Source organism: Neolamprologus brichardi, chromosome 1 (assembly GCF_056152115.1).
Source record: "Neolamprologus brichardi isolate AB-2024 chromosome 1, ASM5615211v1, whole genome shotgun sequence".
Classification (NCBI taxonomy): domain Eukaryota; kingdom Metazoa; phylum Chordata; class Actinopteri; order Cichliformes; family Cichlidae; genus Neolamprologus; species Neolamprologus brichardi.
In genome coordinates, this window is record NC_142104.1 from 13,499,223 (window position 1) to 13,560,170 (window position 60,948).

Here is a 60,948-nt window from a genome sequence, read left to right on the forward strand (position 1 = left end):
TTAATGTTTTTCTCAATGCTAATTTCCATAATTATGCTTTTTTGCCTCCCCATCCGCTTACACACACAGAAAAATGCCTGGAGTGAACACTGACCTGAACAGTTTCAAAAAACTAGCTTATTGACATTTCATAAAAGACAACTTAGCATTACCCTTACAACTTACACAGCTGAGCAGTCAACTGGAACATAGACGGATAAGCAGATCGGGTGGCTGCTTGCGAGTAGATCTCACAAATAGAAGAAAGTTAAATAGGAAGGGACATTTGATGCTAAACTATAGAGTTTGGATACATCATTGCTGACTTTTTTAACATCCTATTATAGTACAGAACAGCTTGTTCTCTGCTTTGGCTTTCTTTCTGAAAATGACACAATCTACAAACTACTGCGAGGCACACAATCAGTGCTTGTATTGATCCAAAATGTTTTGGTGTGGATAGCAATACAGAACAAGTTATTAAACTAAGTGACTGGGTAATTACTTGACTAATCCAGTCATTTTGCACAGCCTTGTCAACAGCGATTGCCATTATTTTCAGCATTATACATCTTTTCTGCTAATATAAAATCTTTAAAATGGGCTGGTGCTATCATGATTTTGCCATTCAGTACAAATAAAATGTTTTATATCCATGTGGGTACATGAGGATATAAAATATTGATTCAATAAGTGAATTGTTGTTTATGTGCAAGGCAGCTTAAAAACTGCTTTCCCAAAACTGTTAAATTAAATGTGGCCAAGAAATGGTTGAAGTTCACTCTGTCATTGCAGCCACATTAAAATATGTTTTCTCACAGCCTAAGTGCAAAATTTAGAAAATCATTCATTAGTAAAATAATAAAATAATCAGAAGGCACAAAATAAATGTACCCTTTTTTGCACCTACTCACATACGGACTACAAGTGGAGGTCACGGAAATGGGTGAAGTGCTGACGACAACATGCTATGTTACCATAAATGTACTAAAAGCTTAAGTTAGTGTTGACTTATTCCTTGTCAGTTTAATCAAATACCTCGCACCTGACCTTCTCAAATTTGTCTGAGAAAAAAAAAATATAAAAACTTTTTAGAAAGAGCAAGTGTCTGATACTAATTGTGACAGTATTCACTTTCATTTTCCCAATATGAACTTTTGGAATATTCATATTTATGTATGACAGCCAAATATTTTCAGAAGCAGTGCAAGACGTTTTCAATCAATTTATGCATCCTCACAGCCCAGCAAACAGTTATTTCTGGCCAAGATATGTGCCTGTGTCCTTGGTACCATTACAACGGATACCACCACTGGTAGCAGATAAGTTGTTGGAGGATGGCATAAAAAATGAGTCTAAATAAATAATACTAGCTATCCAAGTAACAGAACTTATGCAGTCCACACTCATAATTGTTGATACTTATTAACTTGTTTTTAAAGCAAATCTGTGGTCTACTTAAAACATTTTAAAAAAAAATTAAAGACATTTGATGTACTAAAAAAATAAAATATTGAGTCATCATGCTTAGTTTTGGTACTGTAACAAACCCACTTAAACACTTCTCCCAAAGCCAAGGCGGTATGAATATGATTATATGCGTGCCAACTCCACAAATATTTAAATGCTTCGTAAACTCTAGTCAGGTAGAAAAAACTGATGCCTTTGGTCATGGAAAACACATTCTCTGATGAGAGTTGGTGACTGACATTGCAGTGTCTTTTGTATTGTACGTCATTTCCATACTAATCCAAAGGTTAGTGAATAAAGTGGCATTTTTGTAAAATATACACAAACTGAATGAGATACTTGTGAGTTCCAATAGTGTCATTTCACTTTGTGAGAACTAATTTTGGGATCCTCTCTTGTCTGGCTAAGTGCTACATTTCTCTGATTTTTTACCACTGAGCTGAAAACTTAAGACTACAAGTGTTTATAAATGCCCATCATAAATACGTCCACTAAAGTACAATATTTTGCATCCATTTTTTCCTAAAATACAACAATGTGGGCTACTTTTTAAAATTCGACATATGAAGAACTAGCCAAAGAGTGATAATACTAATACAATTTTTAACCGGTCCATATTACAAAACCTAATTTGGGCTCATATGTGTTGCAAAGTTAACATATGCCTCAACACACATGAATCAAATTGTACACAACAGGATTATTGCACAGTGCCAGTTTGTCTGTGCAACCCCGGCACATTCAGTTTAAAGTACCAGTTGCTCGTTTCTTTCTGCTAGAGTCTGGTTCATGGAGACACTTTGATGTCTCTAAGTAACTGCTTCATGCATGAACTTAACACGTTAACTATCCAGTTGATTAACACTTTCACACCTGTCAGGCTTACCCCAGATTCCCTACCCTGCTTCCTTCCTTCCTTTACAGGAAAAGGTTACCGAGGCCAACTGGTGTTAGCTAGTAGCTAATGCTACAAAACAATGGGGAGGGGGTAATAAGGAGAAAAGCAGCTCATCCCTGTTTGAGCTGCTAATGCTAGTGGCTATCGACTCTGCTAGCTACTGGCAGAGAAAGAAAGCGTTAGAAAGCGAGACGTTTGACAGGTTATTCTGCTTACCCCCAGAACCCACAGGGGCAGCGAGGGGGTATAACGTTAACGTTACTCGGAGGCTTGCTGCCCTCGCTCCCCGTGTCGCCCATGTCTGTCTCCCGTGTCAAGCTGTCGGTGTAGCAGGTGAATCCGTGGATGGAGTGAGGGCCTCGTATTTGCGTTTAGATCCCCTTGGCTTTGATAAGTATACAACCGTCACTCTGCCCAGATAATTCTTCCGAGTTTCAGTGTAGGGTGGACAATTTGACGACACAAGCGGCCACCTAGTCCGTCAAATTAAAGTAGTTGAAGTCGACGTTAAGACGCTGGGGCCGTCAAAGCCAGCAACGGACGGAACCACCGGGGATCCTGGGCCGATCAGCTGGAGTGAGGAACGAACCACTGGCAGAGAGGGGGAGGTGTGTGAGGAACACGAAAGACAAAAGTTAGATTGACGTGTTTGTACAAACTGTTAAGGGACACGGAATAACGATATAATAATTGTTAGCATTGTGTATACAGAAATGACATTTGAACTCGGTAAATGACTCATTTAAAGTAATTCATTTTAAAAGCGTTATCATGGTATGATCCAGACAAAACCACAGTTAAAAAGCCCAGAGCTCTGAAAGTGTCTCTGAGAGTGTTTTGTTCACTTAAAAACAAAGTTATCCTCCCAGGATGTATCTTAGAAATGTAAAATGATGTGATAGGCTGTGACAGACCCTTTTCACTGGACATATTTTGACGCGTCTCGGTAGCAGTTAAAAAAACAAAACAAAACAAAACAAAGCCCCCAAAAACATGTATAAACAAAATTAAAATTGTAGTATGCATAGTTATTATAAAGGAATATTTAAAACACAAACATCTGAATTTAAAAATTTAGATAGATAAATAGATAGATAAGGCTTTATTTTTAAGATGTTAGAATAGCACAAAATGTAAGGAAAACGATAATAATAATAAATAACTTAACTTCCCATAAGAGGTAAAAAGAAGCATACGGTTATTTAATGCCACCCTTTGCCACTTTTTAGTAAATAATAGTCTCTATTATTAATTAATCTTCCTTATTTAGTAAATAATAATTATCTCTTTAACTTCTGGTTTGTGTCCTGTCCTATCATCAATCCTTATTTGCATTTTGCTACATATATTTGGTTTTGTAACCCTGTAACACATCAAGGGATATAGTTATATTAACAGATTTACATATATATGTACACATTGCTTCCACAGCTTCACTCCATACACAAAAGTACAAAAAGTTCATCAGATTAGTAAACTTTAATCTTTTTCATTTCAAGAATAGTTGATTTGCGTGATTTCTGTCAGAAGTATTATCGCTTCATATAGGCTAAAAGTAAGTCAGTGCTTCATGTGTACTTGAAACATGTGAGGAAAAAAGTCAGTTCCTGATCAAAAATGTTGAGTCATTGGCTCCATTTTGTAAAGCATGAAAATAGAAGATGATGCTGAATTCCTTAAAGGTTAGTTTTTAGGGCCATGGCAATGTACATGCTGGCTTAAAGTCATTCTTATACTCATATTGAGTACAAGGCAGGAACTGTTAGTATTAATAGTAACCACTGTTACTATTACAACAAGTTTTGGGACATATTGCTCGAAAAATGCAATAAATGGCTACTACACTTAATTATTGTCATTTAACATGATATGTTTTCATCATAAATCAAAAGTATGCAGTGAGTCAAATTCAAGGTTTATCATTTCAAATGGTGGACAACAATGCATGCCTCCCTGCAGGATTAATATTACAAATTATGTATTTAATGTTTTTCATTCTTTGTAGCATTACCTGAACATTAAGCTTACTTCTCAGCCATCTTTTGTTAAATCAATCTTGCAATTCAGTGGCTTAATACAAATAAATGGTGGTGATTAGTTTGACCATCCTCATGAACAGACTTCCTTGTATAACACATTTCAGAACCACATTCATCAAAAAATATTTTCCCTGGCTGAAACTTTTTTTATTAATCACACCTGTGTTTTATCTCTTTTTGGCAAGACACGGCACCTGTTGTTGTTTTTTATGCTGATGTTAGCTCATTAGCATGTGCACTTTATTTTTTCCTTTCAAGTTGATCTCAAGTAAGCTTTCTTTCTTTCTTTCTTTCTTTTTTTTTTGCTGACATGAAGTATCATTACAGACTTTGCTGGGAATTGAGTTGTTTTATGTACTCGTGACTTGATGGTGCCAAGAAGTAGCATTACTGAATTCTGTTTCTCACCTTAAAGTGACTTTCAGAAAAACACAACACTTTATGTTAGAGCCAGGAGGCTTGAATTCCCCTCAGCAAGACCTGCCAAGAAGTAGCTACTCTCTGCAGGGAAGGACAAGTGGGCCTTGGGTGGAATGAAGATAGATAGATGATAGTTCATTAGCTAGGTAGGTACAGGGAGGGTGATGCCGCAGAGAATTGCAGAATCTCGTTTTTCAGTGTTGCTTAGAGCATTTATTCCAGTAGAGAATGTAACAATAGCTAGCACAGATTAGTTGTTTGTTGTAGTTTTGTCTCACCCAAAGCTAAATAGTTTTGACTGGCATTTTACTATCTTAAGATACTGTATTTCTGATGGGATGCTTTATTTCAAATAAACAGGTAATAGTTCAGTGCTGCAAACATGACCATGACAAGCCCCAGTTTTGGCCTCACAGTGAAAAAGCAGTTGTTGCTTCTCTCCAAAGCCTCAGTCCAGCCTCAGGCTTGGCTGTCCTCTAGAGATTTGGTGTACACCACTTCAAAGAACGATCCCCTCTCCTCACATGCCATATATCCTCTCTCCCCTCCCCTGCAATAAACACAAGAACTTAAGGAATTAATTAGACACTAAATCAAGCATGGGTTAGAAAATTCAGCTCACTTAAAATATCCATAACAGTGAAGTCACATGCAAACCCTTGTACCCTTGTTATGGATTATCTTTGATATGCATGTAGATCCAGTAAGATAACATGCATTTGCAGTCTCTTGACCCCTCTTTAATTCACTGAGGGATATGGATTGTGTATTTTGCAGGCTTTGTTCCTCACATAGCATGATCGCCCTGTAAAAATGCAATGAGGAACGTCCTTGATACAGCTTGGCTCCTTGAAGGGCTGTTCTTTAAAGAAAGTTCTAGTCACAAAGGAAGTTTTAAAATGTATTTTCACTTCAAAGAAGCAGAAGTCAGGATAATCTGTGAATCTTCACAGAGTTCGATCAGAGGTGAAGGTTCATTAATTTTGCAGTACATCTAATTTTTGGAATGTGAGTGTGAATGATTGTCTGTCACTCTCTGTGTTAGCCCTGTGACAGACGGGCAACCTGTCCAGGATATACCCTGCATCTCACCAATGACAGCTGGGACAGGCTCCAGCACCCTCATGACCCTGAACCGGATAAGTAGTTAAGAAAACAGATGTGTTGGGGGTAAACCAGTATAATCTAATATCTCAAATTTCATACCCCTTGTGTAACCAATGTAATATCTTTGTTTATAGGTATAGTAACAAATCACTGCCTTAACAATATGCTGATTAACCAGCTGGACTTGCATTAGCCCATGTGTCGATAAAGGGAGTTGATTCATGACTTCTATTATGAGAGACAGGCCCTCTACAAGATGGATTGTATGGGAAATCTATGTGAATACATTTGTACATAAATGAGTCTTTGTTATCTTTTAATGACATCCCCAGATAGGCAGGCTGGCTGTTACTGACTGGAGACAAGCAGCCTGTTAAGCTTGTAGTGTGAGGGGTGTATCAAAAAACACAATTACAGTTTAGTCAACAGCATTATTGATTTGTGTAAGCACTGTGCACCATCTTGAGTTTGAACACTGGTTCTTTTATGGGATGTCTGTCTGTGATATTTACAGTTGCAAAGTTTTGGGGAAGTTTTATAATTGCGCAATGACATAAACACTACTAACTAAAGATCTGTAGTGAAAAAGAGCTGGCGCACTCTTCCTATTATTTCAATGTGAGTCTGTCACATCATTCCTTACGGTGAACTTTCTGCAAAACACTTGGTAATGCAGTGTAATATATTGCACTTGCTGTGTGCTGATTGAAGTCGGTCAAATGACACTGAGTGCAAATGCCTTTTTAGCAATGTGCAGTCTTCAGCTGCACAAACGCTCATTGACAGATGAGGAAAAACACCTTTGACAACAAGCTGAGAGATCAGAACTTGGCTGTGAAGCAGCGGTGACTGTAGGCAGTGTTTAGAAGTATACACAGCGAGGATAAACATCAGAGAGGACCCTGCCAGGCAGCCAGTAAAAACAATGCGCACTACCTATCCGAGTCCCCCACCCCACAATTGTTTTTCTTATTATGTCTCTTTTCCTCTCTTTCACTTACTGTCTTTCTTTAGTTAAATATCTCTTCCTCTTTCCTTTTCTGTCTCTGACACACATTTATTATGCCTGCACACACTCGCATACACACACACACACACACACACACTAAAAGTCCAGCCTCCCACTGTGTGCAGAATGTGTAGTGAAGCCACCCGTGTATCAGGCGGGGAATCCAGCATAGGCAGCCTTCCTACTATCTCATCTGTTGATCAAAGAGCTGCTAAACAGGCAGAAACTACAGTGGGTGCAAAAGGAGAGCATGCACAGCAATAGAATTAGCAAGCAGCTTTCCACTTTTTTTTTTCTTTTTACATGTTGAATTCCACTCCCTACCCCAGACACTTTCAGAAGCAAACGCAGTTATGTGCATACAAATGTGGAAAATATAAACATGCAAATATGTCTGTTTATTTCAAATATTTTTAATGTATACATATTCAAAGTATAATGAACTGTGGTTTCACCTTTGAGTGACTGCTCATGATAGCATCAGCCACTGATCTTTAAGTTGCTCAATTAAAGTGAGTGAAGAGCCTCAGCAGAGCAACGACTGGAGAGGAAGAGGAAGATCAAAGGAAATATAATAAAAAAAATCATTGCTAGAAAAACGGGGAGAGAAAAGGGACGTGTGAGAAAGTGCACAGAGAGAGATCATGATAGGAATAGGAGCTAAGAAAGCTCAGAAGAGGTTAAGGAGAGCACAGTGGAAAAAACAGTTAGGCTATCCATCTTACCCATCTTATCCACTGTCGTCTTCTTATATTGATGGAAGAACAATAGCTTGCATGCAAAAACAGATAAGACATAGCAGTATGAAAAAAACAAGTTGAGAGGCAATTGTCTCTCTGCTGGCACCACATTTCTATCCCCAAACTCACAATCGTTTCTCCACTAAGTGATTATTTTTTTTATCGTTTGACCCTGTTGAGCTGTCAGAGAAAGCAGAGGTCAGTTCGTGTCATTAACAGCTGATTAACAGCAGCACTCCCATCTACAGCAGAAACCGTGTGAAGCACGAAGCAAATAAAAAACATGCATTTATGAGATAAGAATGATGAACATGTGAAAGGCAACTCAAAATGCCAAGTGGTGCAGAGTGAAAACAATGCTGAGTGCCAGAGAGTTTAAATAATTACAAAACAGATATTTCAATTTAAATTTAGTACTGACTTTTTTTTTTGGACTACTTACATACAGTTGGACTAAAAAATTAGTCAAACCACACCCTGTTGTGCTTTCAGGGGTATTTTGCTGCTTACGTTTGGGTCTGCTTGCTCCTTACAGAAAGGGTCACTTAAAATCAATATAAAGTTGCTGATCACCTTTATCATGGGGTTAAAGATTTATAGCCTGATGGGAATGCAAGGTTCCCATCTATAGGTCAGAAGAGGTATGAAAATTAATCATATGCTAAGCACTTATGGGAGATTTTGGACTGACAGCACTGTCTAACAGCATCATTAAAACAACAAATGTGGGAAAACCCTACAGAAGATCTGTGCTCCTGACAATCATGCCAAGATATATTAAAGCTGTTCTTGGGGCATCTTTTTTGTAAGGCTCATTAGCAATGTGAAATATATTTTACTTTTGGAACCTTTTTACAGTACCTGACATTCAAACTACAGCCTCAATGTATAAGATATAAAACAAACACTTGATCATTTCAGTAGACTGTAAGAGTCTCACGTAATTGGTAACATAATGTATGGCTGCTAAAATGATCAAACTTAATTACTGATATTACTGTATCTGACATGACTGAGCTGATTCACTGGATGTAATAATCTTAGGTACTTGTGCTGTTAAACTGCAAAATTAAGAAATGACACTTGTAAGAAATCCGCAGCAGGATGGGAAAAAAAAGAAAGACATCCATGATGACAAGTGAAAGGCTATTAAGCAAAGCTATTAAAGGGACATTTGTAAGAGAATAATCATTTGAAACCTAATAATTAAAATGAATATCTTGTTCTTAAAACTATGTTCTTAACATTAAAACACAGTCCCAGAAAATTTCTGGGAGCAGTGCCAGGTGGGGATAAGTCACAAATCTACAGGGATGTGTTCAAATGTAAATAGAAATATGTAAAAAGGTCGACATGTGCATGTTGTGGTTTGGGTTCCCTTCACTGCTTCTGTTTATTCAAGTGTGCCCTCCAATGGAGGAAAACTGGTCATGTTGACATAATAGACTCCTATGCTGGCAGTTTTAGTGATACTTGGTTCTATTTCAGTGCTTCTCTGGCTTCTGTGTTTGGACTCTTCAGCAAAGTTAAATTTCACCGTGACTTTTCTCTGCCCTTAGGTGCCCAAATAAGTGAGCTGAGTGCATTTTCTAGAGGCACTTCAGAATTAAACTTGGACATTACCATCGGCTCTAACCATCAAGCCACATTCAACGTCACAAAATACTCTGTGAACATAGTGAATAAGTCAAGCCAGATATTATGAATGTCAGATAAACGGTGGGCTAGTTCAGGAAATTTAAACTCAAAACTTTTTAATATTAAAATAAGCAACCAAATACTTTTCTCCCCAAATTCATAAAGTATTATTTCTGATAATCCAAAAGCCTTCAGAACAAGCACAGACTTCATTTGTAGCATATGTTCATTAGCAACACATTATAATGTAGTTTTTCGAAAGGTCGCTGAATGATTGCGAGGTTCTAATCCAAATGCTAATTCAGTAACTGATTGGAAAAGCACAGTAATGTGATGATAATGATATGCAGATGAGTTCTCATCAGAGCTGTCTATCCATTAATGAGATGATATTTGAGTGCAATGTGTGTGTGTGTGTGTCTGGCAGTTGAATGTCTATGCACCAGACTTGTGTTTATAAGGGTGCACATTCAATTTCATCAGACTTTTTGGCATATTAATGTTCAATCAATCTATCTATCACAGGACTAATGCAAAGTTTGATTAAGACATGCCATAGTCGGCAATTAACAGACTAAAGAAACTGCACTTGAATATATCACTACAAGTTTGCAGGACCAGAGAAACCCTTTTTTTATCTGCACAGAGTTTGAGCTATCCCATTTTTTCCATGAGTACAAGAAAAAATATGTCGCTCAATGTGATTGTTCAAAAGGTACAAAGGGTTGTACAGTGATCAGGTGCCCTACTTTAGGTGGAACTACAGCTTTTTTTATTATTATTTTTTTACTTAATTGAAAAAAAAATTCTAAAAGTCAATACACCGATAGAATTTAAGGTTTTCAGCTATTTTACTTATCTCGCCATATGAATACAATCTTGGGTCTCTCTACTATGTTTTAAATGTCTAATATATTGGCACTTCCTTCAAAGAGACTAAAATTGTTTTTTGAGAAATATCAAAATAAACCAGATACACTACCGGTCAAAAGGTTTATAACACTCCAATTTGTTACAGGTTTTTATTGACGGTTATGCAGTTTAATGTCTCATTGCACTCTGAAATGAAAGCATACTACAAATAAGCAATTGGAGTTAAAAAAGAAAACATGACTCATCAAAATAGCTACCTTTCACTCTTCTGTCCAGTTCATCCCAAACCAGCTCGATGGGGTTTATGTCTGGAGACTGTGGTGGCCACTCCATGGTTTCAAGTTTACCATCTTGTTCTTCCTGATATAGTTCTGGCATAGCTGCGACTTATGTTTTGGGTCATTATCTTACTGCAGGATGAACCACTGACCAACTAGGTGCATATCAGAGAGTACTCCATGGCGCTGCAGAATGCTGTGGTAGCCGTTTGGTCCAGGGTGCCTCTCACTCTGGATCCAGCAAAACAGCCACAGACCATCACACTTCCTTCTCTGTGTTTGACAGTTGACCACACACTATGTAACCATCTTTTCGCCTACAGCATATAAAGATCCTGAGTGATGAACCAAAGATTTCAAGTTTTGACTCATCAGAACATGATACCTTCTTCCAGTCTTCAGTAGTCCGATGGCAGCGTTTCATGACCGAGGCAAGCCTCTTTGTCTTATTCTGTCGTCTTAGCAGCTTTCTTGCTGCAATTTGTCCTGTCAAACCTGTAGCTCGAAGTCTTCTCTTCACAGTTAAAACTAAGACTTGCTTACTATGACCACTATTAAGCTGTACTTGAAGCTGTTGTCCTGTGAGCCACCTATCACGCAAGCTGTTAACTCTCAGAAACTTGTCCTTTGATTCAGTTATTTCTTTGGGTCTGTCGGATGTCTTCCTGTCAGAGTGTACCCCAGATTCTGAGTGCCTTTTGATGGTGAAGGAAACTGTACTCACTGACACTTTGACTTTCTTTGCAATGTGTCTGAAGGAAAGATGTTCATTTTTACATGTTATGGAAGAGAGACAATTAACAATGTCTCTTTCCATTGTTAATTGCCCCTTTCTTACCATTTTTGTAGCAACACACTACCTGCACTGCATTACAATACTGTTCAACTGATGCTCACGAGGATATGGTACCACAGCGTGTTCACTGCTTTTATGCAGACAGAGGGGGTTGTAGGTAAATGGTAAATGGCCTGTATTTGTATAGCGCTTTTACTAGTCCCGCCTAGGGACCCCAAAAGCGCTTTACATTCACACACACATTCACACACTGGTGGAGGCAAGCTACAGTTGTAGCCACAGCTGCCCTGGGACAGACTGACAGAAGCGAGGCTGCAATATCGCGCCATTGGCCCAAGGACTTGGCCCAAGGACACAACGACCGAGACTGTCCGAGCCGGGGCTCGAACCGGCAATCTTCCGATTACAAGGCAAACTCCCAACTCTTGAGCCACAATCGCCCTAATCTAGAAAAGTTGGAACATCTGTAGGAATTAGTAGCACCAGCTTTCAAGGCTTGATCAACCTCCACTGCTGGAGAACAGCTTTAAATTGTTAACCCATTTTGTGTTCCCTGAAAAAGGCCTTTTTGTATAATTCTGAAATGTACATTATTATTCAGTTTTGGGTAGCCTTAACCTTTTTTTAAGCTCTGGCAGCTCACCACTTACCTTTGTACCATTTCAGGCTTTTCATTGGATTTGAATGACTTGAATTACAATAAATAACTGAAAAAAATGGGGAGTTCTAAAACTTTTAACCAACAGTGTATATCTTTGTAGTCCTTTTATAATAGAATAAAAGGGTACATTTTGCTTTTTTGTTGTTGTTAGATTTTTTTCTCCCCTACAATCCCAACTCTAAAAAAAAGTTAGATTTCAAGACAAAAATGGCCAATTTTGAATTTCCTGGCAACACATCTCAAAAAAGCTGGGAGAGATATACCATTACATGGTAGCCCTTCATCTTTTAAAAACAGTCTGTAAATGAGGAGAACTGGACTTTGGGAGAGGACTGTTGTCCCATTCTCATCTGTATCTTGTCTTTTAGCTGATCAACTGTCTTGGGTCTTCTTTGTCATATTTTTCATTTCATGACGTGCCAATTATTCTAAAAATACAAAATGTCAATTAATTGTGCTTTTGTCTGCATATACGACAATGTCAAAGCAGTAAAACACAATTTGTATGCAGTTGATCTTTTTAGAAGGCTTGTATTCATGACTTTACACTGAGAAGTAAACTGCTTAATGTGTCTAGCCACCTTGCCATCATGATAAATGATGCTTTGTTTTGTCAGTTGCACATTTACAACAGAACCACAAATCAAATCTTTGTGTTATTTGAGGGAGTGTAGTATGGATGTCTCTTAATGTCACTTGACCCATTCTTTAATGGCGTCGAATCCCTAAACACCACTCAAACGTCAGCACCATTTCAAGCTCACTAACACTACATAAAGGCAGAACGTATTCTGAATTCAGATTGGTCAGCTTTACTTTTTCTGCCCATTACCCAAATGAAAAATGTTGTTTCTTTCACTCTGGGACCCCATGCCCATTAAAGAGTGATGAAACACAACGTAACTGCTCGTCTCTGCTTAGTTCAAATTTTCATCCCCCAAATTGAGGAAGAAAATATATGATGGAATAAGCCTGTTAAGTTGTATTTAATGGCAATGTGCACTGAATCATAATCTTATCTATTTCCAGGAGAGCCATGTGTTTTGTCAACATTTATTTCTCTTTATGTGGAACCTGTTGAGTTGATTCTGCAGGATAACATCCTGCTGTAACATGCATTTAAACAGAGCCAAATACAGCGGGCTACACAACCAGCATGCTGATCCTACAGTCAGTTCCAACCCGTTTTGGCAGAAGTTAGTTATCAGCTTCCCTGCAAACGTCTACCGTCCAGAGCCAATTCAGATTTACCAGCCCTTCTGGGAGAAAACAAACCTAAAATTTTACACCAAAAAACAGGACAATGTTGGCCAGTAGAGGGCAACAAAGTCCAAACTAAGTTTCTGCACGAGGCTGTTCTTTCAAGTAATTCATACCTCATTAGTAAGAAACGCCTTTAACTTAGATGTCCACATCCTTTTATCTCTAATCACTACTTTTTTTTTTTTTTTTTATCAATTATTAAAATATCATTAACAAGGACATGTACCATTCCTCACTCTTTTCACTATTAATCCAACTGTGCAGCTGATTATACTCCCAATATTTCAAACACACAAAATTAGTGGAATTATTCAGTATACATAATGCATGTGTCATGACACAGACCCTCTCTATAGTTTTAGTTATATAAACATATTAGTGCTGTACTGACATCTGGTGGACAATTAAGTGGAGACAGGCCAGTCACTCTGCAGTCTGCTAATGATTGACAATGAATGTTAGGATACTTTGTTTTATTTTGTAATATTTTGTATATTTTGTAGTTCATTGGCGTCAAGTGATAGTTCTTAGGGTTGTTACTGGTATTTTCATCCATGTAATAATTCACAAGGTGCTTGTTTGACTGCCTTCCCTTGACATAGCCATAATCTTTCATCTATCAATTCCTGGAATCAAAGTTTTGTTATTTTTGGCTTTCCTCAACATTATTTTCACGTCCTGGAAAACAATTTCTTATCAGTTGGCTCTGCATAGATACTGATCTATGTACTGATCAGTGTCTGCGTACACAAAATAAAATACCTCTTTTGAGAGACATTTGGACTTTGGAGGAGGGAATCATTTGGTTTAGACATTAAAATGTTGTTAATGTTATGCATTAAAGCTATTAAAGGACTTGGCTTTTGAGAAAAGATCATTGTTTGTGGTTAAATTACAATTTTCTGCCATTTCTCTATACAGAATACATGCTTCTGACATAAAGCCCACATGCTGTGGAGATATTTTCTTGGCACACTTTGGGTCCATTCATACCCACTAAGCATCATTTAAACACCACCTGGGTACCAGTTACCTAGTTATTATTGCTGAACATTTTCCAAATCACTTCAAACTGGTTTCTTGAGCATGGTGATGAGTTCACTGTACTCAAATGGCCTCCACAGTTACCAAATCTCAATCCAGTAGAGCACATTCAGTATGTTGCTGAACAGGAGATTTGCATCATGGATGTGCAGCCATCAAATCTGCAACAACTGTCTGATGTGATCATGTCAATATGGACTGGAATGTTTACAGCACCTTGTTGAATCTATTCTATGAAGAGTTCTTAATGCCAAAGTGGGCCCAACCCAGTACAAGCATGTTTTACCTAAAAAAAAAAAGTGTCCACTGAGCGTATTTTTCCTATCAAAATACATTTATTAATTTATGCACATGGACCTGAAAGAAAGAAACACTTTTTCATGACCATCTGATGTGTCAAAATTGGAAATCTTTGCTTCATCGCTCAGGATCTTTGTACGCTGTCAAGTAGGCGTAAACATATCCAAGTAAAGGTATTTCTATTAACGAAAGGCGACTATATCTTAGAATCACTGTTTGCTATCCATCAACTGCAATTATGAAAAAGACCATACCAGAGCATATTTAAGCAGTTAGTTAAAGTAGCAAACACATGAAAAAGACCAGAACGGTTATTTGCTGTAATCACAAACATTTTATTTTTATGTGTATTTCAAGACCAATAAGATTAATAATTTCATAAACCATCATGTAAACACAATAGCCTCATTACAGTATAACTCAGGGGAGAAGGCATTGTTAAAAATTAATGCACAAACATTTAGAAATCTTTGATGTTTGGGAACAACAAGAAAAGTTACACATATGCAAGGTCTTCATGTGCTTCTGTCTGTTACAACACAGTTAAAATGTTTACAATTCCCTTTGCTCAAGTGCTGATTCAAACCGATTCACTGAGAATCCCAATAGGTTTACACAAAATGATCTTTGACCAAATAAAAAACATTTTGCAGTGTGCTTGTACAGTGATTGTTCATCTCAGCATTGAGTAATCACTCTGAGCAATATATATATGTATACATATATATATGTATGTATATATATTAGGGGTGCAACGATACTCGTATCGATATTGAACCGTTCGATACAGTGCTTTCGGTTCGGTATGCATATGTATCGAACAATACAACATTTTTAATTTATTTTATCAACTTTCCTTCTGACGGTGCTGTCTGTGTTGAGCGCTCAGTGGATCTGCGCTCGACAGTGCAGCCTAGGCAGAGTAGTCGAACACAGATTCACTGAGCGCAGGGCAAGCTAGCAGACAGAAGTTAAGCTCTCCTTGCAACATGGCAAATTGAACCTCCCCCACCCTCATTCAGATCTGGCGTTTGGAACTATTTTGGTTTTCATGTGACGTATGACCCTTAAGGTAAGCTCCTCATGGACTAAAGTAAAACAGTATGTTGGTTGTGCCAGCAATGCTCAATTACATGGGTGGGAACTAGTGTGTTAGCGCAGTTAGCTCGTTAACGTGTTGGCTGTCCAGCCCCACGCACGGGGCAATCCGCGGTAGCTCGTTAACGGAGATGTGCCGTGTTGTGGCGTTAACCTCATTTCAGATTAACGCTGACAGCACCATTTGAAACACAACGAATATGACTGCACATTTACGCCGACATCATCCTAGTGTAAAGACAAGTGGAAGCAGACAAAAACAACAAGCACACATGCTACAAACTTTAGCCGAGTCATTTAGACAGCCGTTAGCACATGATTCTCCCTATGGGGACCTGATATGTTTAATATGCTGCTGTTTAATATACCCCAGGAGAAGGGTATAGTATAGCTTTTATTTTGGAAAGAGCCATTTCTCTGTAATAAACTTTCTTTTCCAAAGATGAGTGATTTCTCGATCAGATAGATTAAATTTTTTTTATTATTTTGTTGTTTCAGCAACATTAAATTTAAAAAATGTACTTTTGAGTTAAAATATATATTTATAATTTTAATAAATTACAAATTAAAAAGGCATGAACATTTTTTTGTATCAAAAAAATATCGAACCGTGACACCAAAGTATCGAACCGAACCGAGTGGGAGTCATTCTATATAAACACAATTTCTGAGCCCTGAACCAACAAATTTAAATTATTTCATTTTATCCTGCTTTTGCAGAGAAGTGAGCTCTAAAATGTGGTTCTAACCCTTTGAGCACACTTCCTGTTTCCAAAACTAGACAGAGCATTTTTCATTACCCTGTAGACACCGAAACTCGTTATCCCTTCTCATTCAGTTTTCTCAGGAGGAGCTACATCCATTAGCAGCTGGAGATGCATAGTGATGGGCCCTATGAGGAAACAGAAGTTAGAGGTAAAACCAACACAAGCACTTAAGTAATCATTATTTCCTATTCAAATTTGATCATATAATTCTACGTTTCTTCTCAACATACATATTTTTAATTTTTACAGTCAAAAATGTAAACTTACTCATGATTTTGCGCCCCCAGTTCACTTTTCGGTAGACAAATGGGTAGTAAAGGATAAGACCACTGAAGATGAAGATGGTACAGTAAAGGTATTCCAGCTCTGGCTTATCAATGATGGGTGCCAAGACCAGGTAGCCGGACACCAGGACTATTATGCCTGCTAAGACCACTGGTATCTTCAAGGGAACAGAGAAGTACATAGGAAGTGTTTGATTGTCTAATATTTGATGTTATAACACATCATAAAAATAGTGACTTTTACTACTACATTTTGAGACAAAAGCTAAATATGGCTGACTAACAAATAAAACAGAAATTACTGTTGACTGCACAGATAAGCCAAAACAGATAGAAATGTTTTCTAAAGAACTGATAAAACTTTCTAAAATCAAGTATATATTTGACTTTCTATTACTGGTCACAACTATTCTGTTAACTAGGTATTGTTAAAATAAATAAAATAAATCCTTATCTCAAGGCTTGATTGGGGTCATTTTTGTATGATATGGTTTGTCAATCCAAATTAACAAGGCATCAAAATGAATAAAATGATCTTTTGTGCCAAACAGCATAAAAGATAAACTAGCCTCACCTTAACTGGTCTGTCCAGGTCCTTTCTAGTGAAGCGCATGACTATGAGAGCCAGTGCTGTCAGCCCATTGAAAAACCACTGAGCAAAGCTGAAGTAGTTAATGAGGGTGTTGATATGTAGAAAATAGCCAAAACACCCTAAAACAGAGAAAAATTAAACAGTGAAATGCCATGTAGTGAAACAACACAGTGTATTGTTTATCTGAGAATCCATGTAAAATTTATAGGACTTGAAATGACACTGGTTTTTGGGCTCATTCAAAACTTTTACAATCTGTAATCAACACACCGTGAAAGGACATATAACATTTTAAACAATAGATGGCTGATCATCTGAGGCCAAATTAGAACGCATACAAAATGAGTCATTAAATGCGTAAGACTCACATTAAATATAAGAGCAGGAGCAGGAGTGTAGCGTTTCACATTAATGTAGGATAAGATTTTCACCATGTGTCCTTCTCTGCCAGATGCATAGACCAATCTGTAGAGCAAAAAAACATTAGGTTTACATTATTCATTTTTTTCTTTTTCATTTTTCGTTCCATCCCCTTCAGGATTCTAACTTTCATTTTCAGATGTTTCATTTTTACACATACACAAATATGCACTTCAAACCGCTTTAAAGCTACTGACAGAAATAATCTAGATTATGCCAAACTATCAGCATGACATGAAATATGTAATAGATGTTTCTTTTACCTGCCAGCAGTGAAACAGCTTCCATTGGCAGAACCAAATGTTGAGAAGACAACAAAGAGAGGAACAATCCAAGATGCTGGGTAAAGGACTCTGTCTCCGAAAGTCTGAAAAAATACAAACTAATGTTTCAGAAAATACAAGATATGAAAACAAGGGGCTAATATGCTCATCTACAACTTTCATAAATAAATAAAATTTAGGCATACTACATGTGGATTAATAACTAGGTCTTTTGGGGATGTTCTCATTTATGTCTGTTAAAATTTGTTATCAGTAATAAGTTATTACAGACTGAATTTAAATTTAAAAGTTAACGTCTCTCAGCTATTTTAACTTTCAATGATTGACAAAGGATATTTGTATTTGCTACTTGTTTTTACAGTAATTCAAGATATGAAGCTTGATTTTGACACTTTAATATTAATATTATTTATCACTATGTCTAATTTTCTATCTCCCACCAAAAAGGTAATACAATCTCTTCCTTTTATTACAGACAGTGTTGTAATAAAGCTCCTTGGTTGTTTGCATCCATCCTTTACATTACAGTTGTCTTGATCCTGCAGTCAGCTATTGTTGCAGAAAGCTTGTTTTGAACTCAGAGAAAACTTAGCTGTTTCCATTTTACAAGCATGTCCATCTCACATTAATGGTGACTTAAGCTGGGCAAGCTGAGAAGTCAGTAGCTTTTTCAGGATCAACACAAAAACAAACCTTCTTTGATTTTATCTTCACTTTTCTCGAAACCAAACTTTTTTTCTTAAATTCTGAAACACATCATCCTTTCTGTCCAGTTACTGTAACTGTCAAATACTTGAAACATCATACCTAAAAACTAATATTACTAGCTAGCTTGCTTGTTTTAATCAATTTTAAATCATGCTTTTTATTTGTTTTTGTCATGGTTGGCTGTGTGGCAAGCAGAAGTGGTGGACCCAAAATTGCAGGACTCTGGGAGACGGGAATAAACTGAAAACACAGCTTTATTGCTGGAGGAATGATTCACAAAATAAAACTTACAAAAGCAAAACAAAACTCTAAACCGAGGTGCTGGAGGACTGGACATTACAAACACACAGCAAGTTGAGGGTACGATGTGACAGGGAGCACAGGAAAACACAGGGCTTAAGTACACAGGGGAGTAATTAGGAAATGGGCAATAGGAGGGAGACACAGCTGGGAGAAATTAGGCTAACGAGACAGGAGAAAGGTAAAACTGAACACATTGACATGAGACATGAACTTTCAGAATAAAACAGGAAACTAACAGACACAGAGAACCAGAACGGACACTGAACTTGGCAGGCAGACTCACGAGCAGACACAGTGACACCATGGACAGACAGAGGGAACACAGGCAGGCATGAAACAAACACACTAACACATAGCAAACCTAAACAAAAGACAAGGCAGAATAAACAAGAATATAAAGAAACACAAAACACCGAGTCCTCAGACTCAGGACCATGACAGTTTTTGTTTCTAATGTCTCTGTAAAGCACTTTGAATCACCTTGTTGTTGAATTGTTCTATACAAATAAACTTGCCTTGCCTAGATAAAAATGGTTATCAGATTTGCAGTCACTAAGTAAACATTTGTTGAAGTATAGGTGAGTGAATGCCAGGAGCAAGATGCTTATTGACCAGTGTTATCCTTACCACAGCAACCGCTGGAGACAAAAGCAGTTCAGTTGTGGTCATAACAGTGAAGTAAGCAACATTGACCAAAACATAGCACACAGTAACCAAAGGAATCCCAATAACAATCGCCAGTGGTAAGGTCCTAAAATTGATCAACAAAAGAAAAAATATTTTTTAAAAATTCAACGCCTTGTGAATTATTGCTTAATACTAGAGTTTCTTTAAGGCATGTTTTTACCTAACTGGGTTTTTTAGCTCTTCTGTGATGAAATTTAGTTGGCTCCTGTAAAAGTAATGAAATGGAAAATATATGACACATACTTCTCAGTAGAGCATTGGACTCAAATGTACATGCACATACTCAGTAACCCAGTTAAGTCCAGTTTTCCTGGCCTAATAAACAGGAAAAGAGTTAGCCTCTTCAGCATCTTCGGTAGCAGTAACTTATTCTTTTATGTCTTTTATGTTTTATTTGCCCTTTAAATACAACCTCAGATGAATGACACTAAATCATGTTTTCCATGGAAATTAAAAGGTTTAATATCAACCGGTGCTGCTAATAAACTACACTGCAGTGATCACTGGCAGTTTTGGCAGTTTTCTAGTCTGGATCATTCAGGTGTGTGTTAAGACAGAGGTAAGGGGGAAATATAGTAAAGATAGAAGTTAGTAAAGATAGTGGAGAAACAACTTTACTCTTCGTCAATCTCAGAAGAGTTGTAAGGCATGTATACGTTTTAAAGCAAGCAATTTGAACTTCATGAATCTATTGTGGCAAACATCCAAGGCAAGTGCCAATATTCCCAGGATTACAGAAGTTGCCAAAAACCAAAGAGTTACGTTTCAGAATCTACAGGCCTTAGTTATCATGTTCAATGTTAAAGTTGATGACAGTACAAATAAAAAAAATACTGAACAAGTATGGTTTTGCTTGGAAGGGTTGCCTTAAAAATGTCTCAGTTCTGTAATAAAATATGGTAGCAAGATTTGCAAATACATCTGAAAAAACACAAGATTCCTGGAAGTATATTCTTTACAAAGATGAGACCAAAGTGGAGAATATTTGGCAAAAACAAAAGAAATTATATCAGTACAAACACCTCATACCAACTGGTAGAGGTGGTAGAGGGGTAATGATTTGTGCTTGTTTTGCAGTCACAGGACCTAGGCACCTTGCAGTCATTGAGTTGACCATTAACTCCTCTATATACAAAAGTATTCTAGAATCAAATATGAGACCATTTATCTACCAACTAAAATTGGCTAAATTGGATCATGCAAGAGAGCAGTGATCCCAACCACACCAGCAAAGCTACAAGACAATGAGTGAAAAATACAAATAAAAAATCTAGGTATATCAGTCACTCAGTCAAAATTCAGCCCTTTCTAACTGAAAAGCTGTGGTAGGAGCCATGAATAAACAAATGCCCAAAACCTCACTGAACTGAAGCAGTATTGCAAAAATAGTGGGTCACAAAATCCTCCATAATGATGAAGGAAACTGAGAGTCATAGAAGAAATGAAGTTAAAGTTAATTTATTGCTGCCAAAAGGGGTTTTACAAACTACTGAATCATGGAGTGTATTCCAGGTTTCATACACTGCTCCTGCATTTGGACATAGCTATTTCATCATGAGGTTGTAATTTAATGGTTCTAGATCTAGTAAGATCTAGATGATTTTTTGCTCATCTCCTGTTATGTAAAACCTAAGAAAGAGGGTGAACTTTTTCACATGCTTGTACTAGCAATGTAATGCAGAAATGCATAACTAAAAACAACATACTCAACCAGTACATAATCTGTAATTGTATAGAAAGCTAAAATAGTTTCACAGGTTCATCATCAAGGCCCACGTTTCTACCTTCAAAGGTTGTGGTATGTGCGTACTAAAAATATTTTAGTGTAATTTGTTGAATACTGCCTGATCTGGATACATCAGTAAGGTTATTTAAGATAAAATGCAAGCAGTATGAAATATATAATTTTTGAAAACAAAGATGTAAAACAGTTTTGTTCTTTTCTTTTCTGAATGCTGAGGATGGTTACAGTGCCCCTTATTTGAATTCAGAAGAGCAATACTCATCATATTATCACATATAGCCTGAGAAAGTATGAAACCAAGTAAATAATTACCATCCATCATAAGCCCAAAGCCCATTATAAAATGCAAGTCCAATTGCTCCAAAAGATGTTGCAGTGCCATCAAAAGCATTTGAAAAATTCTCTGTTTTTCCTGGACACAAATACATAATATACAATAATGTTAGTGGTTAAAGGTTGGTTAACATTTATTAACACAAACATTTAAAGACAGAGTTGTATGTAAAGAGATATAAGAAGACTGACCTTGTGCCAACAGAACGATTCCAGCTCCAACTATGACAAGAATGATTACAAGTTTGGCTGCAGTAAAAAAGTTCTGCACATAACTTGCCAGTTTGACACTTAAACAGTTGATGGATGTGATGATCACTGCAAAAAAACAGAAAATGTAATCATATAATTTCCCACCTATACATTTAATATTAAATGGATTTTTCAAAGAAGACTTGGTATTAGGGGTTAGTTTAACTCATAATTCTAAATTGCCCACAGGTGTGAATGTGAGTGCAAATGGCTGTCTGTCTTTTTGTGTTAGCCTTGCGACAGACTGGCAATCTGGCCAGGTCGCCAGTCTCACCCTAGGGTAGCTGGCATAGGCTCCAGCCCCCACATGACCCTGACAAGGATAAGCAGAAGAGAATGTGTGGATGGACACAAACCGCACAGCTGGTTTAACTGCTGGCACAGATGGTGGCAGCTGAAATGGCTGCGATGCATGTGGAGCAAGCAGCAGGGCAAAGAGAGCAGCTGTGGAGACTTCAGGACCAGACCGAGCATCAGACACCGATGTTGGAGAGGTGGGTGAGGGTCACTTTGCCACCACCCCCTCGTCCACTGGCGGTGATGATATACTGGATGGGGGAGGGTGACGACCCTTGGGTGTTCCTGGAGGCATTCAGAGCCACAGGCGTAACAGTGGTCAGTGGCAGAGTGGCTCAGATGGCGGCTCTGAGCCTGCCGCTGGCCTCACGACGAAGCTTCAAGGGCATCTGCCGGGCCGTCATGGATAACTTGGGCTTCTACCTGGAAGACCATCACCAGCGGTTCCGGGACAGTCAAATGATGGCAGAGGACCAGCTGTTCATGTGGGCCTGGAAGCTGCATGACACAGCAGTGAGGTGTCTGCAGCCCGGCCATCAGAGGGAGAGGCGTGGCAATGGTGGTTCTGGAGCAGTTCATGGACGACCTGGAAATGGCACGATGGGTCCGCTGCCATCAGTCAGCAAGCTTGGAAGCCACAGTCACCCTTCCAGAGGACCACCTGGCTGCACGGACCGAGACAGCAGAGATCCACAGCCAGCCAGGAAACCACAGCTCATGCAAGCACTGAGATAGAGGCTCCCTGGCCCCTCCTTAGCGGAGCAGCCACTGGTGCTTTGGGCCAGAAACCATTTTTTACCTGGTCCGCTAGCCCAGGCCCTGGAAGGAGCAGACAATGTATCCAAGCCACGGTGGGTGGCACAGGAGTGCTGGAAGTGCAGTCTGTTATGGTAAATGGCCTGTATTTGTATAGCGCTTTACTAGTCCCTAAGGATCCCAAAGCGCTTTACACATCCAGTCATCCATTCACACACACTAAACTTGTACTTTGTCTAAATCACTGCAAAAGTGTTCCAGATCTTTCTGTGGATCTCATACAGCCTTACCCAGTCATGAAAAAAAAAAAACAGAGAGGCTTGTCATCTCTATACTTGTTTAGAAATTTCCCAAGTATCCTTGAGAGGAGTAAAGAGCTGGTTTAATGTTCCTCAACTAGAGTGAAACCACATTCTACATTCTGAATCTGAGGTCCAACAAAGGGGCAGACTCTTCTCTTTTGTACCCTTGCATGCATCTTGTAAGGGAGGATACAGAGTATGGTCCCGTCTTCATAAAAAGGTTGACCACCACTTTAGTTTGCCCATTCAAAGACACCACCTTGACCACAATGTTTCAGAGGCATGTCAGCACATACCCTGATATCCCTTTGTTGGTGTTGATCTGATATCATCATAATAATTTTGGCCAAGGATCAAGACAACAACCAATAACCTCTGAGTTTTCAGTTAGTATTTGCCAAGAATTTGGCTAATCCCATTAATTTTTCACAAGTAAACCAGCATGAGTAATGTAAACTGGCTAAAGGCAAACCTAACTTGATAGTATATTTATTATATTGTATTGATTAATGAAGAAATACAGAAAAGACACATTCTGGGGTTATTGAATCCAGGTAACTGAGCAGTGTCCGTGGCACCAAAGAGATAATTAACTAGTTCAGCTTACATTTCACTAGCAGTAAGAAAACAGGAGGAATGTCACACAGTCAATATTAAAAAAATTACACACTCTTTCAATTCTAAGGTTTTTTTTTTAATCAAAACATAATAGAAAAAAATGGTTTCACAAAATATTAAATTATACTTTTTCATTTATTTAACAAAAATTAAGCCAAAATTCAAAAAGCAGTATGTAAAAAAACAATAATAGAAAACTAAGTATACCTCATTCAGTGAGAATTGAGTACCGGCCAATTGCCAATAATCAAATACACTTGATTTACTGATCATCAGCAAGTATGACCACTTCTAAGAGCAGAAACATTGTCAAGTTGTGGGTCTCAAGCATTCAAGTGTCTGATAACACAATGCTGTAAAGGAAAGACATTAGTAAAAATGTTAAAGAAGCAATTACTACTGCCAATAAATCTGAGGTTTCAAGACACTTCCCAATGTTGTCAACAGTTACTTGAAAAAAGTAATCAGTAACTAATTACTGATTACTTCCCCCAAAAAATAATCCCGTTACTTTACTGATTACTTATTTTCAAAAGTAATTAATCACTTAGTTACTTTTTAAAAACATGATTTTCAACCTGAATAGGTAATAAAGCAATAGATCTTTTAGCCCAATTCTACTTTCTCTGCATAATCCATTATACAAAATGTAATCAAATAGAAAAGTCTCTTTTAAAACTTGTTTTATTAGTTTTAATCTTTTAACTTTATCCATCAAGCAAAAATTAAATTATATGCAACATTCTCTGAGTGGAAGAAATTTGTTTGACATTTAAACCTATTTTCTGCACATTCCAGCACATAAAATAAAATATTTTTTGTGTTTACACTCAGTCTTTCAAATAAACGCAAGTGAAACACAGCAGAAAATAAATAAAATAAAAAGACTCAGTGGTCCTGTTGCTTTATTTTCACCTGTATAGCAGGCTGATGTTTGCCCTGGTGTAGGTGTGCCACAGCGGTCAGTGGAAGAAGGGTTAGTCTGTGAATTTCCCATTCCCTGGTAGCGTAGTAACGCAGCGTGCTTTCGGGAAAAGTAACAGTAATCTACTTACCTTTTTTACAATAGTAATCCCTTACTTTACTCGTTACTACAAAAAAGTAATCAGATTACAGTAAAGTGTTACTTGTAATGCGTTACTGCCCATCTCTGGTTGTCAAGAGTGAATATTCCAGAAAATTCAAAATTCTAAGGTCAGGCTGTTTGGTGCTCGGAAAAAAGACCCCCCAAAAAACAAGAGCTGCATCTCAGAATCCACAGGCCTCCGCTACCATGTTAAATGTTGCGAATCATGACAGTGCAATTTGAAAAAGACTATACAAACATGGTTTGTGTAGAAGGGTTGGAAGGACAAAGCCTTTTGTATCTAAAAAGAACATGACAACACAGCTAAAGTTTGAAAAGTTGCATGGGTTGCCAGGTGAAATTGTTGAATAACAATATCCTTTAGGCACACCATATCAACACAAACAACTTATATTGCCAAATATTTAGCACACTAGTGAAGGGGTAATGGTTTGGGTGACTCAGCCACAGGACTTGGGCACCTTGTAGTCATTTAGTCAACCGCTAACTCCTGTATACAAAAGTATTCTAGAGTCAGATTTATCTGTCCAACAGCTAGCTTGACCAAAAGTGAGTCATGGACCAGGAGAATGACCCCAAACACATCAGCAAATCTGTAACAAAGTGGCTGAAAAAACTAATCAAGGTGCTGAAGTTCCCTGTCTAAGTTTTGAACCTAATTGAAAAGCTGCATAAACAAATACCTACAAACTTTAGAGCACTGAAGCAATATTGTAAAGAAAATTAGGTGGAAAAATCCTCCACAATAATGTGAGAGACCAATAAGATAATGATTACTTCAAGTTATGGCAAATAAAAGTGGTTCTACAAGATACTGAATCATTGGGTGTACTTAGTTTGTCCACAAACTGCTTCTGCATTTTGGCTCAGTTTTTGGTAAATAAATAATGAAACATTCTAATATGCTATGTGTTAATGTTTATTTAAATTATTTTAGTACCTAGTAAGGACTGGATATTTTTTTTTACTGTCTTGAATTAGGATTGATGGAGGGTTACTTTTACCATGCCGATATAATACTTTTACAATGCCGATATAATAAAAGAAGAGACGCAGCAGAATTAAAAAGCAATAAAAAGCAATATTACATAAAAACAAGTCTATAAAATGTGTTTAAAGAAGAGACCAAAGTAACTGATTTTCCAAGCCTTATCTCTTCAGGTAGGTCATTCTAAAGCCTAGGGTGTGGTCACCTTTTAGATTTATGCTTCAAATGTGAGACAGCCTCCCAGAAGGGCCCTACCTGAGGATATAAAGATGCAAACATTGGGTAAAATCTTAAAGAACTATTAAAATAAACCGCGATCTGGTGGGGCTTGATATAAAGATATAAAGCCAGTGACTTTTCTTTATGCCAGAAAGAGAATTGGTTCATACTTACATCTTTTTGAAGAGCAACGGCCTTCACCACCTCCTTGTTGTCTTTGGTAAGGTCAGTGGAGCCATTCTGTGACTCCTTTCTCTTCCTTATTCCACTTTCATCCATAGCAACACACTGGTCTATGAGGTAACATAAGTGTTGACACACATTACAGACCACTTGCATTAACTTTTACAGGAAACACATCTTTGTCGTCCCTGTAAAAGGTTATCATGACATGATAATGTTTAGAGGGAAAACTATGCTTTTCCATGGGCAGTAAATGTTCCCTTTCATCAAGATACACAGTGACTCTCAGAAACAAGAGCTCACTAAAAATCCACTCAAAGCCAAATCAAAACTAAATTTGTTCACACATTGATTCCCATAATCCTACAGATTTAGTTACATTACCAGGAACAGATATGCCTCAATTGCACAAATTTTGATTTTAAAGACTTTCACTACAGTATTAACCTCATGCAGTGATATCTTAGACTAGTTATCAATAGAGCAGCTCAATAACAGCCTTATAACTTATAACAGACTGGCAGTAAGTCAAACATTAGAAAAAGAGTGGGAAGAGCTCAAATGTCTCTTACTCTGACACTCAGTGATAATATTTAACTACAAATTATAATATTAATACTTAACATATATTAAATAACAAACGACTTGTTTAAGGAGGAATTGCTTGAATGTAATTACATTAAACAGTAGCTCTGCATTACCACTATCACATACTATGTAATACATGATTATAAAGAAATGCACATTTAAAAAAACATGTTTTAACTTACTTAACTTACTTAAAGAAAATAAAAAACTCAATGTTGGACCTTGAATGCAGCTTTTTCAAACCCAGGTGCAGTGTTGTGAACACACAAATTATGTTAAGCTAAGTTCAGTGAAGTAGAGCAGAAATGTCTGATGAAAATTGGAAAAGAAAAAAAAACTGCATTAAACTGAGAAACTCCTCTGGTGGGAGGTTCCCAAATGTGATTGGACAGCTCTACATGAGAAGGGGGATGGGTTAAGGCGAAGTTCTAGCTTCATGAAATCTATTGAGCAGAAGCTTTAAAAAGGGACTGCTTTGAATTACACAGCAGATTTTCTTAACTCATGATATTGTGCAACAGCAAAATTTTAAACATATGCAGCTCCCCAACTTTGTAAAACAGTAACTGAGAGTAAGAATAGAGTGAGAGTCTGACGGCGATACTATAACCATAAAAAAGAAAATCACATGATAAGCTTTATTTACGGAATGTAGTGAAAGGCTGCAGGGCAGGCAAACAATTGATGCCACACACTGTGGAACCACCCTTTCGCCTACTTGACGGCGTACAAAGATCCTGAGCGATGAAGCGAAGATTTCCAGTAGTCCAAAGGTTTTGCGGTGTTAAAACCTTTGACTGGTATAGGCCTTCAAGTGTCTGTTTGTTGTTAAAGTGTCTTTACCAGGAGAAGGGTTTGTCATAATGACCTTAGAGTCTCTTCAACTTGCTGCATTGCATAACCTTGCAGCACTCTTCACACACTAAAATTAAAATGGAACTCTAATGGAACCAGCAATTCAAACATAGTCTGCAAGACCTCTTTGACCTGCCTTAGAAACACACATCAAAATACTCGTCACTACACACACTGCATCACTTTGTTTTTTAAATGAACTGAAATTGCCAGCCATAAGACGCTACCAGTTACCTGAAATAGATATGTCAAAATTTGTGACAAACACATCCAATTAAAAGTACCTCTATGAAATGAAAGGCGAGTATATCTTAGAATCACTGCTTGCTATCCATCAACTGTAATTATGAAGAAGATCATATCAGAGCATATTTAAGCAGTTAAAGTAGAAAACAGATGAAAAAGACCAGAACGGTTATCTGCTGTAATCACAAACGTTTTATTTTTATGTGTATTTTATGACCATGGTCATAAAATACACGGTTAAAGAAATTATTAATGGTTAAAGCAATTATTAATCTTATTGCAATAAGATTAATAATTTCTTTAACCATCATATAAACACAATACAGCCTCATTACAGTATAACTCAGGGGGAAAAGCATTGTTAAAAATGAATACACAAATATCTACAAATCTTTGATGTTTGGGAACAACAAGAAAAGTTACACATATGCAAGGTCTTCGTGTGCTTCAGTCATTTACAACACAATTAAAATGTTTACAATTCCCTTTGCTCAAGTGCTGATTCAAACCGATTCACTGAGAATCCCAATAGGTTTACATGAAGTGATCTTTGACCAAATAAAAAACATTTTGCAGTGTGGCTAAATAAAACAGTTGCTCAATACAGTGATTGCTAAACTCAGCATTGAGCAATCACTGTGTGTGTGTGTGTGTGTGTGTATATATATATACACAAGTACATACATATATATATTTGGGGTGCAACGATACACAAAATTCACGGTTCGGTTCGAAATCACTCATCTTTGGAAAAGAGAGTTACATTACACTACAGAGAGATGGCTCTTTCCAAAATAAAAGCTATACCATACGCTTCTTCTGGGCTATATTCTCAGCAGCATATTAAACATATCATCATATCTCCCATAAGAAGAATCATGTGCTAACGGCTGTCTAAATGAGTCGGGTAAAGTTTGTAGCATGCGTGCTTGTTGTTTTTGTCTGCTTCCACTTGTCTTTGCACTAGGATGATGTCGGTGTAAATGTGCAGTCATATTCGTTGTGTTCCCACTAGTGCTGTCAGCGTTAATCCCGTTAAAATGACGTTAACGGCATAACAAGGCAAATCTCCGTTAACGAGTTACCGCGGATCGCTCCGTGCGTGGGGCTGGATGGCGTCAACACATTAACGAGCTAACTGCGCTAACACACTAGTTCCCACCAATGTAATTGAGCATTGCCTGGCACATCTGACATATTGTTTTACTTTAGTCCATGACGCGCTTACCTTCAGGGTCATACGTCACATGAAAACCAAAACAGTTTCAAACGCCAGATCTGAATGAGGGTGAGGCAGTTACCATGTTGCAACGAGCTTAGCTTCTGTCTTGCTAGCTTGTGCTGCACTCAGTGGATCTGCGCTAGACAGTGCAGCCTAGGCGGAGTAGTCGAGCGCAGATCCACTGAGCTCTCAACACTGACAGCATCGTCAGAAGAAAAGTTGATAAAATAAATTTAAAAAAATTGTATTGCTCGATACATGTGCGTACCGAACCGAAAGCACTGTATCAAACGGTTCAATAATGATACATGGATTGTTGCACCACGAATAAATATAAATAAATATATATATATATATATATATATCCGTGGTAATCTGAGCACTAGGTGCGGTGACTCCCAAGCTAGGCGAGTGGCTCCAGCAGATCCCGGGAATAACATCGGAGATCTCTGTCCAGAAGAGCGCAGTCCTGGGAACAGCTAAGATACTGCGCAGGACCCTCAAGCTCCCAGGCCTCTGGTAGAGGACCCGAGCTTGAAGGATAAACCGCCCGCAGGGGCGTGCTGGGTGATATATATATATATATTTAAGTGTGTGTGTGTGTGTGTGTGTGTGTACATGTGTGTGTGTGTGTGTGTATAGTTCACAAGTATATAATTTTTAAAAGTAAAAACAGATGAAAGCGTACCCTTTCATCTGCTTTTAGTTTATATTTCATATACTTCTGGAATATCCTGCAGATACTCCCACTGTGTCCTGCAGTCATTCTATATAAACACAATTTCTGAGCCCTGAACCAACAAATTTAAATTATTTCATTTCATCCTACTTTTGAAGAGACGTGAGCTCTAAAATGTGGCTCTAACCTTTTAGGCACACTTCCTGTTTCCAAAACTAGACAGAACATTTTTCATTACCCTGTAGACACCGAAACGCATTATCCCTTCTCATTCAGTTTTCTCAGGAGGAGCTACATCCATTAGCAGCTGGAGATGCATAGTGATGGGCCCTATGAGGAAACAGAAGTTGGAGGTCAAATCAACACAAGCACTTAAGTAATCATCATTTCATATCCATATTTGATCATATAATTCTACATACTTCTCAAACTTTTACAGTCAAAAATATAAACTTACTCATGATTTGGCGCCCCCAGTTCACTTTTCGGTAGACAAATGGGTAGTAAAGGATAAGACCACTGAAGATGAAGATGGTACAGTAAAGGTATTCCAGCTCTGGCTTATCAATGATGGGTGCCAAGACCAGGTAGCAGGACACCAGGACCATTATGCCTGCTAAGACCACCGGTATCTTCAAGGGAACAGAGAAGTACATAGGAAGTGTTTAATTGTCTAATATTTGATGTAACACTCTTAAAAATAATAACTTTTACTACTACATTTTGAGACAAAAGCTAATAATGGCTGACTAACAAATAAAACAGAAATTACTGTTGACTGCACAGATGAGCCAAAACAGATAGAAATGTTTTCTAAAGAACTGATAAAACTTTCTAAAATCAAGTATATATTTGACTTTCTATTACTGGTCACAACTATTCTGTTAACTAGGTATTGTTAAAATAAATAAAATAAATCCTCATCTCAAGGCTTGATTGGGGTCATTTTTGTATAATATGGTTTGTCAATCCAAATTAACAAGGCATCAAAATGAATAAAATGATCTTTTGTGCCAAACAGCATAAAAGATAAACTAGCCTCACCTTAACTGGTCTGTCCAGGTCCTTTCTAGTGAAGCGCATGACTATGAGAGCCAGTGCTGCCAGCCCATAGAAAGACCACTGAGCAAAGCTGAAGTAGTTAATGAGGGTGTTGATATCTGCTGGAATAATGTAGAAAATAGCCAAAACACCCTAAAACAGAGAAAAATTAAACAGTGAAATGCCATGTAGTGAAACAACACAGTGTATTGTTTATCTGAGAATCCATGTAAAATTTATAGGACTTGAAATGACACTGGTTTTTGGGCTCATTTAAAACTTTTACAATCTGTAATCAACACACCGTGAAAGGACATAAAACGTTTTAAACAATAGATGGTTGATCATCTGAGGCCAAATAAGAATGCATACAAAATGAGTCATTAAATGCGTAAGACTCACATTGAATATAAGAGCAGGAGCAGGAGTGTAGCGTTTCACATTAATGTAGGATAAGATTTTCACCATGTGTCCTTCTCTGCCAGATGCATAGACCAATCTGTAGAGCAAAAAACATTAGGTTTACATTATTCATTTTTTTCTTTTTCATTTTTCGTTCCATCCCCTTCAGGATTCTAACTTTCATTTTCAGATGTTTCATTTTTACACATACACAAATATGCACTTCAAACTGCTTTAAAGCTACTGACAGAAATAATCTAGATTATGCCAAACTATCAGCATGAAATATGTAATAGATGTTTCTTTTACCTGCCAGCAGTGAAGCAGCTTCCATTGGCAGAACCAAATGTTGAGAAGACAACAAAGAGAGGAACAATCCAAGATGCTGGGTAAAGGACTCTGTCTCCGAAAGTCTAAAAAAATACAAACGAATGGTTCAGAAAATACAAGATATGAAAACAAGGGGCTATTATGCTCATCTACAACTGTCATAAATAAATAAAATTTAGGCATACTACATGTGGATTAATAACTAGGTCTTTTGGGGATGTTCTCATTTATGTCTGTTAAAATTTGATATCAGTAATAAGTTATTACAGACTGAATTTAAATTTAAAAGTTAACGTCTCTCAGCTATTTTAACTTTCAATGATTGACAAAAGATATTTGTATTTGCTACTTGTTTTTACAGTAATTCAAGATATGAAGCTTGATTTTGACACTTTAATATCAATATTATTTATCACTATGTCTAATTTTCTATCTCCCACCAAAAAAGTAATGCAATCTCTTCCTTTTATTACAGACAGTGTTGTAATAAAGCTCCTTGGTTGTTTGCATCCATCCTTTACATTACAGTTGTCTTGATCCTGCAGTCAGCTATTGTTGCAGCTGACTGCAGGATCAGTTTACAAGCGTGCCCATCTCACATTAATGGTGACTTAAGCTGGGCAAGCTGAGAAGTCAGCAGCTTTTTCAGGATCAACACAAAAATAAACCTTCTTTGATTTTGTGTTCACTTTTCTCAAACTTTTTTTCTTAAATTCTGAAACACATCATCCTTTCTATCCAGTTACTGTGACTGTCAAATACTTGAAACATCATACCTAAAAACTAATATTACTAGCTAGATAAAAATGGTTATCAGATTTGCAGTCACTAAGTAAACATTTGTTGAAGTATAGGTGAATGAATCCCAGTAGCAAGATGCTTATTGACCAGTGTTATCCTTACCACAGCAACCGCTGGAGACAAAAGCAGTTCAGTTGTGGTCATAACAGTGAAGTAAGCAACATTGACCAAAACATAGCACACAGTAACCAAGGGAATCCCAATAACAATCGCCAGTGGCAAGTTCCTGAAATTAATCAACAGAAGAAAAAGTATTTTAAAAAAATTAAACGCCTTGTGAATTATTGCTTAACACTAGAGTTTCTTTAAGGCATGTTTTTACCTGAATGGGTCTTTTAGCTCTTCTGTGATGAAATTTAGTTGGTTCCTGTAAAAGTAATGAAATAGAAAATATATGATACATACTTCTCAGTAGAGCACTGGACTCAAATGTATATGCACATACTCAGTAACCCAGTTAAGTCCAGTTTTCCTGGCCTAATAAACAGGAAAAGAGTTAGCCTCTTCAGCATCTTCGGTAGCAGTAACTTATTCTTTTATGTCTTTTATGTTTTATTTGCCCTTTAAATACAACCTCAGATGAATGACACTAAATCATGTTTTCCATGGAAATTAAAAGGTTTAATACCAACCGGTGCTGCTAATAAACTACACTGCAGTGATCACTGGCAGTTTTGGCAGTTTTCTAGTCTGGATCATTCAGGTGTGTGTTAAGACAGAGGCAAGGGGGAACAGTGTTGGGGAGCAACGGAATACATGTACCGCCATTACGTATTTAAAATACAAAATATCAGTAACTGTATTCCGTTACAGTTACCGTTTAAAAAGGTGGTATTCAGAATACAGTTACTTTGCTAAAATAAAGGGATTACACGACGTTCTTTTCCTGTTTCATATGTTAGGCCAGACCTTCCCAAAGTGTGGGGCCCGTCCCCAAAGGGGGGGCGCAAAGCCATTGCAGGGGGGGCGCGGAATGAAAAGGGGGGACGAAACGCTTGGACACTGCTAGCACGGGGCGCCCACAGAAACGCAAAGCAGGAGATGAAGCATCTAGTGATGGGATTTCCGGCTCTTTTTAGAGATCCGGCTCTTTCGGCTCGGCTCACTAAAAAGAACCGGCTCTTTCGGCTCCGAACCGGCTCTTCAGGTTGTTTTGTTGCTTTAATTAATTTATTATTAACAATAATATGAAATTATGCACAAAAGGAATTACTAATGTAAAAAAAAGTGGTTTTATTTATATATGTTTATATATAAATATATACAATGCCCCCTAGAGACAAAACGCATACAAACTCCAAAAAGCATGTACAAACTCCAAAACACATTTCTAGCGCTAACTGAACTTCCAAAACAGAGCTACCTAGATCACTTAAATTACACAATTGAAAGCATATGTGTATTGTTTGTGTATTTCTACACAAACACTCATATATATTCAAATAATTTAAAAGAAAAGTTCATTTACCTGTTACTACCACACACCAAATCCGGTCGTTGGTACTTGCTGGCTTGTGTAGCCTCTAGGTAACTAAAGCTCAACGCTGGGCGTAGCATTCTGGAGCACTTCTGTTGTGTTTTGTACGTGTTTTGGAGTTTTTACATGCTTCTGAGTTTTTACGTGTTTTGGAGTTTTTACGTGCTTCAGGGTTTGTACGTGTTTTGGAGTTTTTACGTGCTTCAGGGTTTGTACGTGTTTTGGAGTTTGTATGTGCTTTGTCTCTATGGGTAAATATACTTTTATTTATTCACTCCACATAAAATGTAATAAATAAATCATATAATACAAAAAACAACTTGTCACAGTTCAACTTTTAACTATTTAAATTTTCAGCTTTTTCCTTTTAAACAAATTTAAAGTGAAACAACACAAAACACTGCAAACCACAACACAATTAAATATAAATTAAAATATGAAAACAAAAAGAAGATGCACATTCTCTGTCATATGGGCCTGCATGAATAAACTTTCTGAATCCTTTATCATCTGCAACCGAAAATAGTTGTGGATGATTACTATACCTTTCTAATGTGATGTTGTTGTTCCTGGCTCTCTTTCCCTCCAGCTCTGTTCCTGTGCTACTGCGAGTGTAACTACCGCCCCTCGTCTTCCCAGCGCAAAGCACAAGGCTCGCATGCGAAGTGAAGCGGAAAAAAGTGCGAGAGAGAGAGAGGGAGAGAGAAAGAAAAAAAAAAACACGGCTCGCGATAAGGAGCCAGCTCGCGTCTTTCACGTCAAAGACCCGGCTCTAAGAGCCATTTCGTTCATGAACGACACATCACTAGAAGCATCACTGAATATGTTTCCAAACCAACTTCATTCTAAGCCAAAGACTAGAAAATATGGTGAATAGTGATGGGTCGTTCGCGAACGAAATGGCTCTTAGAGCCGGTTCTTTGAAGTGAACGACGCGAGCCGGCTCCTTATTGGGAGCCGTGAGTTTTTTTTTTTTTTCTTTCTCTCACCCTTTCTCTCGCCCTTTTTCCGCTAAACTCCGCACGCGCGGCCTGTACTTTGCGCTGGGCAGAGGGGGGGGAGGGGCGTTAGTTACACTTGCAGCAGCTCAGGAACAGAGCCAGAGAGGGACAACAACGTCACATTAGAAAGGTATAGTAATCATCAACTATTTTCAGTTGCAGATCATAAAGGATTCAGAAAGTTTATTCATGCAGGCCCATATGACAGAGAATGTGCATCTTCTTTTTGTTTTAATATTTTAATTTATATTTAATTGTGTTGTGGTTTGCAGTGTTTTTTGTTGTTTCACGTTAAATTTGTTTAAAAGGAAAAAGCTGAAAATTTAAATAGTTAAAAGTTTAAAATGTAAATAGTTGTTTTTTGTATTATATGATTTATTTATTACATTTTATGTGGAGTGAATAAATAAAGTATATTTATGGTGGCCCTTAGAGACAAAGCACGTACAAACTCCAAAACCCATAAAAAAAAAACCTCAGACACACTTACAAACCCCGAAGCATGTACAAACTCCAAAACACGTACAAACTCAGAATCACGTACAAACTCAGAATCACGTACAAAAGACAACAGAAGTGCTCCAGGATGCTCGGCGCAGTGTTGAGCTTTTGTTACCTAGTGGCTACACAAGCCAGGAAGTATCAACAACCGGATTTGGTGTGTGGTAGTAACAGGTAAATGATTTTTTTTTAAATATTTGAATAAATATGAGTGCTTGTCTATAAATACACAAACAATACACACATACTTTCAATTGTGTAATTTAAGTGATCTGGGTAGCTCTGTTTTGGAAGTTCAGTTAACGCTAGAAATGTGTTTTGGAGTTTGTACGTGCTTTTTGGAGTTTGTATATGCTTTAGAGTTTGTACGTGCTTTGTCTCTAGGGGCCATATATAAACATATATAAATAAAACCACTTTTTTACATTAGTAATTCCTTTTGTGCATAATTTTATATTTTTGTTAATAATAAATTAATTAAAGCAACAAAACAACCTGAAGAGCCGGTTCGGAGCCGAAAGAGCCGGCTCTTTTTAGTGAGCCGAGCCGAAAGAGCCGGATCTCTAAAAAGAGCCGGAAATCCCATCACTAATGGTGAAGCATATCTTCCCTTTGGTTTCACCTGCACAAGTGCCAAGGTAGGGTTCCCCTGCAGAATTGGTTTTCCCTGTGTCGGGAGCAGCGCTGGGCTGTTCAAATCACAGACAAACAGTATCCCACAGTTGTTTATGTTTTTAAACCCATTTTGCACAGAGAGGCATTTTTTGAAAAATGTATTGATAGCAATGTTGAATATTATTACACATGAAAAAAAAAACTACATGTAAAATAATCACACCGTGATGCCTCTGCCTTTCTAAATGGAGGGACATTAACTGCGTGTGTATATGTAAGCGTGTAAAAGCTGAAGATAGTCAGATTAACAGTATTTTGTCTCTATCTGCCATTCTGCAATTCATCTCATGTAAAAAATAACGTGCGCATGTAACCGGTGTGATTCTGCGTTGTGTCTGATAAAAAAAGGTAAAAGAAAGAAAGACCTCCAAGTAAATAATTTGCCCACTCCAGCTCCTCTCCCACAGGGGAATTGTAGAAAAGGGGTGGCATTTATTTTTACATTAAACATAAAGTATGCATTTACACGTAACATATTTGACATAAGATAAAACAAAAACAACAACATGAAATCCGACATACCTGATAAAAAAGGTAAAAGAAAGAAAGACCTCCAAGTAAATAATTTGCCCACTCCAGCTCCTACGACCAAATACAAACAGTGGGGAAGAGGGTTAGCTCAACCCACCACAACTTCCAAGCTAGCAAGGAGTATATATTCATGCTAGCATTTATGGCGCCTAAAACACATTTATGATACACACATACTATCATAAATGATATAACATCTAACAAAAACAGGCTTAATAATGACAATAATTGAACTAAAATCGCAATCAGAAACATCCAGGTGGCTAAATATGCATTATATGTGTGTTTTAAAGTGTTGGAAAGAAATGACACCCACCTCTCCCACAGGGGAATTGTAGAAAAGGGGAGAGGCAAAAGGGGTACACTGTATTTATAGGATTGCACCAAAGAAGAAGAAGAAAAGAATGAGGAGGGGCTCTAACTGATAATGAACATAACTACAGGCTTGGAGGTCCTAAAAGTCAGGTATAAAAGGAACAGTTTGGGGGTTTAGAACACATTTTGTGTAATTATAACAATGTGATTTATGACTCTGTTACATTCACCCCCAAGAATTACACAAAATCCTAAAGAGTACACAAAAAAATAAAATAAAATGTATAAATACACCCACAACAACAGATGCAGTGGCCTCAAACAAATTCACATCACATATACAATAAATTAGATCAGCAACATAGTTTCCTCCAAGGAAGATAAGAGACCTGAGACCCGCTCGGCGCCTAGCAAAATCCCAGGACACACAATAGACAAAATGAGGTGCCATTTACACCACACAAAACAGGCCATAATATCTATGAGCGTCACCATCAGACTGCACAGACTGACAAAATACAATCAACTCTGTGCCTCTATCATTCTTTACCAAAAACAATAGCAATGGACAACATACAGCAATAAACAAATTCACACATTGATAACCACTGCTTGAACAGGTTCAACACCAAGGAGTGTCTCGAGTTGAGCCATTGATTCAATCAAGCAACGAACTGGTTTAATGATTCTACCAAAACGTGTGGTAAGTCCCTGATCCACGTCCACATTTTCGAGTTCAAGAGAATGAAAACTGTGGGACGGGAAAGCAGCAGGGGAGTCTGGGGAGGCTCCATCACCAGCCAGCCCACCAAGATCAGGAACACCCATTATGGGAGGGGTCTCATGAATGCCATCTTCGACTTGGTCAGTGGCGGATTGCTGATGGATCCATGATAGTGTGCGGTCATTACACTTGCCAATGCTGGAGACAGAATCCACAGTACGCATAGCAGGGGGTACAGCTCCTGTGTCCCCAAGAGATGTCACGGACCCATCCAAGTCAGACTCACGGGGGTCACTGACAACACTCACGGCAGGATGTGCAGCATTGTCATTCAATGTTGTGTCCAAGGGCAAAAAGTTAACTTGAAGTAGCAGGTTGCGATGCACCACACGCTCATGACCTTCTTTGTCTCTGATACGACAGATGTGAAGCGCAGGATCCAAGTCGACTACCGTGTACACAACAGGTTCCCATTTGTCAGAGAGCTTCCTTTTTCCTCTGACTCCCTTGTTTGCCAACAACACCTGGTGTTGTTGTATGCCAGACAGCACCACTTGTTTTAGGGAGTCAGGTACCACAAACTGGAATCTCTTGTGTTTGGTCAGTGGGTCCCTCACAACTCTGTAGAGGACACCATTGAGGAATGTGAGCTTATCCCATTGTTTCAGGAGCCGCAACGTATGTTGGTTCTCATGACAGCGCTCATGTCTGGAGGGTCTGCGCTTACGCTCAACATAGCGGGCTACTCTGGAGATCACAGGATCCCCTGTTTGATGAGACAGGAGATCAGCATGGGATAGTGCATGAGTAACATCACAGTCAGGTGGACTAATGGAGGTCAGGTGACCAGCGAGGGATGTTGCACGCTGGCGAGAAGCAGACTTCCACTCACAGAGGGAAGACATGAGAGAAGACACGTCATCAGTTGACAGAGACACATCAAGCACAGCAGAGGGTGGAGCACTGCGTATCGATTGAGGTTGACAGGTCAAACGGAAGGCATCTTGGACCCTGGCATCTTTCACATCACTGACTTGCTCTAGCAGCTCAAAGTAGGGCTCCGACAGGAGGTGCTGGGCCAAAGGCCTCACAAACGGTTCCCTGCTCAGGGTGTCTGCCACGATGTTCAGCTTTCCAGGAACATATTTGATCTCAAAGCAGTATGGTGCAAGCTTAGAGACCCAACGCTGTTCACAGGCATCCAGCTTTGGCTTAGTCAGAATGTATGTGAGAGGATTGTTGTCAGTCCAGACAGTGAACCGGTGACCCTTGAGCCAGTGGTTGAACTTATCGCACACAGCCCACTTCAGAGCCAAAAATTCAAGCCAGTGTGCTGGGTATTTGGCCTGACTGCGGCTGAGAGACTTATTAGCAAAGGCTATGGGTCTTGCTCTCTCCTCACCAGCTGGCACCTGGGATAAGACAGCACCCAGCCCATCCATGGAAGCGTCAGTTGAAAGGATGAATGGACTCACAAAATCAGGATGTGCCAGCACCGCACAGCTGAGGAGTACACCTTTGAGTCCCTCAAATGCCTTCTCGCAAGCAGGAGTACAGTCTTGAGGGGTGAGCTTGCGAAAGGTTCCAGGTTTCCGACTCCCATGGCAGCCTTTAGTCCTCTTCTGACCGGCAGTTAGAGCAAAGAGTGGCTTTGCAATACGAGAGCACCCTGGAATGAAATGCTGGTAAAACATCACCATGCCAAGGAAGGATCTCACTTTCCTCTGAGAAGGGGTGCAACCGTCACCATCCATAAGGTCAGTCTTCTGAAAACTGGCGATAACCCTCACTTTATCCTGATCAACCGAGACACCACCAGCATCCACAACATGACCCAAAAACCTCACAGAGCATCTGAGAAAGTGACATTTCTTCTGCGCCAGCTTCAGATTGCTGGTCCTCAGGCGAGAGAAAACAATCTCAAGACGTTTTAGGGCCTCCTCTTCTGAAAGTGCAAACACCAGCAGGTCATCAAGATAACACAGGAGGCTGGAAAAGTTCAAGTCACCAAAGATGCTGAGCATCATCTGCATGAAAGATGCTGGGCTGTTGCATAGACCCTGGGGAAGTCTGTTGTACTCATACAGGCCAAGAGGTGTAGTGAAAGCCGTGTACCGTCTGTCAGACTCATGGAGGAGAACGTTGTAGAACCCGGATGTGAGGTCCATGGTGCTGAAGAAAGCATTCCCACCAAGGGCAGCAAGACAGTCAGCCTGATGGGGCAGTGGGTGAGCATCCTTAACGGTTTTGGCATTGAGCCAGCAGAGGTCAGTGCATATCCTCAAGTCACCTGACTTCTTCCAAACCATTACCAGTGGCGAGGCGTATTCGCTGGTGGACTTACTGATGATGCCTTTCATCTCCATGTCTGACAGCACCTCTCGCAACTTATGATAGTGAGCCGGGGGTACTCTGCGATAGGGAAGCCTGAAAGGGTGGTCGTCAGTGAGGTGGATACGATGGACAAAGTCTTTCACCTCACCACAGTCCAGTTTGTCTCTAGAGAACACATCTTGGTAAGTCAACACAAGCTCCACCAATTTCCTCTTCCACCCATCTGACACTTCACAGCCCTCAATGTCAATGTCAGCCAATCCAGCATCTTTGAGTAGCTGTGCAGAGTCAGGCACAGAGTCTGATGAGGGGGGAAAACTGGTATGCTGGTCAGTCAGAGTCTCGCAGAGACCTTGAGTGATGGGCAGGTCCTCCACAGCAATACAATGAAAGACGTCGTAATCTTAGCATTGCGACGAAGTGTCACAGGGCTCTCTGTTGGGTTAAGGACTTTCATAGGGACCCAACGATCTCCCCACATGGGTGTTATAATGCGCCCCACCATTATGTTCTTTGGAGTTTAACGGGCTGACGTGGGTTCCACAACGACAGTACTTCCTGGAGACAGAAGGGCAGAAGGTGGCAGCTTTCCCCAAACTACATATTCTTTTTGTGGCAGGAGAGTGACACTCTTCCACAACCTGACTGTACCTACTTTATCTGGCAACACAGGAGCAGACCACCGTGAGATACAGCTCAGCAACTGCAGGAAGTCTTCACAATCAGTGCCAGTGTAATTGGAGTTAATAAGCTCCCAGTACTTTGTATCAGCCTTCATCTTCTGAATGATGAGCCGGATCACATTGCTCCCCACGATGAGCTCATCTTTTTGCCCAGGAACCACTAATGTTGGCACAAGAAACCTAGTCCCATATACTTCAATGTCCAAATCATAGATGCGTTTCGGTTGTGTGAGAAGGCCACCGCAACCAACCAGCACCACATTTTCAGGGGCATGCTGCGGAATCAGAGCAACACCAGCGGCTCTTAGCTTGCTATCAGCCTCTTCACTTAGTGTGCATGACATACTTCCTGAATCAAGCATGCCTGTCAGGGAACACCGGCCACTGACCGACACTGGAGTGTAAAACAACTCACTAGCCCTGCCAACTCTTTGTAAATCCCATAATAACAGTCTTCTCACCAGAGACTACAGCAGTTAACATATATGGCTTCTGGGTCTGTTGCATTTCTGAGGGTTTCATCAACACTGCCCATGCTACCCCTCTCGTTACATGGGCTGGCTAGTGATGGCCACTCATAAACTTCATTTACACACCACAATGGACCACTAATCAATGGTGAAACCCACTCATAGACTTCATAGATCAGACCTTTGACCTCAAGGATATATATATGATACAATCTCACTGCACTTAGCCTAATCCTTCAATGCCCCGAAGAATTCTGTCGTGTACGGACCTCCTCTCCAAGGAAAGAAAATGCAGAGAAGACTCACCACTCAACAGGCCTTGGAAATGATCCTGCAAGAAGTCAACCCTTGTGACTCGGATGGAGAAGACCTAGAACTTCAGCCGGATTCGGACTCAGAGCTGTCTGATCAGTCTTCCGGTTAGGAAGGAACAGGAACAGTTTGGGGGTTTAGAACACATTTTGTGTAATTATAACAATGTGATTTATGACCATGTTACATGCACAGCGAAACGTGAAAAAGGCACATACCTTTGACCTTGCCTGATGAACTCTGTATTCCTCATCCACACGTAAACGCAAAAAAGGAGTTAAAAAAAATCTCAGTTTTCGGTGATTCGAAACGCCGTTTACGTGTGGACGAAACAGCTGCGTTTTAAAAAATACCCGTGTAGGTGCGGACGTAGCCTAAAAGAGTTAGTAGTTTATTTTATTACTACCTGTCATTTATTGCAGATTACTTGTATTTGCTTAATTGTTTACTAAATGTTTGAGGTGTGAAATAAACCACAATGGAACAAAATATGGATGTGTGTGGTTGGAGGATGTGTTTGTGCGTGCACGCGCGAGAAGGGGGGGCGCGAACATTTTTCTTGTAAAACAAGGGGGGCCCAGCAAAAAAAGTTTGGGAACCACTGTGTTAGGCTATGCCCTCTCTATTTTTGGTAATTCCACGAGCCTCAATCTCGCGTCTCATAATGATGTGAAGAAATATTTTTTTTATGATTCAATATGAAGACAATAGGCAGAGTGTTAGATGCTTAGCCCTAAAGAATGTAGCCTCATGGGCATTGTAGTCCGTGCTGCAGGGAGAATGGACTATCATACCCGTTATGTATGGCGTTATTTTTGTGCCACTATTCTGAGCGCACGTAAAAGAATATTTGAGTGCACGTAAAACAAATTTACAGGTGCAAGTGTCGCATTTTGAGGAGAAATTTATTTTGAGCGAAGAAAAGCTAAATTTGAGTGAACAAAATTCATTGCTGCGTGCAAAAAATGTATTTCAGTGTTTGCTATTATCCATACACACACACAATAGCAGCCCCTCTTGCCATAGCTGGACTGGCCATCGGGCGTACCGGGCATTTTTGGGTTGTTTTTTTTTTGGAAAGGTATAAACAATGAAAGATGCTGGTCGATGTGTAAAAATAACTCAGTTGTTTGGCGATGGCTATGGCGGAGCTTCCACAGAGGCCAGCAGGTGGATGAGGGAAAGGTGAGGCAGGAGGAGAGACCCTAGGCGGCCGCAGGTCCGAGTCTCAGGTGAACTGAACTTCAGGTAAGAAGTTATGACCTGCAGTCTATCTGGGTCAGATATAAACCATGTTTAGGTGTAGTTTATTTTCGTTGTGCTGACTTTTTACAGTCAGTTACAATAACTGGTACTGCGTACTAGCTAGCATGACAGAGTTTCTATACAGCTGGGTGGGTGCTGTGATGTTACTGATAGTGAACTTTATTTTATTCATAAGGTTAGTTAGTAGAGTTGCCAGCCATCCCATGAAAAACAGAATTGTCTCTTATTCAGAGACAATATTACGCGTTTCATATTGAGCTGAGAAGGAACACAGTTTGTCCCGTACTTCAGCTGGAATGGAAAAAGACACAAAGCTGGAGTTATTCTGTGTCTTTACGCTGTCAGCTGCCTCTTCTTCTCTCATCCCCCCCCCCACTCCCTCCCTCTCCTGTTGCTACTTCAATCATGAAACTGATCAAGGATCAGCTTTTCTCTCTTGTTGGCTTATCGCCCACTAGTGATGGGATTTCCGGCTCTTTTTAGAGAACCGGCTCTTTCGGCTCGGCTCACTACAAAGAGCCGGCTCTTTCGGCTCCGAACCGGCTCTTCAGGTTGTTTTGTTGCGTTAATTATTTAATCATTAACAATAATATAAAATTATGCAGAAAATGAATTACTAATGTAAAAAAAGTGGTTTTATTTATATATGTTTATATATGGCCCCTAGAGACAAAGCACGTACAAACTCTAAAGCATATACAAACTCCAAAAAGCACGTACAAACTCCAAAACACATTTCTAGCGTTTACTGAACTTCCAAAACAGAGCTACCCAGATCACTTAAATTACACAATTGAAAGCATGTGTGTATTGTTTGTGTATTTATAGACAAGCACTCATATTTATTCAAATAATTAAAAAAAAAAAAGAGTTCATTTACCTGTTACTACCACACACCAAATCCGGTTGTTGATACTTCCTGGCTTGTGTAGCCACTAGGTAACAAAAGCTCAACACTGCGCCCTAGCATCCTGGAGCACTTCTGTTGTCTTTTGTACGTGATTCTGAGTTTTTACGTGTTTTGGAGTTTGTATGTGCTTCTGAGTTTTTACGTGTTTTGGAGTCTTTACACATTTTGGAGTTTGTACATGCTTAGGAGTTTGTACGTGTTTTGGAGTTTGTACGTGCTTTGTCTCTAAGGGCCACCATAAATATACTTTATTTATTCACTCCACATAAAATGTAATAAATAAATCATATAATACAAAAAACAACTATTTACATTTTAAACTTTTAACTATTTAAATTTTCAGCTTTTTCCTTTTAAACAAATTTGACGTGAAACACAAAACACTGCAAACCACAACACAATTAAATATAAATTAAGATATTAAAACAAAAAGAAGACGCACATTCTCTGTCATATGGGCCTGCATGATTTCTGAATCCTTTATCGTCTGCAACTGAAAATAGTGGATGATTACTATACCTTTCTAATGTGATGTTGTTGTCCCTCGCTCTCTTTCTCTCTGGCTCTGTTCCTGTGCTACTGCGAGTGTAACTAACGCCCCTCCCCCCTCTGCCCAGCACAAAGTACAGGCCGCGCATGCGGAGTTTAGCGGAAAAAAGGGCAAGAGAGAGGGTGAGAGAAAGACAAAAAAAACCTCACGGCTCCCAATAAGGAGCCGGCTCGCGTCGTTCACTTCAAAGACCCGGCTCTAAGAGCCATTTCGTTCGCGAACGACCCATCACTATCGCCCACTTTGCGCCAGAAAGAGGAAACCAGCGGATGTCGTGCTAAACAACAGCAGCACGTTTAAGCTTGATCAGCTGTTGTTAGAATTTATTTAATATTAATTTCTAGTATCAGCTTATGTTTGCTGGAGCCACAGCTGTAAAAGCTGCTGGTCATGATATTGGTTTGGATATGTGGTGAGAGGGAAATATGAAGGTGATACAAATCATACATACAGTGGGGCAAAAAAGTATTTAGTCAGCCACCGATTGTGCAAGTTCCCCCACTTAAAATGATGACAGAGGTCAGTAATTTGCACCAGAGGTACACTTCAACTGTGAGAGACAGAATGTGAAAAAAAAATCCATGAATTCACATGGTAGGATTTGTAAAGAATTTATTCGTAAATCAGGGTGGAAAATAAGTATTTGGTCAATAACAAAAATACAACTCAATACTTTGTAACATAACCTTTGTTGGCAATAACAGAGGTCAAACGTTTACTATAGGTCTTTACCAGGTTTGCACACACAGTAGCTGGTATTTTGGCCCATTCCTCCATGCAGATCTTCTCAAGAGCAGTGATGTTTTGGGGCTGTCGCCGAGCAACACGGACTTTCAACTCCCGCCACAGATTTTCTATGGGGTTGAGGTCTGGAGACTGGCTAGGCCACTCCTTGACTTTCAAATGCTTCTTACGGAGCCACTCCTTTGTTGCCCGGGTGGTGTGTTTTGGATCATTGTCATGTTGGAAGACCCAGCCTCGTTTCATCTTCAAAGTTCTCACTGATGGAAGGAGGTTTTGGCTCAAAATCTCACGATACTTGGCCCCATTCATTCTGTCCTTAACACGGATCAGTCGTCCTGTCCCCTTGGCAGAAAAACAGCCCCATAGCATAATGTTTCCACCCCCATGCTTCACAGTAGGTATGGTGTTCTTGGGATGCAACTCAGTATTCTTCTTCCTCCAAACATGGCGAGTTGAGTTTATACCAAAAAGTTCTACTTTGGTTTCATCTGACCACATGACATTCTCCCAATCCTCTGCTGTATCATCCATGTGCTCTCTGGCAAACTTCAGACGGGCCTGGACATGCACTGGCTTCAGCAGCGGAACACGTCTGGCACTGCGGGATTTGATTCCCTGCCGTTGTAGTGTGTTACTGATGGTGACCTTTGTTACTTTGGTCCCAGCTCTCTGCAGGTCATTCACCAGGTCCCCCCCTGTGGTTCTGGGATCTTTGCTCACCGTTCTCATGATCATTTTGACCCCACGGGATGAGATCTTGCGTGGAGCCCCAGATTGAGGGAGATTATCAGTGGTCTTGTATGTCTTCCATTTTCTGATGATTGCTCCCACAGTTGATTTTTTCACACCAAGCTGCTTGCCTATTGTAGATTCACTCTTCCCAGTCTGGTGCAGGTCTACAATTCTTTTCCTGGTGTCCTTCGAAAGCTCTTTGGTCTTGGCCATGGCGGAGTTTGGAGTCTGACTGGTTGAGGCTGTGGACAGGTGTCTTTTATACAGATGATGAGGTCAAACAGGTGCCATTCATACAGGTAACGAGTGGGGGACAGAAAAGCTTCTTACAGAAGACGTTACAGGTCTGTGAGAGCCAGGGATTTTCCTTGTTTGAGGTGACCAAATACTTATTTTCCACCCTGATTTACGAATAAATTCTTTACAAATCCTACCATGTGAATTCATGGATTTTTTTTTCACATTCTGTCTCTCACAGTTGAAGTGTACCTCTGGTGCAAATTACTGACCTCTGTCATTATTTTAAGTGGGGGAACTTGCACAATCGGTGGCTGACTAAATACTTTTTTGCCCCACTGTATATACCAACAAGACAGTGTACATCACTGTCACAACAGCATTTGTTTTAGTTCAGAAGCTTTATGGTTTTTCCTAGAGTGCCTGACAAGCCCAGTTGTAAGTAAGCTCCTTTGGAGCAGCCTTTCAACACCTCTCTCTGTCTCTCGCTAGCAAAGTTGACAACAAAGTAAAGCTAGTTTTCAGCTACGAGCCCGTATTATCCAGAGGTCCCTTTACTATGGTTTGGAGCTGCGGACCTGTTTTATATACGTGCGGAATAGTTTTCTATACGAGATGACTGTAAAAAGTGCAGCCATGACTAATGTCCACCTACTGTTACTCATTTTATATTAAGATTTAAAAATCTAGTTTCTATTGGTATGGCGATTAACCTTCAGTAATAAATCACACAGCAATAGTACATTCATGTAGTTGTAAAAAAGCATGGTAATATATTAAGTAATCCAAAGTATTCAGAATACGTTACTCTCATTGAGTAATGCAACAGAATACGTTACAAAATACGTTTTGGGGTATGTATTCTGTAATCTGTAGTGGAATACATTTTAAAAGTAACCTTCCCAACACTGAGGAGGAAAGATAGTAAAGATAGAAGTTAGTAAAGATACTGGAGAAACAACTTTACTATTCGTCAATCTCAGAAGAATAATAAGGCATGTATACATTTTAAAGCAAGCAAGCAATTTGAAATTCATGAATCTATAGTGGGAAACATTCAAGACAAGTGCCAATTTTCCCAGGATTACAGAAGTTACCAAAAACCGAAGAGTTACATTTCAGACTCTACAGGCCTTAGTTACCATGTTCAATGTTAAAGTTGATGACAGTATAAATAGAAAAATACTGAACAAGTATGGTTTTGCTGGGAAGGGTTGCCAGACAAATGTCTCAGTTCTCTAATAAAATATGGTAGCAAGATTTGCAAATACATCTGAAAAAAACACAAGATTCCTTGAAGTATAATCTTTTCAAAGATGAGACCAAAGTGGAGAATATTTGGCAAAAACAAAATAAATTATATCAGCACAAACACCTCATACCAACTGTCATGCAAGGTGGTAGAGGGGTAATGATTTGTGCTCGTTTTGCAGTCACAGGACCTGGGCACCTTGCAGTCATTGAGTTGACCATTAACTCCTCTATATACCAAAGTATTCTAGAATCAAATATGAGACCATTTATCCAACAATTAAAATTGGCCAAATTGGATCATGCAAGAGAGCAGTGATCCCAACCACACCAGCAAAGCTACAAGAGAATGAGTGAAAAATACAAATAAAAAAATCTAGGTATATCAGTCACTCTTTTTTCTTTGGCTCTCGGAGGAGGCGGACGCACTTTTTCTCCTCTCCCTTATCTTCCCTGCTAGTTCTTATGTCCTTGTCTAGTCTCTAGTGTCTTTTTTGTATTACTTTACCTGGAACACCCTCTCACAGTCTGTGTCTAAAACCTAAAAGAGAATTATGGATTTGATCAACTGGTCTCTGAATGCTATTGACACCCTTTAACGAGACGTCTGGGCTCGGGAGAACCCGAGTGCCCTGGAGGGACTTTCCCTGCCGGATACACGATGGACGGGTGGCAAAAGGATCGTGTGCCTGGCGGGACTGTCAATCGAGGACGCTGAAGATATCTACCTATTCGGAACCATGATAACAGGGTTCTTGCTGATCGGAGCTGGCTTGGCCCTGGCTTATCGGAGAATTAAGAGAGTGGAACCGGCTGTTCAAACCCCCACAAGGCTGCCCGCTGGGATTGAAACGACAGGTGCAACTTCTCAGAAAGGGCTCACTGAAGGCAGCATGGTTAAGAGCTTGGAGGCGCTTACGGCTGCAGTGAATGCTCAGAATAACACCTTTGAGCGTATGTATGTTGGATTACATCAGGAAAGAATCAACTCAGAACAACATCTCTGGGCGGAAGCTACATCTCGGATCGGTTGGCTGAGGTCGTGAGGTCTCAGAATCTGCTATGTGAGCAAAAAAGAGCAACAAGACCACAGAATCGACGGCTAATAACATCACGGAGAAACTCGCAGCTATTAACGGGAGATTGAGAGACCAGTGTCGGAGTGTTAAAAACAGCGTGAAATTCTCATGAGTTGTTTGCAAAAGAAAAATTACCATCATAATGCAGCTACCCCTTTGGCGCCAGCTGTGGGCTCAAGGCTGGAGCCGAACAAAAACTCCCTGATAACGACTGTGTTGAGTCTGTTCCTTCCCATTCCTACAAGGCCACCTGGGTTGGCTGGAAGACTGTTTACTTAGCCTGGTGGGTGAAGGACACTGTCTCAGCTGAACTATGGACACGCACACACATACATATACTGATACTGATAAGCACTCACTGACGCATCACCCTCCTTATCCAACGCCACCTCCAACGCTTACCTCCCCCATGATGTGGACATCGGGTCAGCTGGAGGCGCAGTCGAAAGATTGCAGCGGTCCCAGATCAGATTTCCACACTGGAACACTTTCACGTGTTGCTTGTCTGTGTTTATTGTGTTATGGTGTGTTGATACCTGTGCATTCCTGTATTATCCTTTTGTGTTACACATTTCAATGTTTTTTTCCTCGCTACCTAGCCTGACCTGTCTCCCCAATGTGATGTTGGTATTGTATGTACGGTCGGCAAGGTCTGTCATCTCGGTTGTGGGCAAAAGACCTGCAACTGACAAATAAAGGCTATCTCTCTCTCTCTCTCTCACTCAGTCAAAATTCAGCCCTTTCTAACTGAGAAGCTGTGGTAGGAGTCGTGCATAAACAAATGCCCAAAACCTCACTGAACTGAAGCAGTATTGCAAAAATAGTGGGTCAAAAAATTCTCCATAATGATGCAGGAAACTGAGAGTCATAGAAGAAATGACTAAGTTAATTTATTGCTGCCAAAGGGGGTTTTACAAACTACTGAATCATGGAGTGTATTCCAGGTTTCATACACTGCTCCTGCATTTGGACATAGCTATTTCATTAACTAATTAATTACATATAATAGGTTGTGTGTGTGTGTGTGTGTGGGGGTGGGGGGGGGGCATTTGAGGTTGTAATTTAATGGTGTTAGATCTAGTAAGATCCAGATGATTTTTTGGTCATCTCCTGTTATGTAAAACCTTAGAAAGCGGGTGAACTTTTTCACATGCTTGTACTAGCAATGTAATGCAGAAATGCATAACTAAAAACAACATACTCAACCAGTACATCATCTGTAATTGTATAGAAAGCTAAAATAGTTTCACAGGTTCATCATCAAGGCCCACGTTTCTACCTTCAAAAGTTGTGGTATCTGTTTACTAAAAATATTTTAGTGTAATTTGTTGAATGCTGCCTGATCTGGATACATCAGTAAGGTTATTTGAGATAAAATGCAAGCAGTTTGAAGTATGTCATTTTTGAAAACAAAGATGTAAAACAGTTTTGTTCTTTTCTTTTCTGAATGCTGAGGATGGTTACAGTGCCCCTTATTTGAATTCAGAAGAGCAGTACTCATCATATTATCACATATAGCCTGAGAAAGTATGAAACCAAGTAAATAATTACCATCCATCATAAGCCCAAAGCCCATTATAAAATGCAAGTCCAATTGCTCCAAAAGATGTTGCAGTGCCATCAAAAGCATTTGAAAAATTCTCTGTTTTTCCTAGACACAAATACATAATATACAATAATGTTAGTGGTTAAAGGTTGGTTAACATTTATTAACACAAACATTTAAAGACAGAGTTGTATGTAAAGATCTATAAGAAGACTGACCTTGTGCCAACAGAACGATTCCAGCTCCAACTATGACAAGAATGATTACAAGTTTGGCTGCAGTAAAAAAGTTCTGCACATAACTTGCCAGTTTGACACTTAAACAGTTGATGGATGTGATGATCACTGCAAAAAAAAAGAAAATGTAATCATATATTTTCCCACCTATACATTTATAATTAAACACATTTTTCGAAGAAGACTTGGTATTAGGGGGTTAGTTTATCTGATAATTCTAAATTGCCCAAAGGTGTGAATGTGAGTGCGAATGCACGTGGAGCAAGCAGCGGCAACTGTAGAGACTTCAGGACCATACTGAGTATTGACATAGGTGTTGGAGAGGTTGTTGAGGGTCACTTTGGCGCTGCCCAATCATCCACTGGCGGTGACGATATACTGGATGGGAGAGGGTGATGACCCTCAGGTCTTCCTGGATGCCTTCCAAGCCACGCTGGAGGCGTAACAGTGGCCTCCTGCAGAGTGAGCATCGTGGCTACTGCCGCCGCTCTCTGGAAAGGCTCAAATGAGCCTGCCGCTGGCCTCACAATAGAGCTTCAACGACATCTGCTGGGCCATCATGGATAACTTGGGCCTCTCCCCGGAAGACCATCATGAACGGTTTTGGGACAGTCAGATGACGGCAGTGGACCAACTGTTCATGTGGTCCTGGAAACTGCATGACACAGCAGTGAGGTGGCTGCAGCCCAGGCCGTCAGAGGGAAACCACCATGAACTGGTGGTTCTGCAGCAGTTAATTGAAGGGCTGCCCAGGGAAATGGCATGATGGGTCTGCTCCCATCGGTCATCAAGCTTGGAAGCTGCGGTCACACTTGCGGAGGACCACCTGGCTGCGCAGACCAAGGGAGCAGAGAGCCACAGCCAGCCAGCTACCAGGCCACAGCTAATGCAAGCACTGAGACAGAGGCTCCCCGACCCCTCCCCAGTAGAGCGGTCACTGATGCTTCACGCAACAAACCATTTTTTACCTGGTCTGCTTGCCCAGGCCCTGGAGTGCTGGAAGGAGTGCGCCCGGGATCTGAAACGGGAGTGTCTGTTGAGGTGTTTCGCATACCTGGGGCTCCAAACCCCTCCCCTGGTCAAAGAGGGACATACAGCATTCCAGTAAGGTGTCAAGGGGGTATACACCAGGTTTTGGTGGACATGGATAGTACACAGACCCTGGTCCACTAAACCCTGGTGGCAAATCCACTCTGCCTTCAATAATGCCCCATGGCGAATGGGCTATTAGTGAAGGCGGAGTGGATGAGGTGAACTGTGGTCATGGGGATCTTCGCAAGTTTCCCATTGTACCGCTGCATATAAAGTTTAAAGGAAAAATGCATACAGTGAAGGCTGCAGATTACTCATGCCTGTCGCATCCCCTATTTCTGGGAACAATTTGCCAGGGATGCAATACGAATGGCTATCCGGTGGATGGTCTACTCTGGGTATTACCTCCTGGAATGCTTATCTGTTTCAGGTCATCTCCTGAGTCGGGATCACCAAAGATTACTGACTGATCAGGGCACATCATTCATGTCTCACACACTTACGGAGTTGTAGGAATTGTTGAATCATTAAATCTGTTCAGACCTGCGTCTACCACCCTCAAACTAACGGGTTGGTGGAGTAACTGAATAAGACTTTAAATTCCATGATTCGCAAGTTCATTCACGAGGATGAATGCAATTGGGGTCACTGGTTAGACCCTTTGTTATTTGCAGTGAGGAAGGCTCCCCAGAGCTCCACAGGACTTTCAGCCTTTGAGCTACTCCTCGGCAGAAAGCCACGGGGGATGTTGCACCTGATTAAAGAAAACTGATAGAAAGGTCCAAACCAAAAATGAGATTCAATGCATCCTGGACCCGAGAGCAAAGCTGCACACTTTGAGGAGGTTATCAGGGGAAAATATACTCCAGATCCGGTAACGTCAACACCGCTGACTCAGGCAATTTTCACCAGGAGACAAAGTGCTTGTATTACTTCCTTCTTTAAGCTTAACGTTACTCACCAAGTGACAAGGACACGATGATTACGGGACATTAACTGTGAGGTGGTGCGGTCGGGGAAGAGCCACACAAATATGTCACCTCAACATTGTGAAAGCATGAAGAGAGGTGGAAACCGACTTTCTGGTGAGCCTGGTTAAGAAAAGGCTCAGATGTTGCTGCTAGCAACATCAGTTTGCAGATGTGTTTTCCCCCTGTCCGGCTGTATGAACCTCTCATAGAGCACCATTTTGAAACTCAGCCTGGTGTGACGGTGCGTTCACAGCCATACAGTTTACTTGAACATAAAACACACCTGAACATAAAAATGGGGATAATAGAAGAGTCACACACTACGTGGTGTAGCCCCATAGTTCTTGTGGTGAAAAAAGATGGGTCTGTATTGTACTGCAAAGTGAATGAAGTGTCATGATGTGATGCCTACCCCATGCCCCAGGACAACAAGGCTCTGGACCAGTCAGGCACAGCTGAATTTTTCATGCCACTGGATTTAACCAAGGGCTACTGGCAAATTCCCTTGTCTGCAGAGTCCAAGAAAAAAAATGGCCTTCTCCAATCCGTAAGGGTTGTACCAATTCGTAACACTTCTGTTTGTTCAGTGCCCCAGCCACCTTCCAGTGCCTCATGGACCAGGTGCTGCGTCCATCCTGCCATCCATAGTCATATTTGTGCATGTGCAATGGGTGGCTGGGATCCTGGAGTCCCTGAGGCAGCTGGGCTCACATCCAACCTGAAGAAGTGTGCAGTTGAACAGAGGGAGGTCCAGTATTTGAGGTACCACTTTGGGGGCAGACAGGTACACCCAAAGATGGAGAAAACAGCATCCATCACAGCCTGCCCGTGTCCCAAGACCAAGAAGGAGGTGAGGCGGTACTTGGGGCTGGCCGTGTACTACCACAAGTTCATGCCCGGAAGGGTGAACCAGATCTGGTCCAGTGGATGGAGTGGTGTCAGGCGGCATTTGTGTAGGTGAAGAAGCTCTTCTGTGGGGAGGTCCCCACACCTAACTTTTCCCTCCCTTTTTGTCCTGCAAATGGACACCTCGAATGGAGGGCTGGCCATTTTGTCCCTGCAGGTAAGGGGGGTTGACTGACCGATCTTGTACATCGTGAGAAGGAGCTGGTGACGGGAGAGTGGAGTCAGCTGGAAAGCTCCTTTTACCCCGAAACACTGTGGAAGCGCAACAAACAAAAGAAACCCATAGCAAGAATACTGTGTGGTCTGAGTTGTGTGTAGGCATCACAGTTGGCTTTAATTATTTTAATTTCAATAAAAGTATTTTTTTTACATCTGCAAAGATGAGAGTGACATCATTCTGGACACCCTACAAAGTAAGGCACACATTAGCTTGAAATGGCTAATGTGGCCTGAAAACCGATTGTCTTCACAATCACTTTGTGGTTACCATTGTAAAGTATAGTCATGTATGAACTTCTAAAGTGACTCTGTACTTGTGTGTACTTTATTGCTGTCAAGCATGAACTTACATATAGCCGCTGCTGCTAGACACTTGGTGACAATTAGAGGTAGAGAGCAGCCAGGGTAGAAAGGAGTTGAGGCATATTCTGCAAAGCTCAGTGTGATGATAGCAAAGGATGAAGGCTTTAACACCATAATAGTTGTCCAGGAGTAAAGGTAGGCAACAATAGAGCCAAAAGCCTCCATGAAATAGGGGTACTCGCCGCCTGATTTGGTGATCATGGTTCCAAGTTCAGCATAACACAGTGCTCCTATGCAGCCACACACAAAATCACAAAAACACAGAAAGGAAAGTTGTAAAACAACATATAAGAAGGGACTTTCAAAACTTTGTATGAGTTCATGCATTCAAAGCAGTGGTAAGACACCTTGCATGTCTGTGACACTCGTATATGCCTGGCACACTCAATCGCTGTCATTATATCTCCCTTGCTTCTTATGCTCTCATTTTCAATCCTCTTCACCTCTTATTTTAGTTTTAATAAGCTCAAAAGAAATGGTTTCAAATTTGTTTATTTCTAAATTTTTGCATTACATTGCAGGTGCTTGTGCTTCCAGAAATATATGTAATATATGATATATATATCTATATAATGGGCAGCACGGTGGCACGGTGGTTAGCTGTTGCCGCACAGCAAGAAGGTCCTGAGTTCAATTCCACCATCAGGCCAGGGTCTTTCTGTGTGGAGTTTGCATGTTCTCCCCGTGTTTGCGTGGGTTCCCTCCGGGTACTCCGGCTTCCTCCCACCGTCCAAAGACATGCAGTTTGTGGGAATAGGTTAATTGGATAATCCAAATTGCCACTAGGTGTGAATGTGTGAGTGAATGTGAGTGCGAATGGTTGTCTGTCCCTGTGTGTTGGCCCTGCGACAGACTGGCAACCTGTCCAGGGTGTACCCCGCCTCTCGCCCTATGACAGCTGGCTCCAGCGCCCCCCGCGACCCTGAAAAGGATAAGCGGAAGCGAATGGATGGATGGATATATCTATATCTATATATCTATATCTATATATCTATCTATATCTATCTATATATAGATAGATAGATATAGATATATAGATACACACACACACACACTTCACCAGTGTGCCACCCAATTTCTGGGCTTTCAAGTTAGGTTGACCAGAAAGTATATCTTCAGATCCATATAACAGATTAGATGGAACCCATTTTATATAAAGCTCTGTCAAACAACTACAATAATCAAAATCTAAATACAACATAACTGAAATACAAACTAAAACCATACTAAATAGTGTGTGCTAGTATAAATAGTACAAAACAAAAATTTAACTGACTTAGATCAGACATCTTTTGTTATTTTTTCCCCATTTGTTTTCTCACATCAAACAGTTCACAGTGTCTGAGTGATAAAACAACGATGTTCTTTACACTTTTCGGGAACATCTCCTTTGTATCTGTGAGCTTTGTGTGATACAGAAGAAATTAATCTGAAGACTAATGTGCACTAAAAATCCTCACAATAATGATTTTGACTTCAACAGCCAGTAAAAGCACTTCCCACAATGAAAAATTATATTCCTGGCAGAAAACAAAAGGTGATACTGTGTGAGCTTGTTCCTATTTTGACCATCGTTATTTGCCTACATGACTTGAAAAGAATATTAGATTCCTGATATAGCAACATAACTGGTTGCTGAATACAATGAAATATGAGTTAAAATGTTGGTCTCACCAAGAGTAGATAACACGCCGCAAGCAGTCCAGATTAGGAGGCAAGGTCCCACAGCTCCCGAGTACAGCAAAACAGACTTTGGGGAAATGAAAATGCCTGAGCCAATCATAGTCCCCACAATGAGACAAATGCCACTCAGCAGACCAACCTAAGCAAGCACATGGAAAATAAAAAATATTAATGTGTTTTTTCAGTTATTTAATGCCAGTAACTGTTTTCAGGAAACTATCATTCCCATGTGTTCTATAACATCATAAGTATTTTAGCAACACCGGTTTAATGCGTTGCTGTGCTTCATCTCTTGGGATCTGAAATAATAGTGGAAATAGTTGATGCACCATTTCCGTGTCATATTTTGTCATGAAAAAATACTTGTTTAGAAATTTCCCAAGTATCCTTGAGAGGAGTAAAGAGATGGTTCACTGTTCCTCAACCAGAGTGAAACCACATTTTTCATTCTGAATCTTAGGTCTAACAAAGGGGCAGACTCTTCTCTTTTGTACTCTTGCATGCATCTTGTAAGGGAGGATACAGAGTATGGTCCCGTCTTCATAAAAAGGTTGACCACCACTTTAGTTTGCATATTCAAAGACACCACCTTGATCACAATGTTTCAGAGGCATGTCAGCACACACCCTGATATCCCTTTGTTGGTGTTGATCTGATATCATCATAATAATTTTGGCCAAGGATCAACACAACAACCAATAACCTCTGAGTTTTCAGTTAGTATTTGCCAAGAATTTGGCTAATCCTATTAAATTTTCACAAGTAAACCAGCATGAGTAATGTAAACTGGCTAAAGGCAAACCTAACTTGATAGTATATTTATTATATTGTATTGATTAATAAAGAAATACAGGAAAGACACATCCTGGAGTAATTGAATCCAGGTCACTGACCATTGTCCGTGGCACCAAAGAAATAATTAACTAGTTCAGCTTACATTCCACTAACAGTAAGAACACAGGAGGAATGTTACACAATCAATATGAAAAAATAAAATAAAAATGACACACTCTTTCAATTCTAATTTTTTTTTTATCAAAACATAATAGACAAAAATGGTTTCACAAAACATTATACTTTTTCATTTATTTAACAAAAATTAAGCCAAAATTCAAAAAGCAGTATGTAAAAAAATAATAATAGAAAACTAAGTATTCATTCAGTGAGAATTGAGTACCAGCCAACTGCCAATGATCAAATACACTTGATTAACTGATCATCAGCAAGTATGACCACTTCTAAGAGCAGAAACATTGTCAAATTGTGGGTCTGAAGCATTCAAGTGTCTGATAACACAATGCTGTAAAGGAAAGACATTAGTAAACATGTTAAAGAAGCAATTACTACTGCCAATTAATCTGAGGTTTCAAGACACTTCCCAATGTTGTCAAGAGTGAATATTCCAGAAAATTCACCCTAAGGTGAAAAAAGACCCCCCCAAAAAACAAGAGCTGTATCTCAGAATCCACAGGCATGTTAAATGTTGCGGATCATGACAGTGCAATTTGAAAAAGACTATACAAACATGGTTTGTGTAGAAGGGTTGGAAGGACAAAGTGTCATGGTCCTGGGTCGTGTGACCCAGTGTTGAGTTTTATGTATCTTTTGTATTCATTTATGCTTTAGCTTAGTTCGTCTAGTTAATTTCTAGGGTGCTGTTTAGCCCTTTGTTTCTTAATTGTTTATGTCATCTCCCTGTACTCAGTCTCCCTGGTTCGTGCATCTACCTGTCATGCGTCATGTCTGCGTGGTTATGTTTAGTTCATGTCATGTCTCCATCTCCATGTTTCCTGTTTTACTTTGAAAGTCTGTATTCAATGTCAGTGTATTTAGTTTCACTTCTCCTGTCCTGTCTTTAGGTTCATGTGTGTCAGCTGTGCTCCCATGCGTGGCCACTTCCCCTGATCATCCCTCATGTGTATTTAGTCTCTGTGTTTCATGCAGTCTGTGTTGCGTTGTCTGTGTTCCCACCCTTCATGTCCTCACGGCCAGTCTTTACAGTCATCGTCATGGTTTTCTGAGTCTTCATAGCTTATCAGTATCTGCTTCCAGTTTAGTTTAAGTTCAGTTTAGTCACGGTATTTCTGCTTATTTTGAAACCTGTCATCAGCCATAATAAAGGCTCGCTTTCAGTTTAAGTTTACTCCGGTCTACTTTCTTGTGTTCGCACCTGGGTCCACCACACACACCACCGCACGGTCTGTCTCCTCAGATCGTGACACATAGCCTTTTGTATCTAAAAAGAACATGACAACACAGCCAAAGTTTGAAAAGTTGCATGGGTTGCCAGGTGAAATTGTTAGGGAACAATGTCCTTTAGGCACACCATATCAACACAAACAACTTTTGCCAAATATTTAGCACACTAGTGGAGGGGTAATGGTTTAGGTGACTCAGCCACAGGACTTAGGCACCTTGTAGTCATTTAGTCAACCGCTAACTCCTGTATACAAAAATATTCTAGAGTCAGATTTATCTGTCCAACAGCTAGCTTGGCCAAAAGTGAGTCATGAACCAGAAGAATGACCCCAAACACATCAGCAAATCTGTAACAAAGTGGCTGAAAAAAGAAACTAAATCAAGGTGCAGAAGTTCCCTGTCTAAGTCTTGAACCTAATTGAAAAGCTGCATAAACAAATACCTACAAACTTTAGAGCACTGAAGCAATATTGTAAAGAAAATTAGGTGGAAAAATCCTCCACAATAATGTGAGAGACCAATAAGATAATGATTACTTCAAGTTATGGCAAATAGAAGTGGTTCTACAAGATACTGAATCATTGGGTGTACTTAGTTTGTCCACAAACTGCTTCTGCATTTTGGCTCAGTTTTTGGTAGATAAATAATGAAACATTCTAATATGCTATGTGTTGTTGTTCATTTAATGTTTATTTAAATCATTTTAGTACCTAGTAAGGACTGGATATTTTTTTTACTGTCTTGAATTAGGATTGATGGAGGGTTACTTTTACCATGACTGTAAATGCTGATAATAAAAGAAGACACGCCACAGAATTAAAAAGCAATAAAAAGCAATATTACATAAAAACAAGTCTATAAAATGTGTTTAAAGAAGAGACCAAAGTAACTGATTTTCCAAGCCTTATCTCTTCAGGTAAGTTATTCTAAAGCCTAAGGTGTGGTCACTTTTAGATTTATGCTTCAAATGTGAGACAGCCTCCCAGAAGGGCCCTACCTGAGGATATAAGGATGCAAACATTGGGTAAAATCTTAAAAATCTATTAAAATAAACAGCGATCTGGAGGGGCTTGATATAAAGATATAAAGCCAGTGACTTTTCTTTATGCCAGAAAGAGAATTACAGAAGTCTGCAGGAAAATATGTGTGAATGGATTTTTCCAGGATGAGAGCAACGATTATCATAATAATCCTATTTTAACCTGAGAAAGCCTTTCAGTTCCCATAAGTTTATTTTAGGTCTTATGGAGCTTATTAGGGGTCTGGATTGCACTGCTGAGTGGATGATTATGGAGTTAATCTGTAGAGACGCTTGCTGTGGTACTGCCTGGTACTCAGTTCCAAGGCTCTATTATTGTAAAAAGGTAAGGATGATCCTTTAGTGTGAAAATTTAGTGAGACTTGTTCTCAGGAACCTGCATGTATATAAAAGTCAAGCACACTGGTTCATACTTACATCTTTTTGAAGAGCAACGGCCTTCACCACCTCCTTGTTGTCTTTGGTAAGGTCAGTGGAGCCATTCTGTGACTCCTTTCTCGTCCTTATTCCACTTTCATCCATAGCAACACACTGGTCTATGAGGTAACATAAGTGTTGACACACATTACAGACCACTTGCATTAACTTTTACAGGAAACACATCTTTGTCGTCCCTGTAAAAGGTTATCATGACATGATAATGTTTAGAGGGAAAACTATGCTTTTCCATGGGCAGTAAATGTTCCCTTTCATCAAGATACACAGTGACTCTCAGAAACAAGAGCTCACTAAAAATCCACTCAAAGCCAAATCAAAACTAAATTTGTTCACACATCGATTCCCATAATCCTACAGATTTAATTACATTACCAGGAACAGATATGCCTCAACTGCACAAATTTTGATTTTAAGGAATTTCACTACAGTATTAACCTCATGCAGTGATATCTTAGACTAGTTATCAATAGAGCAGCTCAATAACAGCCTTAAAGAGATCACTGAAATATCTTTAGAAGGGTTTTGGGTTGATTTTAAGTTTATTATAAGGTGATTCAGCATGTAAGCATTGTTTGTGTGGAGCTTTTAAACAAATATAATAGCAACTTTTAACAAATGTCCCTTAGAGCTGTATTAACTGTAATCCTTAACATTCATTAACTATTTGAGAGTCAAAGGGTTCATTTTAGTGATTTTTTGTGATTTGTAAAATACAATTTAAAAGTAGAACATTTGGATTTGGTGCTGTTTAGTGCAGTAATGATCAGCTCATATGCTTCATATGCTTTTTAACTGGGGAAAAACTGTGAACATATTAGTATTCTAAACATAGACTCCAACTTAAAGTCATACTAGGAGAACTGGTACAGACTGGCAGTAAGTCAAACATTAGAAAAAGAGTGGGAAGAGCTCAAATGTCTCTTACTCTGACACTCAGTGATAATATTTAACTACAAATTATAATATTAATATTTAACATATATCAAATAACAAATAACGACTTGTTTAAGAAAGAATTGCTTGAATGTAATTACATTAAACAGTAGCTCTGCATCACCACTATCACATACTATGTAATACATGATTATAAAGAAATGCACATTTAAAAAAACATGTTTTAACTTACTTAACTTACTTGAAGAAAATAAAAAAACTCAATGTTGGTCCATGAACCTTGAATGCAGCTTTTTCAAACCCAGGTGCAGTGTTGTGAACACACAAATTATGTTAAGCTAAGTTCAGTGAAGTAGAGCAGAAATGTCTGATGAAAATTGGGGGGAAAAAACACAAAAAACTCCATGAGACTGAGTAACTCCTCTGGTGGGAGGTTCCAAAATGTGATTGGACAGCTCTACATGAGAAGGGGGATGGGTTAAGGCGAAGTTCTAGCTTCATGAAATCTATTGAGCAGAAGCTTTAAAAAGGTACTGCTTTGAATTAAACTGCAGATATTCTTAACTCATGATATTGTGCAATAGCAAAATTTTAAACATATGCAGCTCCCCAACTTTGTAAAACAGTAACTGAGAGTAAGAATAGAGTGAGAGTCTGACGGCGATACTATAACCATAAAAAAGAAAACCACATGATAAGCTTTATTTCATTTAATTTATACCCTTTTGTTTCTTGAGGGAGATCACTTAATCTGTTACTCAGTGAGCACTCCAAGAATCCCAGTAAGAAACTAAAAGTGACACAACCAAAACACCTATTATGTTTTTTTCTGTTTTGTTTTTTGATACTCTGAAAGAATTCCTTCCTTCTGAGTTTACCTAGCCTGACTTCCTTCACAATGCCTCTTTGATAAGGATATGTGACACCCCTGCAGTTGTGTGCTTGAACATTTGTGAGTTTGTGTGCTCATGTTTGACATTCCCTTTCCACTTTACTCCTGCTTTCCTCTTTTCTCTTGAGAATGCCTCG

General features: G+C 39.5%; 2 protein-coding genes and 3 pseudogenes across 4 annotated transcripts in view; 2 read left to right on the forward strand and 3 right to left on the reverse strand.

Moving 5' to 3' along the window:
• Positions 1-2,918, reverse strand: part of LOC102785430 (AN1-type zinc finger protein 3-like) — a 17,433-nt gene extending 14,515 nt beyond the window's left edge. Inside the window, exon 1 of the mRNA XM_006779892.2 lies at positions 2,564-2,918. Coding sequence (XP_006779955.1) covers positions 2,564-2,646 — 83 coding nt within the window. The 5' untranslated portion in view covers positions 2,647-2,918. The remainder of the gene's footprint in view (positions 1-2,563) is intronic.
• Positions 2,919-16,128: 13,210 nt separating this feature from the next.
• On the reverse strand, positions 16,129-22,157 carry LOC102796006 (b(0,+)-type amino acid transporter 1-like; annotated as a pseudogene). The gene is made up of 10 exons (XR_015719253.1): positions 22,154-22,157; positions 21,928-22,053; positions 21,715-21,814; positions 19,819-19,863; positions 19,599-19,722; positions 17,940-18,043; positions 17,625-17,721; positions 17,239-17,375; positions 16,648-16,822; positions 16,129-16,505 (listed from the first exon to the last, which is right to left on the reverse strand). The product of XR_015719253.1 is annotated as a b(0,+)-type amino acid transporter 1-like (transcript).
• A 214-nt stretch (positions 22,158-22,371) lies between these two features.
• LOC148106388 (uncharacterized) lies at positions 22,372-23,014 on the forward strand (annotated as a pseudogene).
• Positions 23,015-28,307: 5,293 nt separating this feature from the next.
• Positions 28,308-60,258, reverse strand: slc7a9 (solute carrier family 7 member 9). Of its 2 annotated transcripts, none has more exons than XM_087832886.1 (13): positions 60,161-60,258; positions 59,005-59,123; positions 55,341-55,488; positions 53,654-53,896; positions 50,158-50,283; positions 49,945-50,044; positions 32,924-32,968; positions 32,704-32,827; positions 31,780-31,883; positions 31,471-31,567; positions 31,072-31,221; positions 30,485-30,659; positions 28,308-30,357 (listed from the first exon to the last, which is right to left on the reverse strand). In XM_087832886.1, the coding sequence occupies exons 2-13, from the start codon at positions 59,107-59,109 to the stop codon at positions 30,296-30,298; spliced, it is 1,479 nt and encodes a 492-aa protein (XP_087689012.1). In that variant the 5' UTR covers positions 59,110-59,123; positions 60,161-60,258; the 3' UTR covers positions 28,308-30,295. The 2 variants fall into 2 exon arrangements, with proteins under 2 accessions (XP_087689012.1, XP_087689047.1); XM_087832921.1 differs by having other exon boundaries at positions 60,152-60,252.
• Positions 50,426-51,283, forward strand: LOC148106389 (uncharacterized; annotated as a pseudogene).
• Positions 60,259-60,948: the final 690 nt, after the last annotated feature.

What these genes read in the sequence shown, in the direction of transcription:
- slc7a9 (XM_087832886.1), bottom strand. Translation starts at nt 59,109, where the DNA reads ATGGATGAAAGTGGAATAAGGACGAGAAAGGAGTCACAGAATGGCTCC. An exon ending in CTTTGGGCTTATGATGGATG is followed by an intron (nt 32,969 to 49,944) that starts GTAATTATTTAC and finishes TTACTTTTACAG; the next exon opens with GAACCAACTAAATTTCATCA. An exon ending in GAGCTAAAAGACCCATTCAG is followed by an intron (nt 32,828 to 32,923) that starts GTAAAAACATGC and finishes GATTAATTTCAG; the next exon opens with GAACTTGCCACTGGCGATTG.